General features: G+C 31.4%; 1 protein-coding gene across 1 annotated transcript; it reads right to left on the bottom strand.

Moving 5' to 3' along the window:
• Positions 1-51,501: 51,501 nt before the first annotated feature.
• CHRM5_2 (Muscarinic acetylcholine receptor M5) lies at positions 51,502-70,065 on the bottom strand. Its single transcript, XM_012940175.3, has 2 exons — positions 69,600-70,065; positions 51,502-55,038 (listed from the first exon to the last, which is right to left on the bottom strand). The coding sequence occupies exon 2, from the start codon at positions 54,973-54,975 to the stop codon at positions 52,162-52,164; it is 2,814 nt and encodes a 937-aa protein (XP_012795629.2). The 5' UTR covers positions 54,976-55,038; positions 69,600-70,065; the 3' UTR covers positions 51,502-52,161.
• Between the last annotated feature and the right edge of the window lie 2,024 nt (positions 70,066-72,089).

Below are 72,089 nucleotides of genomic sequence, written 5' to 3'. Positions count from 1 at the left end.
CTCATCGATAAAAGTGGTGGATGTGTCGCTCAATTTCGTGGATTGGCTGAAGTTAGAGATTAACACCGCTGAATGTCAGGTCAGTGGTCTAGAGGTTGAGCACTGGCTCGCGAGTCTGATATGTCCTGAGTTCGAAAATGGCGAGGTGAGATCATGGATGTGGACTGTTAAGAAGAACCACAATAGGACGAAACGGCCGTCCAATTTCTCTAGGTTTTCCTTGGTGGTCTAGCTTTAATTGACACATGATCTCAACTATTAAAATTCAGTTAACCAGAAGTGTAGTGAGTAGATGAGATGCTTTAAGTAAACTTAAATTTCTTATAACTTTATGCTTTATAAACAAAACAATTTAATTTTAATATTCAGTGAAGTGAAAACATCATAGTACATTTAAAATATTAACTGATAATGAATGATCTAGCAAATTTCTTCAAAGTACAATATCATATATTTTCCATTTTTTACAGATGGATAAACTTTTGAGATTTTACATACATAATTGAAAATCTTAGTAGTGTTACTGTGACTTTGTAATCTGAAATATTGTACTTACTATGAAACATAAAGTCCCTTAAGTAATCCAATATACTGTTTGATGTGAATTACTGATAGATTCTAATCTGGAACTAAACAGCTATGCAGTCGACATCATTAAAAAATTGTGATTATATAATGACAAAACATTCAAAAGGTTTTCGAACGGTATTATTATTAGTTTATGAATTTAGGTTGATTAGTTAAACATGAGTCTTCCAACATTTTCTGGATAGGTTTCAATTTATTATACAAATCGTCTTGTTATGTATTTAAGTTTATTGTCAATGTAAAGGATAAAAATAGACTAATCGCGTAAACAACTATTTTATATTAATCTAGTTTCATAAATTTGACTGCAAGTACTTTTAGTCAATTAGAATCAAGTAATTTCTCGAAGTATTTCTATGAATATTTAGATCTTATCTGATATTCCCAAGTAATAATAAATGTAACACTTTATTACTTGTCAAATACAATTGTTTGAATTAAGAAGATATGTACGTTTATGCTCATGAAAGGTATACGATTAGCATTTCTTGTTCTCTGTAAATTCACTGTGATCAAGAAATCCGCTATTAAATTCTTTCTTTTTTTTAAATACGTATATGATATGACTAGTTTCTTGGTTGTAGAATGACAAATATGACAAGAATTTCCGTGTAGGTGGGAATGTCGATCGACTGGTAAACATTATCAATACTATGACTAATACTATGTGAGTTCTGACAGCTAGAAGATGATTCTGTTAGTAATATACATTGTCAGAATATTTGAAAATATTTAATTTAATTGTAACGTCATCTGAGTAAAAATACATTCTAGATTGTTGAAATTTGTATGTGTTGAAGTTATCAACCATATCCTCAGTATGACTTTGATTACTCTTTAGTGAAGTGAAGATTATTGTTTTAACTAAAGTATGAAACGTGTCAGTCTAAATTTTCCTAGAAAAGCGAATTTGTAATTATAACGCCTCAACTGGGAAGGATTGCTCAGGACAGAATTCAACGAAGAATGCTGGTGGGAGGCCTCTGCTCATACCTGAGGGTTAACAGGTATAAGTTAGGAACTAAGAAAGTAGTCATCTATGATCAATAACTTCATTCGCAAGCTATCTGTCTAAATCCACAAGATGTCTATTCGTTATATATATATATATATATATATATATATATATATATATATATATGTGCTGACATTCCACATGAAAAACTCCAAACATTATTTTCCGTCAGTTTTCTAAAAACTAACACAGCTATCAACTGCTTAATTTGCAGATTTCACAGTCTCTTTTTAAAAAAATGATTCACACAGTAAAATGTTAATTTAAACCACAAAGCGTAAGTGATCTACTATACTAATTGACTTGTAATTAGAATTATAAGAAAACAATTGAACACAAAGAACATACGACAACTAGTCCTAAAGAACTTTAAATCAATTTGATTGTATATTTTTCGAATATAACATGAATAAAGAGTATGTAATAGCGAGCCATATGAAGTGTATAATAATTTGCAACATATATCTGTCTAGTAATAACATACTATCTTGCATAAATTTTTGTGAAGCGTTGTTTCGTTTTGATCCGAAGATAAATAATTTTTGTTACGGTGTATTGGTGAATGTCGTACTATGTTTCTTTGAACTCTAATTTACAAGGAGATAAACAGATGAAAATTTGACTAGTTATTCACTTGTAATTAATAACAAAAGAGAGTATAGCATATTGTATAGAAGAGTTTATTGAATGCATACAAACAGTACTAAGTTTATCAAATACCATAAAAATTGAATCAAAAATTAGAGTCTGATCGAGCATTAACTGAACAATATATAATCTGAAGTTAAGATACTTTTTAACTGACTTTTTTCGGGAACTGATCATAAAAAAAATAGATCTAATGTAAAGATTATCCACAAATATTCACATTTTACCAAGCTATAATGAAAATGGATTTATAAGTTTCCCTACTGAGTAACATACAGAGCTCAAAAGATCTTAATTCTTCTGGTTATGTGTGATATTTAAGTTGATAAAGACATAGCATGCTACTTAATCTAACTTGACTTATCTGAAATAAACCACCAAAGGCGTTTAGCCATGTCGAGCCCAAGGCAGTTATCTATTGCAAGCAATGGAAGATTGTCGCAAGATATGGTGAATTGATTTAAGTTAGAAATGTGTATCTCTGGACGCCGGCTTAATGATCTAAAGATTAGGCGTTCACTCACGAGACTGAACATCCTGAATTAAATGTTTACTGGGGTATAATGTGAAAACTAACTAGAAGTCCTATAGTAGGACGATGTAAGTGTTCAGTGTCTTTTGGTTCGCAGTGGTGGTTTAGCTTATATCAATTCATGGTTTAAATTATGAAGAGTCAAGAATCATTTGGACCTCATCAGATTTAGTCTTGTTTCTACATTCTTTATTACATTTAGGTTCGATATCTCCCTATTTAACTTTAATTTGCTCTGCTCTATCTTGCTAGTAAAGTATTCGTTTGTTTTCCTCATATCTGTTGTTCCACCACTGTGATTTTCCACAGAAAGGCATATCAACAGATCAGTATGTTTATTACTAACGATAAAACTAGATTTATCAGTTCCATACTTTAACTCTTTTATAATGTTTCGTTTATTAGTGAAGCATATTGTGTTTTGATTTATTTCGCTTGTGTCCATAATTATTTTGAGTTGATATTAATAGATCAAAGTTAATGTACATTTTAATCACACTCATCTTGCTAACCGTTGTATCTTATCAAAATAAGCGTTAAAAATGATATTATTCAATCGGTTATGGCCTAATTCAAGATTTGGACACCTTCACTATTTGTAGCTCAACCATGCATGCAAAGCTCAACCATCTCAACTTCACTATTTTCTTGTGATAATTTCATACGTTTTCTATGAATACACAATGATTAATCTACTAAAAAATACCTAGTTTATTAGAATTCCACAAACTTTAATAAGTAAATAAATTGACACTTTAGATTATGGAATTTATTAACTATCACAGTTGTATTGACAATAAATGAAATACATAACTCAGTTATGTTATTACTTGCGGGAAACACATGTTCACGCTGGACGTTAACTTTTCGTTCACTAGTGTACCTTCAGTCGAAACGATATGCTATATATGTGAGAGATTATAAGAAAATAACTAAGAATATTTCTAAAGTTTATATCAAAATGAAATTTTGAGACAGCTCATGGATATGAATTGTTAAGAGCCTCGTACTAGGACAAAACAGTCACTAAACGCTTTCCAGTTTTTTTTTTATAGTTGTGTAATTGTCATTAGTCTGTGTTAAAGATTAAGATAAAAGTTAACACTTTCAAGAAACTGCCTATAATAGTGGTGATAGTTAGTAAACACTCGAAACCATCTCTATTTTAGTATCAGTTTATTCGTGATAATCCTAACTTTAAGTATACAGAATTGGTTTCGTCTTATTAGTTTGTCCTATAGGTATTTATTTAATAGTACTCATAAGAAAATCTTATTTCTTCTCATGATACTATAATCTATGAACACATTACCTGTCATTTCGTTTTCCATATGGATATATTTCATGATATTATTTAGTCATTATTAATATCATTTAATCTCAAAACCTGGATTAGGTTTGTTTATAAAAAGTGTGTTTTTTTGCGAAACATTACATAACATTCATGATCAATCATGTCATGTAATCATATTTTTATTCACCATGTTAAAAATGAGCTGCCTTAAAATTTTATTTTGATGTAAACTTTAGAAATATTCTTAGTTAATTTACTTATAATTTCTCACATATATACAACATATCGTTTCGGTGGAACGTACACTAGTGAACGAAAAGTAAACGTCCAGCGAGAACATGCGTTTTCCGAAAGTATTAACATCCTTAATACGATCAATAAATTAAAAAGTATCATGAATAGAATATTTAAATACTTGCCTTCTAACTGGTTCCAGTTTTTCAACTAACCATAATTTATAATTAATATTGAAGATTATAAAAAACTGAACTGAGTACATTTATGACTTTATGATGACAAATGAAAACTTCAAATAACCAACTGATTTCATTATTGTTTAAATGATAACCAACAGTAGTAAAAATAAACAAATTTATTTTAATGTAATTGAAACTTTTTATATTTAACAAGATGTCTTAACAGAAAAATCTACTTTTATCCAGTCTGTTGATATTAAAGTTGAACTGTTTACTATTTATTTAATTATTTGAACACATTAATATTGATACAAAGGGGCACCGAATACATATGTGGTACACAAACCACTCGATTTGTGTGTGGGCTGTAATACTGCCCGGGTGCACAAACCGAAGTAGGTGGTTTTCTTAGGAGGCCACACCCGGAGCCTTCAACCTAAAGGTATGATCCACAAGGTAGTGAAACAACGTTAGAAGATGCAGTCCCATGGTAGCCGGTGACCAACAATAGGTTCATACGCCATTTTCTCTCAGGATCCTAGAGCCTATGTGCAACATTGCTTTGGAATCAGGGCTTTCCAACTCCCCTAGGTGGACTCTCTGTGTCCACTGACCCGGTTGAAACCCCAGACATTCGGTTTTCGTCCTCTCAATTTCGTAAACAACACACGTGGTGCAAGAAGGCAGTGAGTAAGACTTCCCTTGTAGTGGCTTTTTATACTCTAACAGAAATATCTATTTCTAATCTAGTCTATAAATGAAAACAATCCAAATTTTATGCTAAAAAATATAGTCAGAACTAGAGTCACCTGTTCCATCTATAATAGATAAGACAGCCTCCTTGGCTTTTTCTGGATAACGTTTATTTACTCACGCATCATACATAGCCGGGGTGAAATATATTTTCAGTAGAGAAACTATTAAACTCTGGGGACAAATGTACTGGTACTGATAGGAAAAGTTGGATGTTACTCCTATTTGCCAAATATGAGGTATATGCACATCGGAAATACACAAGTGTGGAAATTATTCACTTTATAGCATACACATAAGCGTAAATGCTATTGTTTGGTAAATATACATTATATATATGCCAAAAATGCATTATCTCAAGACCAGTATATTCCATAGCATATATATATAAGCACAGATGACGTGCCACTTAGTTATTTACAAGTATGCACTACATTCATAACCGAAATACTGATTCGACCTTTAGATCCTAAAACATACTCATGGGTCCAAACGCATCCAATTTTTCAATCCGCTATTACAATAGAGTAATGGATTAGGCTGACTTCCATCGGTCGCCCATGCCAGTTCATGGAACACATTCCCACCACTCCTGAGGCACCGCGTAGATGTGATTGAGATACTACTCTACAGAAGTAACGTAGTTTTGTGCCACTTAACACTGAATCATTTTGTTCTATCATCGATAACTATTAACTGTAGCGCAGTATTTTACGAGGATAAATGCCGTTTTTAATTTTCTATTTTATTTAGGATACTGTTAGTGATTATTCATAGTAATATTTTTTATTCCAAAGTTTTCTACAAAAAAATTAATATTTACTTAATCCTCTTATAGTTATGCTTGATGTAATATTTTGTCTTGACCTTATTCTACGTCCCGAATAATTGAGTTTCAGTAACAAACTAATGTTTAATTAATTTGATATTGTTAGCCAAATTAAGTATGAAATCTATCACGTCACAAGTTTATTCTTACTACAAATAGAACAGTCTTATCTAAAATATAATTAACTCATTCTTATCACCACTAAAATGTTCAATAGAGAAAAAAGAAAAAAAGAAACGGTAACAAATAGTAACCCTTAGAGTTATATATATATAGGGGTTGTGGAGCTAATCCATGTCGGGTAGAGAGAGGTATCTACCTCAGTACAATGGAAGTTGGTTGCGCCATTTCGTGGATTGGTTGATGTTAGACACTATCACCACTGGATGCTGGCTCAGTGGTCCAGTAGGTTAAGCGTCCGCGCGCGAGACTGAAGGCCCTGGGTTCGAATCCCGCAAGCGGGATCGTAAATGCGCACTGCTGAGGAGTCCTACAATAGGACTAAACGGCTGTCCATTGCCTCCAGGTTTCCAAAGGTGGTCTATATATATATATATCACCAACTTTAAATGATTTAATATAATTGCAAAAAAATCTATCCAACTAAAATTAAATATAAATATTATGAATGAAGACTGAATACTTTTCATTGTTACTAAGTTCATTGATTTTTAGGTGAGTGTAAGAATAAACTGGTATGATGTATTTTTCTCTTCTTTTTTTTTATAAAAAAACATTTTTATGGCATAATTAATTTTAATTTAAACAAAACACTTGAGTATATTAAAAATTAACTGGTGAAACTCAATGATTTATAAATATCTTTATTGATTTAATAACCCTTCAACAAAAGATGTTTATCAATGTGAGGATTTATAAATATTGTTAAATATGAATAAGATCACAAAATAATCCCTAGTTCATTATTGAAAATCAAGAAGTACTAGACAAATGTTTTATTCTAATATAAAGCCCTTCAAGGATAGAAACCAGTGTTCAGATCTCATGGCAATTCCACAACCTATATTAAATACAGTACTTCGTAAGAAATATAACTAAAACAATATATACAACATTACTACCCCAGTTAATATTTCTTAAAAATGAAAGTAAGATAACGCTAAAGATTGATTAGTGTACCTAATGCAAAACCCCTGTATCATAGGGAATTTTTAGTAATATACAAAGAATTCTAAGGTAAATCAAACTTTTGTCAATCCATTTTATCATTTCTAATACATGAAAACTGAAGTGTAAATATATTCAGTTCGTTGATGAAAAGAGAGTTCTTTTGATATGCTGAAAGTTAATTTAATCCAATTGTAAGTATCACTTCAATACATAAATAATTACATTTACCATTACTTGTCACTAATTATGATCATAATAGTTTAATAATGCTTAAGCCAATGATCAATCACTTTTTAAAATATATGTTATTTCTTTTTAAATATTCTATATAGTAAAATTCAGTAAAACCTTTTAAAAGTTCATTTGAAAAGGAACTCAACAATGAAATATGCTGTATAGCATATTATGATAAATTAATTCGATTGCTAATTTTTACGGATTGGTAAAGCAAAGCCAGCATTCCTACAACTGAAGAACATATGAAACATAAACCAACTGTCAAACAATATCAAAGTTAGAATCTTCAATATGAATGTCAAAACAGGAGCTGAAACCTGATGAACTACTACAACCATCATCAAAAATGTACAAGTATTTATAAACAGTTGTCTACAGAAGATACTCAATATCCGTTGACCGGATATCATCAGCAACAGTCTATTGTGGGAAAGAACGAACCAGGTTCTATCTGAAGAAAAAATATGGAAAAGACACTGGAAGTGGATTGGACACACATTGTGAAAATCATCAGACTGCATCAGGAAGAAATCCCTAACTTGGAATCCTGAAGTGTAGAGGAAAAGAGGAAGATGAAAAACACAATGCACCGGAAATCGGAGGCAGACCTCAAGAGAATAAATCAGTACTTGACACAAACCGAAAGAAGAATCCAAGATAAAGTTGGTTAGAGAACATCTGTCGGTGATCTATGCTCCTCCATGAGACATAGTAGTCGTAAGTTAGTAATTATTTTTTATGGATATATAAAAATCGATATTACATATGAATGGAATATGTTTTCAGCTGATGAAATGATGTCAAACTGGTTTTACTAAATTTGACTAGGAGTTAACTAGAAGTAAAATACCAATTATTTTTTCATGGAAAATAAGATGGCCTGATAATAATTTGTAGATCGGTTAAGTTAGTGATTAAACTATATTTTCTTTGTTTCCAAGAGCTTAATAATAACTGTTAAAAGTCTTGGCAGCTTACTCTCGTTATATCACAGTTTGAAGGAGAAAAAAAAACAGAAAATTTTTCGAGTGAATGTTCAATAAGCACAAAATTCAGTCATAAGTTAATATTTTATTAGAAATAGTGATTCGATATAAATAGTTGTGACCCCGTTATAGTATTAAGACTTAATAAGACTGAAAGGTTTTACATGAGTTAGAATTACATTTTCGGCTCATATTATCCAACTATATCAGTGTATCACTTTTTTTGATAACTTCGTTGTCTTTCCAATTATTTAGCAACCTAATTTATCCTCTGACTTACAATTTTTGATATTGTATTCCTTAATACACGCCCAGGAAAGCCTTTTGATAAACCTTTGATTTCGTTTTTTATCAGTGTATTGATTAACAAAAGTCAATTAATATACTTTCATACATTTTGACAACAAAAAGGTATTTGAGATAATTGGTATTAGATAACATCAAAGTGATTTTACATTAAAGCAATTTATTCGATACAACAAGTTGTAAAACGAGAGATATAAGTAGTATATAGTTACTTTGAAGAAAACATTTCCTACTCAATAATAAGCTTTTAATTTTAAAATCTCGTTTTACCACTATTTATTTTTCATCAAAACATATGTTTTAGCGTAATATACTTTCTTCTTATTCATATGAATCTTAATCTTTTGTGACGGGTCAGTTAGTATAAGATAAAAGTCCAATATGTAAATCAATGCATTGTAACTTTTAATGTGAGTAGAGTTATACTAAGTTTGATAAAAGGTTTGCTAACAGCCGTGTATATTATACATAAATAATCAAATGATAATCACCTATTCGTTTAGCTGGAAAATAAACACAAATAATGTCTTGTTATCAAATTACTTATTAAATTCACTTGGTATTGTTTACTTGAATCTTCCTATTAATATTTAGGACTGTAATTGATAAGTCTCTTGATGGCATATCTGCATACTGTGCGTACTGCTTCGATATTGCCTTAAGTCACGAGCTTTATAAGCAAAAATAGATAATGACTAGCAATGGAATCTAGTACGAGCGTCTTGTCCTAGTTAAGACCCGTCAGCTGTATCTCAGTGTTGATCTTCATTCTGGGACTCAAACCCAGTACCATTCGCTTCCAACGCCATCGCGTTATTCACCTATCTACTGAGTCCTGATAGCCAAATAGGACGATTCCACTGTTAGTCACTATTCATTTTTTCTTAAAATTATTTATTGTCTTCTTTTATATTATTTTAATTTTGTTTACTCAAACGTTTTTCATTGTTTTGAAAATATAACATTTGATTTGTGTGGTTTAATGTGATTAAAATTGCTTTGAGTCTTTGAGTCTTCCTGTCCTCAATTTATTTTCTAGTAATTAATAAACAAAATAGTTGCACTCAAATGTATGATGGAAAGATAATCTGATATGATTAAAGAAAATTAAATATGAAATAACTGAACGGTATTTATTTAATAGTAAAGAATATTTAAATTAGATATTTAATAGTTTGTTATAAATAGGTTAAGATTATTTAGACTATAAATAGTACGATATCACTAGAGTTCCATTATACATCATTTATCTACAGATTTAGTTTGATCTAACGTTTCGTTGTTACATTATACCAATCTGAAGGAACCATTATGATGAGATAATTTGATTGACTAGTGTTAAAATAATATAGCCATATTACCATGACAATGAGAGGTTTATTACAATTTTAATTTGTATGCAAAGATCAGATCGAAAACGCTTGATGTAAAAAGTCTTAACAAAGCAGAGTAGTGTTAGTGTACGCCTAATCTGGTGTTATACACTGAAAATATTGCTTCTTTTTACTCTTTCTATAACCTTCTATCAATTCTACTTGAAATCTCTTCATGTTTGAACGTAAGTTGGATGAAGACAGGTTTCGCGTTAATAATCGTTTGTTTGGAATTCTGCGTAAAAATTTTTCCTTACTTCGTAATAAATTTTTTAGGGTATCCATTTTTCAAAAGATACTCCTCAATGTATACTATTTTTTCCTGTATTTTTGAATAAAATTGCCTAGCCCTGTCAAATAGGATTTTGATTAAACAGCGTTTGTCGCTAACACAACAGAAACTACTACTGCTCTATTCATGTTTCTCGGTTATTCCATAGTTTCTTCGTTATAATTTTAGGTGCATTAAATTAATCACTTTATTTACATTTTATCGTAAATCTCGTGTTAAGATGTGCTCTGTTAATCTGATAAAACAAATATGAGACATGATCCATATTATTACAAACAACAAATGTGTTTTCAGTGCACCTTCACTAAAATGTAGCATCCTTGATTTCGTCTTGAGTTTAGTTTGTGCAAAGTTAGTAATACAGGTATCGCCCAAAAGAGTCCCTAGTAGTGATTCCATCGTTACTCCATTATTTTTTGTCTGTATGACTGATTATTAACAATTGATTGATCACTGGGTGGTGATCAATGTCATGCTTGTCTAGTCCTTATTAGTGCAGATCGAATGCTATCGATCATGTTGCAATGTGGCCAACAGTCTAGGTGACTCGACACTGAGGGCACTATGTATTGAGATTTAGATGGTGGTTGGAGGTAGTCAACAGGAAACCCTGGACCCGGGTTTCGTGCTACTTGGCACTCGTCAGCAAGGTGTACCTGTAATCTTGAGGGAACTGATGCTCCCTGGCGGATTCGATCTCGTTTCACCCAGTGATCAATCAATTGTGATTACATCTCAGTCCTACAGGAGGTTAGTCACGGCTCGGATAGCTCAGTGGTAACGTCTCTGACTGTGAAGCTGGGTGACACGAGGTCGAATCCGCCAGGGAGCATCAGTCCCCTCAAGATTACAGGTACACCTTGCTGACGAGTGCCAAGTAGCACGAAACCCGGGTCCAGGGTTTCCTGTTGACTACCTCCAACCACCATCTAAATCTCAAGACTGATTATTAAATTTGAAATGGACCTCATTTGTGCATAGCACTTGTAAGTTTATCAACTCATTTAGGGTTAAGGTAAGTAATCCAGAGTGCTAAAATTATAACTACATTTTTTTTGTATTGGTACGCTTGTAACTAATGAGCAAACATCTAACGATATCATAAGTTTATCGGATTTATCCACATGGGCAATTTTTTCAGAGCATCGAAATATGCCTTTTAATATACGAGTTGTCATTTTCATGTGAACTAGTCACAATAATCTCAGTTTCCGTCAAGCCAATTTATGATATAGTGAGTTCATCATTCACACTGCATTTGCTTTTTAGACTTTAGGGAGACCATGCATGCACGATGAGCGTGATCATTTCACCTTAAGTTTATTACTAATGGAACCATCAATCAACTTCTTCTTTAGAAATTCTTGAAGTTGTTTGTTAATGTTCACCTCAACTACCACAGTGAAATCTTCCTTAGATATATAGACTAAAAATCTCAACTTATGGTTTAGAACTTGGAGCATCTTGTCCATGACGTTATTTCCATTCATCGTGACGACATCTGAACCATTTTTTGGTCTTTTTATACAACAGCCTTATCATTCTTTATTGAATTTCCCAGTGGTAACCTATGTTGCTTAGTCAAAGTATTTATTTAAAACTGTTAAGAGATCAAAAAGTATGAAATTTCAGAGAAAATAAATATTTCTTACTTATTATATTAGAAACATATAGTGTAGTTATTGCAATTCAAAACACTTAAAAAATCCTGAATACACGTTAACTTTATGAGGTCAAAATAATTAAATTGGAATCCAAAATCAATAACGGTAAAAAAGGCAACAGCTAAATCATCTGTATTACTATAACCTTAAAATTGAAATCCATATTAACTAGGTTAGGCTTATTATGATTAGGAACTGTTATCGGAAATACAAAGGAGGTTATATACTGTAGTTCAATGCACTGTAGTCTTTTTAAAAAATATGTATAAAAGTACAAGCTCTACGCTTAATGCCTATAATTATATGAATATTTTAATTTCTCAAAAGTTTACAAACCTTTTAACTGGACTCTCCCGGTCTCCTACATTGTACCTAAATTATTGGTTGTTCTGGTTTTCAGAATGAGCATCAGCCTCGGAACTGGGCTTTCATCATGAGGCATCATAACTCTTCTAAATGAAGACCTTCTAACTCCAAGGGCAAAGTTTAAATGGTTTGAACTAATTTTTATGGTTAACGTTTTTTTAGCGAGTTAGTTTTTTACGGGATGGGGTAGCTAACCCCATGCCAAACTCATCTCTTTTATCCGGGCTTGGAACTGGAAGTAGTCCCAAAGAGGCTCCAAGCGTCGGTGGTTCGATGGTAGAATGTTCACCTACCAAATCTTTTAATAGCATGTAATAAATATGAGTATAATGTAAAACAAAGTGTTTGAAATGATCTAAACATTTCTTTCTTTTTTTTTCATTTTTATAACAAATCAACAATAAGTATGGTTAAGAAAGATAAATTGAAAATTGAAAACTATTCCAAAAGAATCAGTAATAGTATTTTGTTTCACATAATTCTTATCAGTAAAACACAAATAAGTTTTAAACTTTAATTGCATGTTTGTTTTCCATTTTTTTTAAATGATAAACTGTGACTTAGTTAATTTAATAACGAATCTTTATTTTAAACATTTCCAATGATTTAATGACAAGAACCTGATAAAAACGAGATAAAATTTATTTTCGTTACACAAAAATAGATATTTTATTTTCCTTAAATCAAATTTATGCAAAACTAAAGAAAGTCAATTTTTATCAGAAGGGGTTTGTGGAGATTTTAGAAATTTCACAGATTAAAATCATCAGTCACTAGTGACTGATTTCAAGAGATACTCATGGAGTTCTAGTGAGAAGTCGTTACCAGTGGGGTTCAACCAGGTCTGTTGTTAGATATCAACTCACTGATGACAATGGTGTACGTTGGCGCAACTTCGTGGATTGGTTGAAGTTAGACATTAACACCATTGGATGCCGGCTCAGTGGTCTAGTTGGTTAGGCGCCTGGCGCGAGACTGATAGGTCCTGGGTTCGAATGTCGCGGGGTGTGGGATCGTGGATGCGCATTGCTGAGGTGTCCCACACTAGGACAAAACGGTTGTCCAGTGCTTTGAGGTTTTCCATGGTGTTCTAGCTTCAATTGACTCATGATTTCAATCAGTGAAAGTTAATTTCTGTTTTTTTGTTGCAAAATATCGTGGTTTGATTGAAGTTAGATATTAAAATCATCAGATGCCAGCTTAGTGCTTTAAAGGTTAGGCGTTTGCGTGTTAAGTGCTGGATTCGATTTTCGAGAGCGAAGTCGAGGGTGTGCACTGCTGAAAAGTCAAAAAACTAAAATGAAACGGCGATTCAATGCTTTTAGGCTTTCCGTTTCGGTCTTACATTGATTGGATCATGATTTCGGTGAAAAAGATGTATTGTGAAATAAAGGAGCTAGCGCTTGAGACAATAAGTGTCTCTTTTTATTTTCACAAATTAATTTTTAAAATAATATAATTGTTAGCTTTCACAGCAGAAACTATGTAAACGTTGGGTAAAATACTTCTTGTTGTTGTAAAAAGAGTTGATAAAATAACCGAGACTTTTATTTGTTTCAGTTACCTTAATAGTAGAGGTTCTAGTTCATCAATTTCGTCAATACTCTTTATCCATAATGATCGGCCGATTATCATTTGACATGTGCTCATAATGAATGAACTGTATATAGTTTTAAAAAATTTCGTCTTTTGAGTTCTGTAGTGGTTTCTAGTAGTTTCACAATACAACTCTCCGTCTGACAAATGATGAAAATGAGAATTTACGTATTATAAAAATAAAGTTGCGATACCTACTGTTTTCGATAATTGACTGATGTACTCGCTCAGTGCGATATTCACTCTCTGTACCATCAAGTATCATAAATGATAGACAAGAAGCGTAAAAGACTGTGACATTCATTAAAATATAGGATTACTATATCTCTTTCACCTATAACCACTTCAAAGACAAATATTTTAATTTACAGTTCTATAGTTCGCTAGAATTATAAACAGCGATGAGTAGTGGCTAAGTGAGGAATTCAGGACACGCCTTTCATCCTATTTAGAATTCATCAGCTGGACACACACCACACAATCGGTCAGTCCGAAACTCGGATCAAGTGTCGTTCACTTCAGTCGATCCAACTCTGGCATGCTGGTATATCCGACGGACGAGTCCCAAATGGGACGAAACGCGTGTTTTGTATTTCTCTCTTAGTCACCATTCATTTCCTCTTGTAATACTTGTGAATTAATAACAATTTCGAGGCAATACACAAATGCCAAAAATGACTGATCATTTGCAGTCATAGACATCAATGAGAAAAGTCAAACAATCAACACAAATCAATTTATATTTCTATGTTGAAATATTGGAACTTATATTTCAATCTAAAAATATTCTTCAGATCCAATGAAAATTACTTAGAGAAGATCAATCTCTATTTTCGACTAACCAACAAAAGACTTCTATATTGAAATGTCTTAAATACTAAAAATTTTAGTCATTTGTAAAATTCTAATTAATTCAAATTAAAGCCATTAAAATGTTGTTTTGTTTATCATCAAATTTGGTAACGTAACTAAATACGAATTTTTATTTTTGTTTAGGTTTCTTGATGTAAAAAGAAGGAAGATAAAACATTGAGCAACGATCAACCCACACGTCATGAAGCAGCACTGGAAAAGGTGAAAACGTTAACGTACTTGGGTAGTATCGTTGATAAACAAGAATAGTCTAATGCAGATATAAAGGCGAGGATCGACAAAGTAAGGACGGCATTCCTAAAATTGATGAACACATGGAACTCAAAACAACTGCCAGTTAACATCAAAGTCAAAATCTTCAACACGAATGCCAAGACACTTCCAGTGCACGGTGTTTAAACTTGAAGAACTACCACAACCATCACAAGAAGTATAAATACTTATAAACAATTGTCTATACAAGATACTGATTGTCCGTTGGTCAGATACGATCAGTAACAGTCTACTATGACAGAAAACAAACCGGCTTCCAGCTGATAAGGAAATTAGGAAAAAGGTTAACAGGTGTAACTATGTAATCAAGCTTTTGTTTGAGAGGCGCAAAATGAAATACATGGAATTTAATCCGATAGATTAATGTGATTGTTTGATAGGCATGCATAATTATGAACGCTATTGAGTAGACGATTTACACACCAAGAAGCAGATATCTTGATAAACAATCATTCATTTGCTTGGAAATGAAAGTAGTTTAGATTTGTTTTTGGAACTAATTTCTTTTGCGACTAACAAGAATAAGCCTATATTTTATTTAGGTGGTCGACTGTGGTAAATTCATGTCACCACTGTTGTATCCGGATCACCAAGTGTTACATATGTAGGGTTGTCGCTTTTATTTACATACTAACCCTGTTGAGTCCGCAATCTTACTGGTTTTGCTTGACAGTCGGAAATCACTACACTTCCTCGATCCTAATGGTTAGATTGAGAAACGGGTTCCACCACAATCCCCACATCTCATAGTGTGAACACAAACACTGGTGCAACACGTTTATAAACAAGTCGCGAAACCACATCCATCAAAAGTCATGTTATCTTTAAACCTTAATGCAATCGTTTATAAACTTATTTATACACACAATTTATAACGACACATATAAGAGGAAATACGCAGAGTTGACTGCAAAATCATAGTGAATACACTTCACATGAATTGGTGCAAGTAATACAATTGAAATTTGATATTACCACCTTTGGATGCTGAATCGGTGGTTTAGAGGTTCAGTGTTCGCGCGCGAGATCAAAGGTCCTGGGTTTGAGTCCCGCTTGCGGGATCGTGGATGCACACTGCTGAGAAATACCATTCTAGAACGAAACGACTGTTCAGTACTTTCAGGTTTTCAGTGGCAGTTTAACATTCATCGATTCATGATCTCAGTCAAAAACTTAACAATCTCCACAACTCTACACTGACAATTGAAATTATCAGATTGTATTCTCATGCTGATAGTGAATCGTAATAACTTAGAAAATATCATTTTGCTACTGGACGTGAACAAAATTAAACTATCACTGGATAAACTGTTGAACAGTAATAAACAAATCGACTTTCATCCTTTCATCAAACATTACAACTCTATGGGAATTTTTCACTCATATAAATTAGTTACTTGGAGCTTTCTGTTAATGTTTAAGACTGCGTATGTGCGTATTGCATCCTGTATGGATTGTCTCAACATTGTCAGTAAGTCACAAGTATAGATAGGTGGTGGCTAGTAGTGAAATCCAGGAATTGCTTTCCGTACTGTATAGGATTCGTCAGCCGGATGTGTCTGCACCTCAGAGTTGATGTCCTCTTAGGGACTTTAACTCTGGTATGCAGGCACATCCTGATGAAGAGCGATAAATGAGGAGGAACGCGCATCCTGGATTCCACTACTAGCCACCATCTACATCTGTTTATGATCTATGGGAATATTTTTCCAGTTTCTAAGACTTTGACAGTTGTATTACATTTTTTGCCTTCACTGTATATGCACGATAAATAAATATTCTAAATCAGTTAATTATCATAAGCTGATAACAGAATCCTTCAATTTGTTATAGTTTATTATCTGTAATCAAACACTATCTTTGTCATTTCGATTAACACAAACAAACTAAAACAAAATTTAACTTCTACCAGTTGGTCAGATATATTTTAAAACCACATAATAAATTCTGTGGTTACATTCAGTTAACTTATGCTTACGTTAATTAATACCATCATTTCCTTTGGCAAAATCTTAAAGTAATCAATTATCTATGTTAATTTTTTTGTTTAAATGAGCTTGAATAAATTTCATCAAGTAACTAAATTTGTTAATCTTAGTTGACCTGACAAATCTGTACGTTTATTATTTGATTATTTTGAATTATGAAATTATTCATTTCCTTCGTGTTAGGTAATTTACATTGTAATAAATAGAATCAATAATATAGAGTTAAAAATGCATAAAAGATTCATAAGTAAAGTCATTTATCAAAGCGAATATATATCAACAACAAAAACTTTGTTATTATGACATTTCTTTTTGATGAAATTTTAATTAGTATCAGAAGAGGTTTTGTGGAGAATGTAGTAATTTCAATAGTTGAGAACATGAGTGAATTGAAGCTAGATCACCATGGAAAACCTAGAAGCACTGGACGGCCGTTTCATCCTATTGTGGGACTCATCATCGGTGCGCATCCATGATCCCGCCTCGCGACATCCGAACCCAGGACCTCTCAGTCTCGCGCATGAGCGCTTAACCAATAGACCATTGAGCTAGCATCCAATAGTGTGGATGTCTGACTTTAATTAATCCACGAAATTGAGCGACCCATCCACTATTGTCATCAGGGAGTTACTGTCTCACAACTGACCGGGTTGAAATACACTGGTCACTGCTTCTCATTAGAACTCTAGCATATACACCTTGAAGCCAGTCACTAGTGAGCATATGTTGATTAGTATCAGAAGGGATTAGTTGAAGTTAGACATCCACACCATTGGATGCCAGCTCAGTGGTCTAGTGGTTAAATGCTCGAGTGCGAGACTGATAGGTTCTGGGTTCGAATCTTGTGAGGCGGGATCGTGGATGCGCACTGCTGTGTCCCACAACAGGATGAAACGGCCATCTAGTGCTTCTAGGTTCTCCATGATCGTCTAGCTTCAATTGACTTACGATCCTAACCATTGAAATTTTAATTGTTTTAAAACCTTACTAAACACATATCATATATGTACTGGTAATTCAGTATGAATTATTACTTCTGTACAGATAAATGAATAAAATGTAGGAGAATAGTCTTTAAAATTCGATATCACTCACTAAACCATATCAGTTTTGATACTTAAAAAAAGTATAGGTTCAATTGGCCTGAATAACTTCGTTCTGAGCCCGTAGTTGATTAATCCTGGCTAAGCTTGGTTTGTAGTTTAGTAGTGTGAAGTTAAATTCCAGAAAGAAACTTAATTTGCTAAATAGATTGGTGAAGACAATCAACTAACGAATCAAACTTTATTCGTATAAACCTTAAAAGTTAACCTACACAGCCAATTTAAATTATTGTTCTTTTGTTTCATATCCATACAAAACGTAATTGAGTGGATTAAACAAACGTAAGTGTTTTTACGGTATTTCATTAGATTTTTATCTCTAAAGTGACAGAAAATTAAAGAAAATTATCACGAAGAAAAATGTATACTGAATCCTTCAAATAATCCTTGGTTTGTAAAATAGAGAATATATGTTAATTAACTATAAATCTCTAAGATTACCGAATCACAAGAATAGCTAGAAAGAAAAAAACTATTCTGTACAAATTACTTTCTTCTTATAAATTACACTTCCTATTATAAATAAAAAACTCAGTTCTTACAAGATCCAAACTTTGGACAGTGATTCTTTTAATTCCGAAGGGGTTTTTGTGGATATTATAGTAATTTCAATTGTTGAGATCATGAGTCAATTAAAGCTAGACCACCATGGAAACCCTAGAAGCACTGAACGGCCGTTTCATCCTATTGTGGGACTCATCATCGGTGCGCATCCACGATCCCACCTTGAGACATTCGAACCCAGGACCTATCAGTCTCGTGCGCGAACATTTAACCTCTAGCTTAAATTGGTTCATGATCTCAACTATTGAAATTCTTTTATTTATTTCCTTTTAATATAATATTATGAGAATATCTTCCAAAAACAAAAAACACCATCCCGAATTGCGATACAAAATGAAACTGTAATTTATGGCTTATTGAAATTAGGATTATTCATATAACTTAGTGGAATCAAGAGTAACTTTTAACTAAATTCTTATTTAATATTTTCAATATCATAATGAAAATAATTTCAATTTACTATGAATGAAAGTGTCTTTAATAATGTAACAGAAGCAATTTAAAATGATTTCTAGAATATATTTGTAAACAAACAGCAAGGAAATTACCTATTTTCTTAATTCATTGTATAACCCACCAAGAAAACTCAATAATTTATGCGAATTAGATTAATCCGGAGTATAATTCTTTTCGGTAATTGATATTCATTTTTTAATCATTGACAAATATAGTCAAGAAATAGCTACTTCAGTGTAATTCAAAATATTATAAAGATTATACTAAATGCTATAAAGTTCACAATATATCTATAAAACTATTTAACTTTGATCCCTTTGGATTCATTGTTTGAATTTCCCCATTGATGTCTAGGACTGCAATTGATCAGTCCCTTTCGGTATTTGCGCATTCTGTGCAGATTGCCTCGATATGGTCAACAAATCACCAACATCATTAACAGAGATGAATGATGGCTAATAATGGAATCCAGGACGCGCATTTTACCCTCATTGGGACTTGTCCGCTTGATATACCTGCATCTCAAAGTTGATGTTTACACCAGATCTGTAAATCAGTACCGTTAGCTTGAAACCCAATTACGTTATCCACTTAGCTATTGAGTGCAGATAGACACTAGCTTGTACAATGGGGTGAAAATCTGAACTTAGTAGTAAGGTGGATAACATGGTCAAGTTTGAAGCCAGCGGTCTTGAGTTAGTCTCAAAGTGCATATTAACTCAGATGCATGTATATCGAGCTGACGAGTCCCAAAAAGGACAAAACAGGCATCCTGAATTCCATTACTAGGGATCATCCATCTCTCCTTATACTGTCTACGATTACTTAGAAACTATCTTTAATAGATGTTACAAGTATGCACACAATTGAAATAACATCTACATTATTAATTGTAGTTTTCATCATCGACAAAAGATCAGCTCTTCAAACACAGAAATAATTACATTTCTGTGTGTTTATATTTTAGTAAAACAAGATCCTGTTTTTGGTAAATAAAAATTGAAAATATTCTTGTTATGTAAATATATAGTTGTGTATAAATGAACAACTAATGATGAATTTCTAACCATAAAGACAATGGCTGAAAAAACATCCCTTTCTATCTCTCCTTGTTTCAAATGAAAATACTTGACAACAAGGATTAAAATTTTGTTTTCAGAAATTAATACACATTTAACTAGGTAAGTGGTGTTTAAACTGAAGTAGCTTGTCTCAATCAAATCCTTTAAAGACAAGTGTATCAATAAAATACAAGGAAAGTTTTATTCTTGCCTTGTTCAAATTAAGTACTTGTCCCCTAAAGCAATTGTCGTTTGGATTTCACTAAATTTACTTGATTTAAATTTCAATTGTTTAACATCGATTAAATTTCTGACGATCAACGCCTTAACAAGATGTGGTACTCAACATGAATTGCTGGTTCCTATATTTAGTTACAGTTGATCTGTGAAACATAGGAATGAATTTGAAATCTAATTAAATCTATCTTGATAGACAGTATGATTGTTGAAGCACAGTGAATCGATGTTTATGTCGTGTCCGAAATGTGTTTCTGGTTGTGAAGTTACATATATATTTCAAAGTATTGTAAAACAAGTAACATAATCAGCTTCTTGAGAACATGATAAAATCAAGTCGGTAAATTATGTTTTGTTTCTAGAAAATCTTAAATTCAAAGTATATAATCGGAAAATGTATATTTGTGGTTTGCTGCTGGATTATTAACATCTATTGTCATCCTAATTCCATGCTCAGTGTAGTACTAAAAATGCTGTGGTTCACAAAATGTATAATCTAAATTGCAGATAAAAACATTACTGTCAATTAAAAAGCATAATGACATAACATTAGTGTCTTAGAACTAATCCGAATACTAATGTAACAGTAGCACAGTGTATCCATAGCATCTAAATTTGATTTTTTACTTTTCTTATACCTAAATAACCAAGGAATAAACAGTAGATGGAAATTCAATAACAGTTTTAGTGCTATGAACTTGATTGTTGACATTATAATTACGTCTATTTCCCGGTTTTTCATCTCCATATTCTGATACTCAGTCAAAGTTAACACTAATTTACAAACTAATACTATATCAGCGGTTAGCTGAGAGGTAAATTTAGGATAACTAGGAGAGAAAAAATATGATAAATCCTGTCTTTTCAACAAAATATTATCAATGTAGAGTAAGAACTATATGTAAATCAGTAGGTGATACAAACTACATGGAGGGTAATTTCATATTAATTACAACAACTTTCAAGTATATTTATATTAGAATGACTGGTAATACTAAGAGAAATCCTTGTATAGATGGTTATATGATGAAACATTTCATGATGCAATTGTATTATCTAATTGAAAATATAACACTGCAAGACGGAGGTCACTCAATTTTGTTTGTCTTATTACACAACTCACTTATTCCGAGCCCCTGCAAGTTGTATCTCCACATTTCCATAGCTGTTTGACTGGTCCTCTCAGTTTCCCACATTGTTCGGATATTCCATGTACTTATATTATTTGTTGCTCTGATTGTTGTGAAGGACATCAATCTTGTGACTTTCGAAGAATCTCGGCTTTCATCGTGAGGTGTCATAATTCTTCCTTCAACTCAAAAAAAAGAGTTTAAATGGTTTAACTTGTTAAATCTGGTTAGCGTTTTTTAGCAAGTTTGTTATTTACAGGATGAAGTTGCTAACCCCATGCTCAACCCTCCTCCTTTACGCGGGATTGGGATATACAGTAACAAGTGGGAAGAATATTTTGAGGAACTCTTAAATAAGCCAGCTCCATTGAATCCCCCGGACACCGAAGAAACCCTTATAGACGTTCCTATTGATATCACTAAACCAACAATTAAAGAAATCTAAATGGCTTACAGAAAAATGAAGAGTAGGAAGGCAGCAAAACCAGATAACATAACAGTCGTTGCACTTATGATTTGGGCTTCGCAGATGACCTATATAATCTATTTTAAACAGAGCAACAAATGTAGTTGAAGACAGCTAGTGTGGCACAAGCCTCCGCAGCTGTAGGCTTCAACATATATAAGGGAAAAAGTGAGATCCTAGAATAAAACACAACCCATCACTCATAATTATCATGTGCTCACTAGTGAATAACTTCAAGAGAAAATTCTCAGAGTTCCGTGACCAGTTGAGTTTAACCGTGTCAGGTGTCAGTTACCCACTGAAGATAATTGAAGATGGTCGCGCAATATTATGGATTGCCTGAAATTAGACATGAATATTGTTGATTGCCAGCTCAGTGGTCTAGAGGTTAAGTGTTTGCACGAGACCAAAATTTATGAGTTTGAGTCCGGCGTGTGGAATTGTGACTGTGCACTACTGAAAAGTCCAAAACTAGATCGAAACGGCCGTCCAATCTTTCCAGGTTTTTTTAATGATGGTCTAACATTGATCGGCTCGTAATTTCAATGCAATTCAACAATCTCCACAACCCACTGCTGGTAAATCGGTGTTATTCATCTCCAGATCTCATTTATATAAGATACTCGTTGTTGTGATCAATGGTAAAATGAAATAGACTCAAAATGAGTTAACAGGTTTATAAATATCTAAGCGTAATTGTCTGGACCATATTGTGATCAGTCAAGATCTGTGATAAGACATAAATTACATTATGTAAACTTTAGAAATCTTCACGAACTTGATTTTCTGTCTATTTTCTACTGAGAACGTCTATTCATATTTTGTAAATTAGTTACCAGAGAGAAAGTGTAACTAACTATGAAATCTGATGTAACTGAAATTTAAACATTGAATTATGGTGATTTTGATTTTGACTTTTATTATTTGATAGAAAAGTTGACATTTTTATTCTCTTTAAGAGATTATAGTTACGTAAATAAACATATTGATTTATATTTCTATATGAAAACAATGTAATTCTTGACGACGTGCTATTCATTAAACTTTAATGTGGTTTATTTGAATAGATCTTCCTTTTTTATGTGTTGTGATGCCCGCCTTCCTCCTCCCCCCTCCAAATTTTCATTCAGTGTGTACATTTGGACTACAGATATTCTTATGGTATTTTTTTCGATGAAAAAGTCATCTTCACTGCAGAAAATTACTTTTCCACTATCACAATAAAAACCAAAAAGAAAAATCTAACTACTTTCATTTCTGTTGATGAACTAAAAATGATTGAACATTATGCAAATGAGATAGATAGTAAAGGAATAAATAAGAACTATACTTAATCTATTCTGTTAAATCTTTTACTATTACATCTTAATATTTATGCAGATATATTTGCATAAAATAGTTAATTATTCTATACATTAATGATCCATTAAAATTCAAACAGTCTCTATTCTTTTAATGTAACATATTTTCGATAAATATCAATTTTGTTTTTGATTAAATAACTAATTAATCTCACTAATAAAGATACACTTTAATTCTTAAAGTACAAATATTTAAAGGTTAACAATTAGTTTAGTAGAGATTCATTTGCATAATATCTAGTTGTTTGTTTTTTTTCTTAAAATTGGAATAAAATATAATATAAAAGGGTTTATTCTTAACCAAGGTCCTCAAATACAACACAGAGAATATCAATCCAACCACACTTGATAGCGAAACAGTGGAAGATGTAGAATCCTTCACATACCTGGGAAGTATTATCGATGAACAAGGAGGATCAGATGAAGACGTAAAGACGAGGATTGGCAAAGCAAGCACCACATTCCTACAATTGAAGAACATATGGAACTCAAAACAACTGTCCGAAGACCAACATCAAAGTCAAAATTTTCAATACGAATGTCAAGACAGTCCTACTGTACGGAGATGAAACTTTGAAAACTACTGCAACCACCATCAAAATGGTACAAGTATTTGTAAATAATTGTCTACGCAAGATACTCAACATCTATTGTCCGGATATCATCGGCAACAGCCTTCTGTGGCAGAAAACAAACCAGGTTCCAGCTGAAGAAAAAATTAGGAAATGACGTTAGGAATGGATAGGACATACATTATGAACATCATCAAACTGCATCACGAGGCAAGCCCTAACCTGAAATCCTGAAGAGAAGTGTAAAAGTGGAGGACCAAAGAACATATTACGTCAGGAAATAGAAGCAGATATGAAAAGGATGAATAAGAGCTGGAAAGGATTGCCTAGGATAGAGTTGGATGGAGAATGCCGGTGAGCGGCCTACGCTCCTCCATGAAAAGTAATAGGCGTAAGTAAGTAATATAACGTCAAAGGAGCAGAAGTGTTAATACTATAAGTCTCGGTGAAAAAGATTTGTAGCTCAGGTGGATGATTTTGTTGGAGTTTAATTTTTTGAGCTGGATGGTTTGGTCGTGGAGCTTTCGTCGTTCTTCTGAACGATATAATCAGCACAAACTTCAGGTAGAAGTATCGATGATTTTGTTCAGAAGAACGATGAAAGCTCCGCGACCAAACCATTCAGCTCAGAGAACAAAACGTCGCCAATATCATAAGTCTTATCTATTGTAAAACCAGTATTAGCTAGTGCTGTGTTTGGTGTTTACAGTTCATGATCGGAGTTTAGGGTCACTGAGAACATCAACCGACAGTAAGAACGATATTTATTCTTATTATTGTTATTTAGATAACCTTAATATTGTTGTCAAACATTGTATTAGAGATTGAAACTTGTAATAGTTGAACAAAACTAGTTCTTGCACCATTTTTCTTTCGTTTGTTCTAGTTTAGCAATCGGGAATAGTTAATTGTGTCATATTTCATCTTCAACTGGACGAGGAAAGTAATTTTGGGAAATGTAAATCACAGTCATTTTAATAACACTTATTTATAGCATACTTACATATATGTATGTTATGTACACAATATCTGAACAAATAAGAAACACTCAAAGCTCACTGAAAATTTAATAATTATCAAATAAGTAAACTGCAATATACACGCTGTCTGACAGTGTTTCTTTTATAAACATTACTGTTTACGTTTATCTTTATACCCAAGTTAACAGAACATATATTATATAATACTGTGCATTCTTTCTAGTTGTACATAAAGTTGGAAATTGTTGAATCCATACCACTCATCTTAAGCTATCAAAGTTTAAATCAAATATCATCTTAACACGGGCCCCTAAACATCACATTGAAACGAAACACAAAGTAGTAAAAAACATTTCGACACATTGAATCTTTAATAATATTGTTGTTATAAGTATCTTTTGGTAGTTTCAACTGTGAACGATTCCTATTTATATTAGTCAATTTCTAAATAAACGCGTATACAGATAACTAATTTTATTTTGAATTCATTACAATCATGAATCAATCAATGTTAGACCATCATCAAAAACCTGGGTCAATTGGACGGCCATTTCGTCCTAGTTTCGGACACCTCAGTGTAGACGCTCACTTTCCGTTATTAAACCTAAATATTTAGGCGACTTCACTTCTTTAATATATTGATTGTTGATCAACACCGATTCGTTTTAGCCCTTTTAGTTTGTTTCGATTGTTTCAGCCTTTTCATGTCGTATGTTCATGCCAATCTTTCCTAAAAACGTTTTGGAGTTTGTTTAGCATTCTGGTTAATTCTTGCTTTGAGTTTGTTATTAAGGATACATTATCCGCAAATTTTATATGCGATAGTTTAAGGTATCTTTATTTTTATCCATCAAGTTGATCCCAATATTTATTTATTTACTCGATGATAATTTTTAGTACTTCTTGGAAAGCATTATTAATGAGAGATGGACCCTCTTTATTTCTCTGTCTTGCACCTCTGTGCACTTTAAAAATTTGGATAGATTCATTTTAAATGACCTTTCTGTTCGTCTAAGAATTTCCTTATATGGCTCCTTATGTTTTACGATGGGTATAGTTTGTTCACAATGAGTCGGATTAATTTTGTTGGATTATGTCAAAATTCTTCATCAGATCTAAGAGAGTTAATACCGCTCTCAAATGCGCTTTGTGCTCAATGCCATACTGACGCTATAGCTTGTCGCTTTGATAGATTGTACTTATCAGGTTCTCTGTTTTTCCATGTAAGGATTCTTCCGATCGTGTCTAATAGGAAAATCTCTCGATAGTCATTCAGACCCGTTCCGGGACCTTTATTTTATGTATGCTTACTGCATCTGCATAGATCTAATGGTTGGAGATGGATTCTGGATTTCTTCAGATTTCGTTCATTACTTTTAGAAGCACCATCTTTAATTTGTTTACCCCTTGTTTAATAATGCCAGAGGTTATTCCGTTATTTCCCGGGGATTTGTTTTTTTCCATCATTTTTATGCTTGTTTCTGGCTCATCTATATTCAAGACCGAGAGGCTAAATCTCTCTGAGTCTGATTACCATTTATACTTATATCACATGTGAATGCATTAAATAACGTTTGATAGAAATCTTTTATTACTTTCTCATTACAGTGAAATTTTAATAAAGTATGTAAGAAGAATTCATCAACTTGAAACCGGTATTTTAAAACCACCGTATTAATTACAAATGAAAATAAATACAAATTTAAACTTTACTTTATGCGCATTTATCCACTAATACAACTGCTCGTCTTGAACAAATTACATTGAACACAAACTGTTGGAGTAGTTAACAAGTTTTCGAGTATTTTCTTGCTGTTATGAGCAAATTACTGATGTTATTTATTCTCTCGCTGGAATTATGGTATTTTGTTGTAAGTCAGAGAGGCGAATTATTGAACTTGCAGTTATAAACACTAGAACAAGCAATTTTTCTCTTATTTTAATTCACGTTTTAGTCATCTAAATTAGATATATAACGTCTCTGGAATGATCTAGTAACTCGGTTAACTTAGCGTTTAATGACTTAATTAGTAAGAGTACTATATGTATATTTTATGGTATTGTGAAATTTTCTTTTTCAACTACTGACCATTAACAATCCCAATACAGTTTTGCTATTAAAAAGCTCCTGAGTCTAAATATTTGCTGTCCAATCATTACTAGTGATTTTATCCATGTTTTCATTTCGTTAGATATAGTATCGGTAATTTCCATATTAACCAGAATTTGATTAGAGTATAATAAACTGTACGTTTATTTTAATTCATAAGTTGGAAGTTACCTCATAAATTTCATAGTGAAATTGCAGATATGTATTGATTTGCTAATGTCAGTTTTGCTATATAAAAGCGATTTGATATAATGGTCACTACTACAAACATTATGTTGATCATTTTATTGATAAAACCGATGCAGTGATTACACAAAATTCCGGGTTTTTATTCTGAATAATTCTTTAAAATCAGAATAGTGAAATATTTTTATGATCGAGAAAAGTTTCTTTGCTAATAATATGATGGTAAGATATTAGGGGATGATAAATTTTTAATTTCGTTTTAAAATAAGTCATTCTACTTCGGTTGTTCATTCAGATAATGTGTTCGTGACTGTAAGACTACAATTAACTGAATATTAGTTCTCCTTTCGGGTGTAATTAAACTAACGATTTATGTTTTTAACTGATATAAACCGGTTAATGTTAGACCACCATTGAAAACCTGGAAGCACTTGACGGCCGTTTTGTCCTATTGTGGGACTACTCGACAGTGCTCATTCATGACCCCACTAGTGGGATTCGAACTCAGGGCTTCCGGTCTCGTGCGCGAACGCTTGAACTCTAGACCACTGAGCTGGCATTCAACAGTGTTAATGTCCAACTTCAACCAATCCACGAAATCGCGCAACTGATCAGTCTGTTATTGGTATATGTGCTTTCTGTCCAGATTGCATTGACATTACCTTGGGTCACATGTATTATAAGCAAAAATGGATGGTACCAGAGTGAACGTCAGCTCTGAGATGCAAGTACATCCAAATGACGAGTCCCTGATAGGGCGAAACGCACGTCTAGAATTCCACTGTCGGCCACTATCCATTTTTTTTCATAATACTCATATTATTGTTTCCAGCAAACAACTTATTACGGACTTAGTGTAACAAATGGTACCAGATATTCAGAAAAACGTTACATTGGCTTAAACTACATAACCATAGTAATTATGTGATTTTCTGATGAAGCCTTATCGTTTAGATGAAATACATCAAATGACAATCGAATCTCTCCTTGATTCAGAAGCTTGAGAAGTTAAAATGCTTAGAACGATCAAGAAAAGCTTTCATTAAAAGCATATATTTTCAAATACCTTTATAAACTTTTATCTCACCTCCAAGTTCATCATAATTGTTTTATTATTGAAACATTGATAAATAAGGTATTTTATTTGAAGTTTATATACTTCAGGTAAATTAAAATGGTGGAGATTATATTTATTACTCTAAACCATAACGAATCACAGTCCTGATACCTTACTTCTTTTTATAACCGTTCAACCTTCATACATCTAAATTTCTATTGACTATTTAGAAACTAAAGTAAGTCTTGAATTTGTTTCCTTATATAAATTTTTCACATTGACTTTGGAAAGCCTGGATAACAAAATGTTCCTATGATAACTATCTAATAGTATTCACAATCTCACTAAATTTTATATGTTACCAGTTTTATCTTATTCATTTCCAAAAATTATTCTTCGAAAAAAAAATAGTCAGGCATTACTTATTTTGTATAAAAATGATTTCACTATTATATATATATGCACACGTGCTGACGCATTTTATATTAAATGAACCTGATCATTGAGGCATTTGTTCCGATGGGAATAACGTGTCCCCAACAAATATATTATTCAGCTGTTTTAATTAGGGTAATTTAACTTATTTTTTTATTCATTTAATATAATGAAAAAAAGTAATGAATTGGAGGCATGAATTTATATTTTAACTTCTAATTCTTTTTCCTTTTAGATCTTACTAATTAATGCATTAAGTTGACTCTATTTTAGCTTTGAATAAGTTCATAGATGGTAAGAATAGTTATTTGTTTTATTAAACTACTGATAGAAGTATCTACTTTTGTTTAACAGGTTAATTAACAAAATGTTTTATTTATTCAATGATTAATGATTTAGCTGTATTCAAGTAAAGAAATTTGTAACTATAGTGTAGATAAAATGGATAGTTTGAGTGTTTAGATAATTACTCCAAACGTAGAGGTAGCTCAGGAGAAAAAAATTATAATATATTATCATTGAAAATGAATGTATTGTCACGAATATATGAATCATTTGTAGAATTTACTCCATATGGGCTTGAAAACAAACATGGAGATCTGATGATTCTGTTGACATTGATTCATTTTAAAAAACCTTTTGATGAAATGATACTATATCTTGATTACTCATAAACAAAGTTACTATCCTTATATGTGAAATTATGTTTGAAATATTCTCAGCGATTGAAATTAAAATAATTCCAACGTTTCGTCCAGCTAACTTGTCTTGCCCTGAAGAAGTTCAGACAAGTTAGCTGGACGAAACGTTGGAATTATTTAAATTTCAATCGCTGAGAATATTTCAAATATAATTTCACATATAATGACTTCTCTATACTCAGCGCTCAATTACTGTCAAACTATTCGTTCTAATCTTGACGAATATTCGTATAAAGTTACTATCCCTTTTAACTTGAATAAGTCGAAGTTTTTGATCTTCTTATCTATATGAGTTATCGATATGTTGGGGATGTTAGATCCCCAGAAATCACTTGATCAATGTCTTATTATTGAAATTTTATTTTGAAAATTTAAATTTTCTGTTTTTGCGTCATTAGCTCTCATTTTCACCTTCATGTCGTATTTCCCACTTTGGAAGACCTTAAATGTCATGGTTCGTTGTTTCTTTTAATATATTATTATGTAACGTTTCCCGAAGACATTTTTATGCTGTAGTTTCTATGTTTGACTTATGATTGTTGTTGTTCCTGCTTCAGGCTGCTTGTGGAATACATTTCCCTCTTCTGAACCAGGACTTCTCTCTCTAGTTAGCGGGGCTGGGACGCATCGGTAATAGTTAGTTTATTTGGTCATGATGTCACGGAGTCTTTGTTTTGTTTGGAGATTTAGTGAATTCTTAATCTCTTCAAACATTGCACGACAAAAGGGTTACAATTTTTTAACTGTAATAATTCTATTAATCTGGAAGTGGTTTTCACGGAGAACAGATGGGATTTGCAAGACGACTAAGTAACCCTGAGTATACTGTAGCTATTTTATTCTAGGTTTAATCTCTTAGCAGTACAAGTTGACCACATCACACAACACTAGGGGCTTTGGATTTTAAATATCAAGTGAAGAGGCCATCTAGAAGCCAGATTGTCTTCCTATAGTTATTCAAAAATAGTTTTAAACTGAATAAACGGTTACTATGAGAGAAAATTTTTATTCCATAATCAAGATCACGGACTGATCTTGGACAAATAACCACTGAAAACCAGGAAACGCTGGTTAGCTCTTTTGTCGTAGTGTGGGTCTTCCTGGCAGTGAGGATCCCCGAAATAGTCACTAGGGAATGACTTTCAGACCTGAGGTATGGCGCCTGAACCATTAGCCTTAAGATTACCGAGTCAGAATCCAATTGTCTATATTGTTTAACTTCAGTCAATCCGTAACGTCGTGAACCCACATCAAAATGTATCTGGTGAGCGAGTGTCCCACATTCAGCATAGTTGAAGTTTGACCAAGGATCTTCCACTTCATTTGTTTAATGTTTATCGACTGAACTGTTGAATCTAATTAGTGATCATTCTGTGCAAGGAAAATGAATCGCTTTTCATTATTTGTACGCAAAACCCTAGTCTCTATATGAACCCCAACGCCGATGCCATTTGCATTAGACCGACGAACACTGAATTGAACGAAATGTGCCCAGTGGATTTTAATGTTATCCACCACCTAAGGTTACTAGAAAAGTGTGATTACATAAGTGTTTGGAGACAGTCCGCTCAGTGTGCATTTCTGTTAATAAAGACTGCCCAGTTTTGTCTTTAACATAACCATCAGAATTATACATACCCTTTCAAATAATGAATAATAAACAAACGGTTTATATAAAAAAATTGGTCGAGTGAAAACAAAATATCGATTAAAGACTACTTCAAAACATTTCCCGTTAGTGTAACAATATTCACCAAACGTCATAAATCTGGATAATTATAATTTCTTTTTTATAATCACTTACTGTGTCTATATTCATCTGTTTTATATCAAGTATTTTTAGCCTCAAGAACTACGTTTTGTTACTCATCATTTACTGTGATAGTTTTGCCAATTAAATTCACTCTTTCGTAACACTACTGATTTTGTCTACCTTAATAATAATTTCTTACAAATTCTTATCATTAGTCTGCGTTTATTTCTTGAAGTCTAGCCATATTCTTATGCAGAGAAACAATATACACTTTGGGTAAACATACAACTTATACGTAACTTTTTGTCCTGATAAAGATTTCAGTATAGGCAGAAGTATTATTTATACAAAGCAACAATTACTAAGATCGTAAGTTATTTATTGCTTCATCTATCGTATTCAAGGATCATATTACATTTGATTATATTTATAATCTTGAGGTTACTAAAAATTCTTTCACTACTGAGGATTAACACCAGTAATCTGGGATTATGAAATACTTAAATACAACCTGATCTTCCTAAATCATACTGATATCAATCCTGGTCCTAATTCAGCGTAAATATGATATATATATATATATATATATATATATATATATATATATATAATCAAATGTAATATGATCCTTGAATACGATAGATGAAGCAATAAATAACTTACGATCTTAGTAATTGTTGCTTTGTGTGCGCAAATAAATCGCATTATGATTAGAACATTCAAATGATCAGCTATATTTATCTTCATAGACATGCATATACAATTGTGCAACTACAAGAAGGAAAACGTTTTGAGATATTGTTTTTTAAGTAAACCAGTCCTCGGATCTAGCTGCTAAAGAAACAAATCAAGGTGTACATTACTATATGTAATGGTAATTTGAACCTGCATTAGACAATAAATGTAAGGAATTTTGAAAATAATTTAATAATCATTATTAAAATATTATAACAGTTCAGTAGTTCACGAGAACTTTTGTCTAAATTTGATCGGATAGTTTCACCGTATTTGAGCGCCGAGTTGATGTGAGACATTAGGGAGGAAGAATGTGTTTTACAAATACTGATATGTCAATTACATTAGCTGGTAAGATAAATTTCATATGGTAAAAATATTCTCTTCACATAAAAATTTAATCAAAATAAATCCATAATCTACCAATAAATGTTGAGACTAATCTCAATGACTGCTTTAGTCAACAGCGAAAATGTTTATTTACTTAAAACATTTGACAGTACACACTACTATTTAACGATGGCACATATGCATGATTACTGACTGAATATTTGCAGGGGAATCATTAAGATAATCTGAAAATCTCATAGATAACTACTTGAACAAAACCTTTTTCGTGAAAGAACACCGTATCATGGTTGAGTTACGAACTTATTTAGTTGGTTGATGGCTAATCAGTTTCTATTGTAACAAATAAGCCTCCGAGCTTGAAACCAAAGTTCTCGATCTCGATTCTCGGTTGTGAGATCATGAATAGGTACAACTGACAAGTTCCATACTAGAACGAAACAGATATTCAGTTATTCCAGGTTTTCAATAGTTGTCCAATTTAAACCTATTCGTGATATTAAAGAAGTTCACTTACTAGTTTTATACTCCATTATATTATATAGGATTATACAGCTTGATAATAAATTCATTGTACAAGGATCCCTTCATTGAACTTAGTGAATTATATAATTATTTAGTGTAAAATCAAGTAAAATCTTTTGGACATTTTCATCCACTTAGCACGTTAATTTTATTGAAACTTTATACAAAATGAATTTTTGAAGAATAAGAAGAAAAGGAAGTAATAAAAATTTCTATAAATTACTCGGTATAATACATTTATTCACAATGATTAACATATTCTGAGTGTTTAATCATTATAATCGCTAAATTTACTGATTACCCATTCTTAAAACCCACTTAAAATGTATCCATAAAACCGAATATTTTACTAATAAAATACAATAAATAGATTTTATATTCAGTCAGTCAAACAAACATCCCCCTTTCTTCCTCGCTCTCTCTCTCTCTCTCTCTGTCTCTCGGAAAAAATGCTTCCTGGTAACATCAAGATATATTTTAATGTATAAAACATCAAACAAAAAAAACGAATTTTTTTTCTTGTATAAATAGAATGAATTAAAATTCTAATGTTCATTTGTCATTATTTTTATTATAGAAATTTATTGTATTATATCGTGTACAATTTAATTTTATATTTTGTAATCATAAATAACAAATAAGCAAAATGAATATGAAACAATCATGGATGAATAAAGATGAATAAATTGAATAGTAGAATTCTAATCGAAAAAAAAAGAAAAAGAAAAAAAAGAAAATTATTGAGAGAAAATTTCTAGTATTTTTCTTTTTGTATTCAGATTTTTATCATCTATTCACTCATTCATTCATTCATTCATTCATTTAGGGAATTTCTACTTCTTATATTAAAAAACAGATACTGATAATAATCTAATGATTTATTAATTTTATTTTTTATGAATATCGAAAAACCGAAAGCTGACTTGTTGACAAAAATTTAAATCAATAAAAAATTATGATATTTGGGTCAATCTAAATTATATCTTAGCTTATAGAATTCCATCCATTTTGTCTATTACATTGATTTTCTTTAGGAAAGTATAAGGGATAAGAGTAACTGATTAATTGAACTTATTCAAGTAAATTTCTTGAAGTTCTAAAGAGAAGCCGTGACTAGTGGAGTTCAACCAAATTTGTTGTGAAATAGTAATTCATTGAAGACACTGGTGGACGGTGACACAATTTTGTTGAATTGGTTGAAGTTAGACAGTAACACCGTTGGATGCCAGCTCAGTGGTTTATAAGTTAAGCATTTGCGCGCGAGACTAATAGTTCCTGGGTTCAAATCTCATGAGGCGGGATCGTGGATGCACACTGCTGAGGAGTCCCACAATAGGAGGAAACGGCTGTTCAGTGTTTCCAGGTTCTTCATGGTGGTCTGGCTTTAACTGACTCGTGAATTCAACTATAAAATTACTAAAATCTTCAAAAAAACCATCTTTTGATAAATTTAATAATTTCTAAACAGTGAACATTTATTTATATCACTTATCCTGTACCGTGATATCATGACGCGATCCATTTTGATGTATTTGATTTTAATTAAAACAGTAATCAATTTACATTCATTTAGTACATTTCAATAGTTCACTTCTTCAGCTTAACAATATAAATCAAGACAATTGTATATAAACTTAAACCATATCGATGAGTAATGGTGAAATTCCAACTAAACGTCGCTTTATTGTAAACAGTCAACTTTGGAGTTGTCGGTTTAAATAATAGAGATCACAACGCCATTGCTAAGCTAATTAGTCATGTTTAGTCCATTTATCTTTTATTTCCTCCCTAAAAATTTAAACACATTTACATAAACCTAAATAATAATAATAAACTTTTTATTTGTCTTTTAATATTTCCATTCTATAATAAATATTAAAATGCATAAATGAGTCATTTACATCACTTCATCTGAAGGGTTCGGTTAATTTTCAAAACGAAGTGTCAGTGAAATAAAATGGTCTATAATTGAAAACGGAAAAGATAATTATGTATTACTTCAGCTGTTTTACAAATGTTTAATATAATGGTTATCCTATATCACAATGAATATAAATTTATTCAGTCACTGAGTTGTCAATTAATATAGTTCAATCTTTAGTGTTATCACAGAGTAGCCGCTTTACCCTAAGAATTTATGATTACTCAGGCCATATTACATGAATAATGTAGTTAGTTACTGGTGAGCAAATGAGATTATTAAAACTTTGTGTTTTTTTTTTTAAAGTAAACTTCTCTTTCAAATTTAAATCCAAAGCTATCGAAAACTAAGGATCATGGGTCATTCTGTTTTATGTCCCTTTTAACAGAACACATATACTACTTCACACACAACCATCACTTGATGACAGAAATTGTTAAATATAAAAGAACCTCTCACGTTCATCCAGATGACCAATAATTTTCTATCCGTTTATCTAATTAGAAATAAAACATTAAACATTCATTTTATTCAGTAACCAATATACAATCTTACAGAATTCCCATTCACAGTATGGAGATATTTATTGTTTAAACTGAATTAACATGAACAACAATTCAACAGTAAAAAAAATTTGTTTTTAAGGTCAAGTATAAATCTTAGATACCTTTAAATAGCTGTATTAAATTAATTCAATATAATGAGTGAGATAAAAATTCTTCAGAAGCTTTAATGGTCACTTATAGTCTTCATTTAATGACCTAACGATTAGCTAAAAAGCACAGCTGAATAAACAGTTTTTTTTAGGAAAATTTAAACGTTTTAAACTAATTCAAACAAACGATATGAAATTTATCTAATTGTGAACAGTTCTGTTAAATGTTGGGTATGTTTTCTTGATCGAACCTTGCGATGAATACTAAGTGGTCACCAGTTAGATGTTAACAGTTCAGGAATCGACATCTGAATAATGTATATTCTTTTCTATGAATACTACCAGCAACCACGATGTTTCTAATCGGGCTCTTTTGTAACTTGTACAGCGAAATGTAGTAAACCTTTCACAAACACACCTGAGTAGGTTATGAGACTAGTAGGTATAATGATGTACTAAAACAAACAAGAAAACAGATAGCTTGTTGAAATATCCAGATGGAACGAACAACTAGCCCAGATATTCAAGCAGGTCGCCTGAAGAAGGTCAAAAAGTATTTATGTTGAAAATTTCTGAAATGTTTTCTTTATTGAGAGATTCAATGTTACTCTTTATAAGCAAATATGTATGTAAAAGTTTAAATTGTACACATAATGATAAGTCGATATCTTATGAAGCAAGTCAAGTCTTACATGTGTGTTGAAACAAATTAAGAATAATATAAAATAACAGTTTTAAATTTACAAGAAACATAAAACTTACATACACCGACTTCGCGGACGCATATATTTAAAAATAGAACATTCAAATTCCTAAGTTGTCATTTAAATTTTAGGTTATTTAATAGTAATGGCTATGAAATATGGAGCTAATTTATTTCTAAGTTGAATAGCTCACAACAGATTATTAACATAATAATAACAGAAACATTATATAACTAATGAATTTTATAGTTTCATATCTAATACCGATGTTAGATTTATTTGTACATTATGCTTCTATTAGTAAATTAATAAGATAGAACATTTAACTTTAGATAACGTTCATTCTTTTACAGATTTCGTTTACTTACTCTATAATTTGACTCTTTTAGAGTTTTCCAAAAGTGAATTCACGAGTCAGTCTAAGCTAGACCACCATTGAAAACCTGGAAACACCGGACAACCGTTTTTTCCTAGTATGGGAATCCTCAACTTCATGCATCAACGATCAAAGGAGTGTAATCAGAGTCAATTAAAAATCTTAAGATATATATTGATTGAAGCATTTCACTTTGTTTACTTTTTAACCTCCATTTTACATAATTTAACCGCTTACCATTTCTGAATCAAGTAAATGGATAACATGCAATTATACGGCTTTTACTATTGCTGTCACTATTGATAACTCTACACAGAGCATTGTACGTTTGTGTTGTTACACTCAAGTGTATATTATCAATAAAGCTATGTCTAACATTGATTTGTTCCACTTCCCTATCTTCTGCTTCTTCATTCAAGATTATGTGTAATAGACAAAGTAATTTTCTTAGAACAATAGTAATTTTAAAAAAAAACATTGTTGTTATGACAACAAACTGGGGGGAAGTCTACGTAACCATGGTAAAATGTAGTAAGGAGTCTATCTAACAGTTCATGAATAATTGTGTTGGTAAGTAACATGTTAGACAGTTGATTCAGATGCTAGACATTGGATTATCAGCTTTCCATCTCATTCACTTATTAACTACATAACTGAGCTCCATTTTTCCAAAAACGACTTGGGAAATACGTAAACTACTATAATTAAAAAAAAGAAATAATATACGCTTATGGTTCCAGTACGGACGTTCCTGTTGGTAATTTACAATATTGGATGGACTAACCTTTGGTGGTTTATTGATTCACTCTAATGGACTGATATATATACATTCATGTCTAGCAGCGGAGATTTTTCGATAATTCCTAAACAAATAGCAATCAGTTAAAATAAGTAAAAATTAATGGAGCCATCTGCGCTCTACCATTTGAAGGGTAAATATATGCAAAGTTGGGATATCATTACTAATCTAAATAAAGACTGAAATATGCAGAGAAATAAGTGACTATATTCCATATGGAGCTTCTGATGTATTTTGATAAATTCTTAGTTTCTCTCATAATGATAAAATTTGAATACAATGAGGTTTTCTGACACCATTAACCTCTGACTAACTTCCAAACTTTTGCTGTTAGCTTATGATAAAAATATTAGCGAGGATTTAAGAAACGTAAAAACAATGTCCAGTACAATTGGATTTAAAACAATTAGTCTCTTTGATAAATTTCGATAATGCAATGAGAAGACGTAGTTTATCAGAATTATGTGATATATTTGCGCAATACATTTCGAACAATCTGATCACACATATACTTGTTAAGAACATTTATATATGAAAAATTAAAAGGTCAACTAGACAGGTTAAGGGTAAGTCATAACAAAGGAAAAATATTAAAGTACACAAAAACAAATGTGATTACCACTCTGGACAGTAAATCAGTACTACCAGGGTAGGTTAAGTGTAAGTACAAATTGTTTTTGAACACATAAAGGGGGTTTCAATTTTCGTATAGCCAAGGCTTCAATAAACCTTAGTATACGTCCTTGAAGGCTTTTGTACAACACAACAAATGCTGATTTGATATCAACCTTATGACCCGTCTCAATCAAATGTTTCGCAATGGATGATGATGTCTGTCTATCCTGTGGTCTTATTTCACCATTGGAATTCATCTGATTTTGCAACCATTTTGGTATATGCTCACCCACCCTTAATTGCAAATCACGATTGCTCCTCCCTACGTACGTGTTTCCACACATACATGTAAATTTGTAGACACAATGGGATGTGACACAATCCTTTTCATGCTGTTTGGGCTTTTGGTGAAACATAGACCTTGTCTTTTCGATAATGACAAGTTGGGCTGCATAAAATGTCCGGTTGATAGCTAATTGGATTTATGATTGGTTTGTATATTTGACAAGTGTGATATAATTAAATAAATATTAGGGTTAAGTGTTCACGTGCGAGATCGAGGGTCCTGGGTTCGCGTTCCGTGTGCGAGGCCGTTGATATGCACTACTGAGGAGCCCCTTAATAGGATGAAACCACTGTTCAGTGCTTCCAGGTTTTCTATGGTAGCCTTGTTTAGATTAATTCATGAGTTCGCCCATTAAAACTGCTACAATCTACACAAATCCTACATACATATTCATTAATAAAATACGTCCGAAACAAGTGACTGTGTGCATGAGCAATTTAAAGACTAATACATAATAGTAAATGAAGACCACACAAATACCAATAAACGAATTATCATCATAAATTTTAACATGCAGAATGTAATGAATTTTTTTTTGAATTATTTAAACAATCTATTGAAGTCTCTAAATTGCGTAATGAGAAGGTAAATACGGGATAAATCTGGGTTTTTCTTTCTATAATACCAAATCAGCCTAGTGAAATATTTTTCTGTTATTACATGACAGTGGTTGAATAATATTGATTTAGTATAGCAAGGGTGTAAATAAATTTAATAGACTGAATATTGTAAATATATACCTTACTGTCAATAAAAAACCAATAACTATAAGTCTTAACTTCAAAGGTGACGAGGTTGCAAACACAATCAACAGGAGACTGAATACTGCGCTAGCCAGAACTTATCCGGCGACCAAACTTCAAATTCTGTATAAAACAACATGCTCAATAACTCAATCAAAAGTTGATAAGCATCCTTTTCATGTTACCGCCAATTGTATTTATGAATTTACGTGTACCTGCCAAAGCAGCTACATTGGCCGAACAGAAAGGAGGGCATATCTCAGATTTTTTGAACATGTTCCAAAAAGCCTCAGAACAAGAGAAAGAAAGACTCTAAATAGTGCAATCACCAAAAATCTTCTTGACACAGGACATCAGGTCGATACCCTACAATCATTCAAGGTGACTAGTAAGCAGCCAAACTCCAGTCTTCTGAAGTTTGCTGAAGCAGTTGCTATCAGGCGCCAAAAGCCTGATTTATGTGTTCACAAGGAGATGGTTATTAATCTTTCCTTGCCTTGGTGATTAATATTCCTTCGTTATATCTTAATAATTTTTTTTCTTTAAACTCTTTCTTGCATTTATTACACCACTGAGTTTTATTCCAACTATCTTATTTTATCAACTGAACTCTACTCATTTTATTCCTATCAAGGTTTATTTGTTTCTAACCGTTTGAACTGTTGTCACAATGTTCTTTCATCACATAAGGTATATATTTACAATATTCAGTCTATTAAATTTATTTACACCCTTGCTATACTATATGAATATGTCTTTAATATAACTTCCAATCAAACTCTTTTATGTAAGTAATTTAAACCCATTAATTATGATTTTAAATGTCACAGGTTGTAAGCAACTGACGAAAACCAACGAAATAAAAATGAATTCATGCTATTCTGCTAGAATGTTTGTTCTTGCTCTTTTCAAAATGATAAAGGGAACTATGTGTATGAAATATTGATTTATCTAAATAAAATTGTTTTAGAAATGTACCCTAAAGATAGAAAAACACTGATTTTAATCATTTATGACAAAAATGCATTCTTCCATGTCATTATATTTTTACTGTCTGATAATAACATAGTTTCAACCTCTTGTCCAACAACTAAATATTTTGCGGTTTTATTAGCGATTTATTAGTGTATTTTATGGAAAAGACGGTCTGAATACAGATTTTACTTGGCCTGTTTACATAGTTTTAGAAAAATATTAACATGTAGGCAAAAATTACATGGAACTAATAAGAAAATTTATTATATCTGATACATAAGAACCATTCCAAAGCCGATAACTTAGATGTCTGTTGCTTTTTGGTACCTTTGTAAAGCCTAAGCAGTATGTGCAGTATAAATGTCAATAAGGATATTCGGGTTTTTTTCAAATACCCATAGACAATTTGTAGGGTTAAGTAAAAAACGAAACACAACTAAAACGCCTCACATCAGTTAAATCTAACCAGTCTTTTACAAAACATACACCTTAACAATTCATTCTTCATTTATTTCCACTATAGGGTTCTGAAGATTGTTGAATTTTTTTTTCAATGCTCTCAGGTTTTCAACCGTGGTCTAAATTAATTCGCTCAATGATTTCAATAAGATTTCAATTATCCAACTCAAATTCATAATTCGATCATAATTTAGAAATAATACCATTATTGACATTTATGATCTTGATTCTAACCTTGGTACATAAATAAAGTAAAGACAATTTAAAAATTAAGTTAAAATAACATCATAACTCACAAAATGTATCAGTTCGACAAATTGATGTATCTACTAAAACAACCTGGATTCCTACGTAATGTATTTTTTGGAAATATTAAGGTAATCCTTCTGTTTATGAGTTATACATACCATGAATAATATGTTTACTACCAATTTCAGATTCAAAGCCTTTTCATTTCAGAAGTAAAATGACATTCTGTGAAATTTTGAGATGATGCAGAAGATTTGTAGCTCAGGTGGATGATTTTGGTGGAGTTTTGTTCTCTGAGCTGTATGGTTTAGTCGTGGAGTTTTCATTGTTATTCTGAACGACATCATTAATACAAACTTCATATAGTTTGTGCTGATGATGTTGTTCAGAATAACAATGAAAAATCCACGACCAAACCATCCAGTTAAGAGAACAAAACTCCATCAAAATTCCGTGAAATTATTTGTACAAATGGTTGACCTAGGTGTATACATATCAGAAGTTTTATATATATCACTAAACTTATTAACACGCCAGTTTAATTTTACTTTAACATATCTGTTGTTTCTAATCACTGACGAAATACTTCTTGTCATCAAAATACATGATATATCAAAGTCACACGTAAGAAAAAAAATTGTTGTCTAGTGAGATTTGATGGTTTTCTTTTATTTTCCATGTACCTTCATGTTTTTCGTTAAAAAAATGACGTAAACAAAACAAATGTCTGTTAATTAAATTGATATTTCCAATGTAAAACCTTTGCAATGTATATTTTTATTTGTTTTTCTATTATTCTTCAGAATAAGTGACAAATATTATAAATAATAACTGATAAGTCAAGTAATATAGATTGTAGATAACAAATACAAAATCACTGAAGTATGAAATATACCATATTCATTGGAGTAGTTACGTTTGTAACATAGGATCAATGTTATATCTTGACATGTATTGAACCAATCAAAAAACTCATTGAATTCTGTCAACAATAAAAAAATCAGATAGGAATACTTGTTCTTTGGAAAGAATTAAACGATGTTAAAGTGACAATTTCCCATTGTAATTCTTTGTCTTTGATTTGATCTAATTAAGAAAATAGTGAATGTCTACAAATACATAGTTTTATTAGTTTACCTAATGAGTTTATGCTTTAGAAAAGATAACATTGATGAAATTCTCATGGTTTAATTCAGAACATAAAAGTGCATTACCGTGAAAAAGAATATTGGAATTTGTTGTTATCTTTACAATCTATCTACAGTAGTAAATAATAATTCAGGATTATCTAAAGATGAAGGACAGCTATTCAAGGTAAAAGGAAAGGAGAACTACAGAGGAATAACACTAGTCTCAGTACCAGGAAAAGTTCTCAACGGAGTGTTGCTGAACCAAGTGAAAGACTCAGTAGAAACCCAAATCCGAGATCAACAGGCTGGATTCCATAAGAATCGGTCATGTACAGACCAAATCGCGACGCTACGGATCATTATTGAACTGTCATTTGAACTGAACACGTCACTATACATCAACTTCATTGGCTATGAGAAGGCGTTTAGCAGTGTGAATAGGAGAACATTATGGAAACATCTTCGATACTATGAATTACCTGAAAAAATCCTCAACGTTATCCTGAATTCATACGACGGACTACAGGGTTAAGTGGCACATAGAGAACTGCTGACAGATGCATCCCGAGAAAGTCCTGGAGTCAAACAATATTATTATTAATAATTACATCCTACTTCCGTAATATTTGCTTTTTATGCTCAAGTACATATAACAGTTTCTTTAGTTATAAAAAAATTTAGATAATCTTTTAAGATATTTAAAAATACTCTTACAGATCATATTGCATGCATTAAAAAATGGGCAAGACTATAATTTATGGATGAGCCAATCAGATTCTCGATAACAGGCCTTGAATTTCCGCGCAAAATTAATTCATCCATTTAGCTAATTAGAGTTCTGGTATCATAACTAATGTCAGTTCATGAAGAAAATCCTAACTATCAACTGTAAATATTAATTCTAATTCCTCACACTGGTTTATAACTCTGATTTGACCGTAGTATGTATGTGGATATTCTCAAAGTCTTTTTAACGTTATTCATAGGTCGTCCATCAATTATAATCTCACCCAAAAATCATTCGAATTTACATTAACTAGTTCGAAAGAAATAATTATTAGAAAATAACTTATCAAGCGTCAAATTGATCGGTTTTTTCTTTATCAGGCCAAAATTGTAATAACCTTATCTCTTTCGACTTAATCATGATAGTTTTTCATTAATTAGTTTCCTTCCTGTTCTATTCAAGTCATCATGAAATGATGATGATTTTTTTTTCCTCAAATAGATCTATTTAGTTCAATAACTAAATATAATATTTCCCATTTGTTTAGTGGTTCTTCTTTTTTTACTTATTCTTGTATTCTTATGTATTTATGGGACTATTTAAACACTAAGTAAGATTCTTATAATTAGTGATCTATCTTATCATTACAAATTCGTAAGCTATACGTTCATATTTACATTCATATTAATTTGTTTAACTTATGATTTATCTACTGAGATGAATTTATGGAAGAAATCATTCTCAATATATATTTTTATAAGGTTTTTTAATATCACGCTGTTATCGAATTCGGTACAGCGGATTCAATATAAGTAGTATATGAGAAGTTATAAATATATATATAGGTAGATAGATAGATATATAGATAAATTAATTAGTAGTATCCATATATATTATCACGGGACAGATAAATTATAGTCAGATAAAGTTACTAGAAAATACTTTTTTTGTCTACTTAGTTTTATCCACTAGACAGGAGATATTTCTTTGGTTCTATTGTTTTACGTGAATTAAAATGTATGTAGATTTCTATAGGGTAAATGAAATTATTTACAATCAGGTGTGTAGTAAACGATATTCTGCAATAGTTCATTACCATATGATGAAGGGCATAAAATACATTGTATCATGTTTCTAACTTATAATGTCAAAAAAATTGACTTTACTCAATTAATACACATGACTGCAGTCATTTTTGGTTACAATTCTTTTTCTTATATACGTTTATTGAGAATTGTTTATGGAAAGGGAATATTGTGAATCCCATAAAAGACTTTATATTTTGTAACATTCTTATATTTTGTTTTTAATTGGTTTGCTTAGTTTCTAATCTGTTCTACAAAAACGGTCGTCAATTTGAATGCAGTTTCAAGAGAATAAGGTCTACTCTTTGTATGTGTTATAAATTATTGCTTTTAGCTTCCGTTTACCCATCAAATCGTTATGGTTATGGTGTTAGACAATTTCAGACACAGTAGGTGGCCAGTAAATAATATGTTCGTTTAATGTAAAAAAATGAGTAAATTTTATGTTGAATTATTGAAGAATACAATAAGTACTTATTCCATTCACTTTGTAACTTCTTTTAATTGCTCAACATTTTATACCGCGCGTTTGAAATATTAGTAGAATTTACCGGAAAACTAGACAATCCAGACCGCTTTATCCCTGTTAATCAAAATAATGTCACTTTTGAATGGATTATGGAACCTAAGTGCTTACCTACTGGAAAAACACTTATGATGATAATGAAATATAATCTAGTAGTATTGAAAAAGAATGTATTCATCAAAGGTAATTATACAAGTACACCATATGAAATATCTAGTAAAACTCTAGACAATATACGAGGAATGCATTTATTTTATATGAAACCTTTTGTTTTCAATTAACATCTGTTTTTTAATTTTCAATTTATGAATTACATTGTTTAAACTTAACAATCTTCAACATTAAATTATTTCTACATACGTGTACATATTATGTAATTCACATTATTTATGTAATTTATATGTGCCAATACACGTACTCTAACTCTCAATCAAGAACTTATTATTCTCCACAACCCCTATACTAGTAATTAACATTTTCTCACTAGTGACTAGCTTCGTGAAAGGCTTCTCGGAGTTCTAGTGAGAAGCCGTGACCAGTGGAGCTAATCCATGTCGGGTAGAGAGAGGTATCTACCTCAGTACAATGGAAGATGGTCGCACCATTTCATTGATTGGTTGATGTTAGACACTATCACCACTGGATGCCGGCTCAGTGGTCCAGTAGGTTAAGCGTTCGCGCGTGAGACCGAAGGCCCTAGATTCGAGTCCCGCGAGCGGGATCGTGAATGCCTACTGTTGAGGAGTTCCAGAATAAAACGAAACGGCTGTCCAGTGCTTCCAGGTTTCCAAAGGTGGTCTAACATCAATCGGTTTATGATCTCAATCAAGAACTTAATAATCAATTAAATGTACTTTTTTTGTCGCCCACAGAACTCTGTCTGTAAATATTATTAAAATTATATATATGCGTTTGCATAACCACTTTAAATAAACAAATCTAATTCTAATCACTAAATTATATAACAAAATATAAGGATCTTATAAAATGAATTTTTCTCAGGAAAATATTTTTTTTAAGCACATCAACAGAAAATGTCATCAAAATAGATCTCATATTATTTCACGATGGAACAGTCATATTGTGGTGATGAAAATTCAATGAAAGTTTATTCTACAGTATTATTAATATGTTTAAGGGTGATTTATATTTAGAGTATCACATTTTTAAAATGAAGTGATTAGTAGCTTTTGATATATATGATTAATGTATATCAGAGAGCCGTGATATATCTCTTTAAACATTGTTTAATAGTTAGCATTTCAGTGTAATAGAAAATAGCTTAACAGTTAATATAGATAACCGCTTTCAAAAATGTTTTTAACCACCACAGATTTCATTTTAAGTTAGATGTATAGTGAAATATAAAGTACTTTGAGATGGTGGAGAAGGTTTGTAGCTCAAGTGGATGATTTTAATGGAGGTTTGTTCTCTGAACTGGATGGTTTTGTCGTGTAGCTTTCATCGTTCTTCTAACCGTTTATTTTATATGAAATCTTTTAGACACTAAAGTAATCAAGTGAGAATGTTTTGGATTGTTTCGGAATATATAAATGTTGAACTAAAAAATGTTTCTACGTCCTAAATGTCATTGGGTGTTTCAAAATTATGGAATTATGAGGCGTATTCTTTCAGCAACTCTTGGGGACGCTAGATACCCAAAACTCATATTTTGCAATTTTATAGGTGTAAAGGAGCTTTGGCTAAGTCAAAAGGGGAGGAGACGTCAGAGGACGCGTCGAGAAATTTCTTATGCGTATACCGAACAACACCAAATGAGATGTTGCCGGAGCGAAAGTCCCCAGAAGAGATCCTCATAGGAAGAAGACCGAAGACGATCCACAGCCTGATGCATCCAAGTAATGCACCGACACCAGAACGGACTAAGTTTGAAAAGCAATCCACGTACGAAGTGGGATGTTCTGTGTTTGCTCGTGACTACAGACCAACCCGTGTTCCATGGACGGAAGCGCGAGTGGTCAGAAGAGTTGGCCGAGTCATGTACGAAGTTGAGGTAGGTAGCGACAGGTGGCAACGCCATCGGAATCATTTACGCAAACGGCTATCCCCTGACTGCCCATCAACCGAAGCAAATACTCCCTTTGACATCCTTCTAGACACATTCAACTTACCGGCAGCTCCACCACAAGAAAAACCTAAAGAACAAGCTGAAACACGTTCCAGACGATGGCCTCTCCGACAGCGGCGAGCAACAGTCAAGATGCAGTTCGACCTCAGGAACGCAAGCTGTTAAAAAAGGGGGGAGTGTTAGGGATGTTAGATCCCCAAAACTCATATTTTGTAAATTTATATTTGTGGAGCTTGTATGCAGATGTATGTTTAGGCATTTCTTACCACCCACGCACATAGTCGATTGACGAACTTATCGATTAAATGTTTAAAAACTTCCATGGCAATATTGATCATATATATTTTGTATAAATAAGCTTGATTTGTGTGCTTGAAGAACCCGGTGTCTTCTGTAGAATACACTTTATACATCTTGCCAAGACTTCTGGATCGAGTTAGCTGAGTCGGGGACAACGGACCAGTATAGCCTATCGAGTCTCTGAATCCTTGATTCTTCGTTCCGTTCCGAGTAAGACGAATCAGTAGTAGCATTCAAGATAATGAACATAACAACAACACGTGGATTTTATTACAAATTCATCGTTTGATATTGTTGATGTTGCCATTTACACTAAGTATTATATATTCTCAAAATATTAATTACACAATTCACATAGGTTTACAGGCATGATCAGCTTGATATAAATAATAACATTAAATGTAGAAAGCAAACATGTGATATAAAATTGTTTTAAGTTTACTAGTTCAAAAATTGTTCAAGTAGTACATTTATGATATGTATTACAGCAATGTAATGTGTCGACCAGGATCATTTGTTTCTTCTTAAGTGGACATTCTGCTGATTTATGAACAGTGCATTTAAGGTCATTTCCTGTGCCATAACGAATTGATTATAATTATCTACAACTAGTGAAATTAAAATGGATTAAGCCATAAGTTGAACCAATAACTTTAAGTATTGAAAAGACGGAGTTGATCAGAAAAATATGGTTTATTTATATAAAAAATTACGAATATTCTAGTTATATGTATAAAAATAACTTTGAGTCAGTCAAATAAAAAGTTAAATGAATATAAAGTAATAGACGATTACATCACATTTCACTGAATTTTGGACGCTTATACAGAAATACATTCGTGTTGTGGAATAATTGAAAATTACAATCGAAAGTGATGAAATATGTACACAAGTGTTTTCACAATCAATTAAAACAAAATACTTTAGTAAATCAAGAGAATAGTAACATAATGCTACTCAATAGGGAAATACACAATCAAATCAGGTCGTAAGATTGAAACGAAATCAATTTTTTAAAGTTTTATGTAGTAGTTCTTAAATGCTTGCTTATAGAAGCATTGGTTATTAAAAAAGCTGAACGCTTTTTTTACGTATACAAAACCAATTTGTTCTAAACTTGGATATAATGTGGTATTCTTCATTCCATCCTAAAAACTAAAGTAATGTGATAACATTTTACATCTTTCATATCATTTACTTTCTCCCTTGTTTGTTAATCTATATTTATTTGGCGCTTACTTTAATTGTCTTTTGTTAGTTTTCATGTATAAATCCCATGATAAGTATATGTGTGACCAGATTTTTCCATACAAATAACCTGAATAAACCACATTTTTTCTAGGTTAACTACATCTTCTTACCACATTGTGACAAGTTATTTTAAAATTGGTAGATTATAAAACTTGGTTGCTTTCTAACAGCTCTTTTTTCTAAATAACATGCCGATTAATGAATAATACTAAAGTAATAACATTATAACTAACTTGAATATACCCAATATCTCATAAAGCAACTAATTTAAAGAAGAAATCCTTATCAACAAATTCATTTTCATAACTGTACAATTGTATACATATGTCACAAATTATAGATTATAAAACTGTACATCTGTTAAAATAATAACAGTTGTAATTAAAAGTTAACTATATAGTTCAAAGTAAATAGTTACATGAGAGGGAATTTATCAAACGTAAGAAATATATAATTAGTAGGATAAAGTAAATGTGAACGTCATAAATCAAAATGTTAAAGTAAAGAGAATTTAATGAAAATTGTAACTGGGAATGCTAACTAATTACATAGATAATAATCATGCATAGTAAAGAAAAACTAGAAAACATTTATCCAAACAAAAACTGTAAACTATGTAAATGAGAGAAATTTAACAACTATTTCTGTAAACGCAGTTGCGGTTTTAAGATGTGTATGGATAAAGCTTCTAGAATGTGGGTAATTTTGTAAATTGACCTTTAAAGAATGGAATGGTAATTCGATTCATATTCTTTATTGATGATAAGCTTAAGTGATTACCTACAACTATTGAACAACGTAACATAATTTGGATATTGGTGTTTTCATAATATATTGCAAATGCGTCATTGCTATGCTTCCTACGAAAAAATAGTCTGTCAGCTTTCGTCTTTAAACATTTCATTACGAAATTAACCATGAAGAAATCGACTAGAGATGAATACAGTAGAGACCCCATCAGAAGGATGTTTATTTTCGCCTTATAACAAATATAAATGACAGTTTACGTCACTCACCTGGCAAATGGTCGGTGGCGATTCTCTAATCAGCTCAAAGTCACATCAGTAGATGCCGAAATTTTGTTTCCCTTAGGTTCGTGGATTTAGTGACCGGCATTCGTGTATCCGGAAAAAGGATGATATCAGCAAATATTACTTCATTCTTTATACTCCTCTCACAGAGTTTATTTGTTTTAATGTGGGGATGATAAAAATAACAACAAAGTCATTTCGAACATTATCTAAAAGAACCGCTACTACATTTTCGATTCGCAATTCAGATTTAACGATTATTTCTGTGGGTATTTAGAAAGAGAGAAATAATTGTGATTCACAGGTAAATGGAGTCAAATATGTAACTTAACTGATAGAAATAGGTATTTTAAACGTCATGTTCTAGGAACAAGTCAAAGAATTACCTTGAAATCTACCTTTTAAGCAGTACATAAAAGTGTTCATGGAAACATACATTGATTTCCCGAAGTTCGAATTATACAAAAATTCAAAATTTCTTCGTATAATCAAAAAGGGTGCCTGTACAAACTATAAACCTATTTGAATAGTATTACTTTTAATTTTGAATATCAAAAGTGATATGTCTGTTATTACCATATTTTTGGTATCAATATTTTATTATTACATTTTTAACCCTTTTTAAAATAAACTTTCTTACGTTCAAATGAAACATTGTGGACAAATTTAAGCCATGAACAATGAAAATGTTCTCTGTTGTAACTTAAATAACATTGACTTGTATTCATTTATTAATGTATGTATTATTAAGATGATCTAACCCTTCTATCCCATACACATGAATAAATGTAAGCCAAGACAAACAGTATAGCGTCAGCCTCTGCATCAGTAGGCCTCATTATACACAAGGGAAAAGGCAAGATCCTAAAATACAACACAGAGAACACTGATCCAATCACACTTGATGGAGAAGCTCTGGAAGAGGAGGAAGGTTTCACGTACCTGGACAGCATCATCGATGAACAAGGAGGATTGGACGCAGACGTAAAGACGAGGATCGGCAAAGCAAGCGCCATATTCCTACAATTGAAGAACACATGGGACTAAAAACAACCGTCAACCAATATCAAAGTCAGAATCTTCAATACGAACGTCATGACAGTCCTACTGTACAGAGCTGAAACGTGGAGAATTACCACAATTATCATCAAGAAGATACAAGTATTTATAGACAGTTGTTTAAGCAAGGTACTCAATATCCGTTAGCCGGATACTATCAACAACAGCCTATTGTGGGAGATAACATACCAGCCTTGAGCTGAAGAGGAAATTAGGGAAAGACGTTGAAAGTGTTTAGGACATATATTACGGACATCACCAAACTGTATCACGAGTCAAGCACTAACTTTGAATCCTGAAGGGAAACAGAAAAGAGGATGATCGAAGAACACACTGAATAAAGAATCGGAAGCAGACATGAAAAGGAAGAAAAGCAACTTGAAAGGATTGCCCTGGACATGGTAGAAGAGAGAGTGCAAGAACGAATATTGGTGCAGAATAATATGAATTCATTTTATTTCGTTAGGTTCTCATCAGCTGCTTACAACGTAAAATATTTGAAAATCAGAGTTATTACAGATATTGACATACTTATACATAAGAGGGTGATTAAGGATGCATATATGTATCATGATGTAGCGAAGATTTCAATATAGTTAATAAGGTCATAAAAATTGTTTGTTTCGAATAAATAAATTTTGGGAGGGAAGGTTCCAGAACATCGAGATAGTGATTAGAACTCATGGAATTAAACACACATGATTATGTAATCAAGTAACTGAAAATAGATTAATGGTAATAAAGAAAGATATGGATTGAAATTAGTCAGTTATGAATGATGTAATTTTAAAATTCAGAAAGATTTGGAATAATAAATGACGTATTAAATAAAAGTGGGGTTAATGTTGCCAGGGCAGAAAAAGATTTATTACTGTCTCTTTTTGTATACACAGATCTGGTTTTAGGCGTTTGATTGCTATCGCTTTGGCAAATTTCACAAGGTTGGAGCTTGATTGTTTGTTAATCACCTTGAAGTCCTTCAAGGTGAAACAAAATTTTATGACCTTATTAACTATATTGAAATCTTCACTACATCATGATACATATATGCATCCTTAATCACCCTCTTATGTATAAATATGTCAATATCTGTAATAATTCTGATTTTCAAATATTTTAGGTTGTAAACAGCTGATGAGAACCAGAACCTAACGAAATAAAATGAATTCATATTATTCTGCACCAATATTTGTTCATGCTTTCTTTAAAATAATAAAGGGAACTATGTGTGAAGCATAGAGAGTGCTTGTTGGCGACCTATGCTCCTTCATGAGGGGTAACAGGTGCAATTCAATTGAATTGAATTATGTAAACATTATAATACAATAATGATGGATTTACAACTGTAGGACATAATGATGAACTTATTGAAAATAACTATTTACTATGATATCATTTGGTTACTCTAATGAGTCAATCAATGTAATCTAAGATTAAATTTTCATTTTAAACGAAAATTTAAAATCTAAGTTAAAATGAATAAAGTTTTAGTTCATTTACATAATTCCCAATTGTTACAACAAAGTTATGCAGCTAAAAAAATGAAATACGAAACAAACAAACAAACGCCCCCCCAAAAAAAAAACACAACAACAGCAACAACGTCATCCTTCACAAAGTAATTTATTCCAAGAAATAATTAGTCAAAACTTTACATTAAAAAAAAAGAAATTCGAATAGTTTGTACATAGTTTTAACTATTTTTTTTAATCCATTGTCAATTCAACTAATAGCTAATGTTTCTTTGGTAACAACAAAACAGTTAACAAATCAAGTTACTTTTTATATACTCAAAATATCGGTCAATAATAATAATAATAATAATACAGCACTGGGATTATAAAAACAAAACAGAGGGTTCTAAAGATTTAAAGTAAAAGATTTTACTATACATTTGAATATTAATTATTTCTAAGTATCTTAATAAATGAATAATGATTTGTGATAGTAACAAATTAGCTGTTTAAATGGTTTATATAAAAAAAAAGCGAAAGAAAAAGAAGATTGAACTTTTAAAGATGATAAGCATAGTATCATATTCATAATATATTTTTATATAAACAAAGAAAGTAGAGGCATTATCAGAGGAATAGAAATGCACATTATTTTACCTTATATATATATACATATGTACTTTTTTCATTATTATAGTCAACAACAAAAGAATGGGGGAAAAGAAATTTATAATCTTCTAAAATCACCACGAAATATACGTAGAAATGTTTTTTTAAATTGTGCATTTGCTAATGCATAACAGAATGGATTAATTGGTGAATTCATATAACATAACCAATAAGTTACACTATAGAATATATCATTTACACAGGTATATTTTTTTTGAATATCATCGCATATACCTTTAATCATTATCACTATATGATATGGTGTCCAACATATAACAAAAGCACCCATTATAAATGTGATTGTTCTTAATGCTTTACGTGCACGATTTTCACGTCGACCACGTTCAATATTTTTATGCTTTGATTTTCTACGAATAAATGATTTTTTCACATGCTCCACAATATTTTCATTATGTATTTTTAATTTAATTGATTGTAAATAAAATAATAAACGTGATCTGAAAGAAATATTTAACGATGTTTTCCGATGATCAAAAGCCTGAGAATGACATAGACATTTTTCATCACATACAATTGGACCACCGAAATCTCCAAAACTGGAACTTGATTGTAATGTATCAGAATCCTGTTGTTGCTGTTGACGCATACATATTATACATTCTTGCTGGCTCATACATTCTTCAATTCGTCTATTTGAATATTGGTAACTTCTAACTGAACATGGTGCACTGACTATTCCATCACAGCACAAAGGGCGAGATTTCCAGATAGGAGATGAGTTATTTACATACAATGGTGTTTGCAAGTTAGTTTCTAACTCTGCAGAGTTACAACAGTCTATGTTGCTTCTGCAAAATTGTGATTTTGAATTTGCAGGATAAACTGTTGTGTGAGCATCGTAATTGTGAGTGTTATTTGTAGTATTTTCAGTACCTTTTGATGACGTTGACTCAGAAAAATTTGAAGTATTCAGTGTTAATCGAGAGTGATTGTTAGTTTGCTTACATTTTAACAAACTTTGATTAGATGGTTGATTATTTACTTTTGTGTGGTCTGTAACTCGGGCTGTTGTTTTTTGATTAGCTAAAGCTGACATTCTTTGTTTGAATTGTTCCATAACACGTTTCTGATAATCTGAGTCAATGGGTGCTTCACTTTTTCTTTCTTTTTTGTGTTCTGTTTTATAGTTGGCTGATCGATCCTCCTTTTCTGATACTGGGCTTGATTCTTTTTCATTTAAACAATCATATGATAGTGGTATAGGTAACTCTTGCACTTTCTTTGGCAAAGCTGAATGGCAGTCATTTACTTCAAGTCCACTATCGTCATCTGTCAAAACTGGTGAACTGATTACAAGACCGAGACTTTTACTTACCATAACGGATGTTGGACAAATATAACCTAGATCAGTTTCTGGAACTTCATTTAATCCATCAGGATTAGCTTTAGATAAATCACAAATTTTTGGTTTCGTAGGAATAATACCAGTCGCTCCTAGGACACTTGGCGCAATGTCACATCTAGCTTCAATCCTCGGTAATGCAACAAAAGCTTTCTCGGTTTGTGGTTCAGCTGACATTTTGGTGATTTGTCTATTCTGCTTTTCCCCAAGTTTGTTTGTTTTCGACAAAGGATTTTGTTTTACAGGGTCTGATTTACCTTCGTCTGAATCGAAACCAGACGAATCTCCTAAACCGCCAATGCTACTATTATACGGATAGTTGTTATTATTTGTAATTTTTTGGTTCATACCGTGAGATGAAGCTCTTTGATTGTTCAACATCATATGCGTGGTTGTTTTATTATTTTGTGTACTGTTAGTAATAAGGCCGGAAACACGATTTCGTTTTTCGTCACTACGCTTTTGTAAATCAGCAGCTACACGGTATATACCAACATATAAAACTAACATCACACACAAAGTAACCCAAAAATAGCACACGGTAAAAACAGTGTTAAATATCGGATCTGTTGCAAATTCTGCATAGCATTCATCGTCTGGTCTAGGATTACCATCAGTGTGAAAGTAAGGCCAGCCCATTATTGTGGTAAAAAATACAGATGATGGTATAATCCACGTAACAGCAACTAGTATTAGAATCTTTCTTTCAGTTCTCCAGTTTCTGTACTTTGCAGGTATACGAACTGAACAAAATCTGTCAATAGTGATGATTAGTACTGTGTATTGGGAGGTTAAACAGGCTGTGTAATCTAAACTTAGCCACAAATCACACGAAAGTCTTCCTAAAGGCCACCGTCCAAGAAGAAGGTATAAAGTATAAAAATTCATTGAAAAAAATCCAATCAGTACATCTGTCACAGCTAATGAAGCTATGAAGTAATTTGATGCTGTTCGTAATGTTCTCTCCACAAAAAAAGAAATAAGAACTAGTATATTTCCAACAATTGTGATAAAACTAACTATGGCTGTTAGTAATGCTAGTATAACTGACGTTGTTCCTGAGTAGACTACAGTAGATGCCGTAATATTACCCTCATTAGATTCATCGATCACAGAACTAGAGTTTGATATTTCGATATCAGAGTTAATAGTATTTTTATCCTCACCAGGTGCTTGTTTCGATGTTCGTTTATTTGCACTATGTATAAAATCACTATGAGTTATTGAAGATTGCTTTAATGGGTTAATTAAAGGTTCCATGATGTGAGGCGTTTTGTTTGATGCTAGATTATTTGTAATTGATTCTAGTTGTGCACGTTGATTCTCAGACCATTTGAGATAATCCGGCGATACATCAAAAAATGATTTGAATTGTGAAAATTTCACCCCATTGTTTCGTACTGCTATTCTGTTCTCACTTTTCACGGTATAAAACTCATAGTGAAGAAATATAATACAAGATAAAATATTTTGAAGCAAACAAAACAATAGATTCATCTTCACATACATTATACATAAAGTAGATGCGATTGTTCTAACCGTTTGAGCTTAATTTTCATCTTCATACATTACCTGAGGAAAATAAAAAGAAACGACGGTTAAAATTTCTTAAAGAGACATAAAAGAAATTCACGAGAAAAATATTTGTAAAAATGTCAACTTTAAAGATGATTTAAAATACTTGATTTAAGTGATTATTTACAAAATATGAATTAAACCACAAAAAAAATGAAAATATAGGTTTGTAGTGGCTTAGATTCGTCAGTCACCTTGATAACCGTTATTATATAAATCCCAAAGGTGTTTGAAATCAGAAGGTAATAAGAAGCGGCAACCACAATTTATCAGCGTAGAGCATGGATCGCAAAGTTACAAGCATATCAAGCGAATTTGAAGCAGAGAGGCGAATATATACATTTGAGCAAATACAGAAGCGAATTTATGGTCAAATCGAATAAGGGCATAGTAAGGCGAAGCAGAAGCTAATAATAGGATTTGAGTATATATATGCATGGGGAAGAGAATGAACCATCGAGCGATATTTAAGCTAGCAACATTTACTCTAGAGAGAGATATGCGTAGGCTATCATAGATAGCGATCATAATAGGACAAAAAATAGACGAATTGTTACTGCCCAAATAACATTGTCCGCTATGTAAGTAAATAAAAGAGCTTAAAAAATATTAACCATAATCGGAAATGACTGTGGAAGAGTTGCTATAGATTATGTAATACTGCTTATAGGTACATGTAATTGTAGCAAACTTAAATCAGTCTCCGGAAAATTGAAAAACCTCACTGAAAAAATGGTCTAGCAGATACCAAAGTACTTCAAAATACTTATGATTAGTATAAATGTGCTATATTGTTTTGCAGTTTACAATTAAAAATTCAGTTCACGTAGAACATAGTGGTAAGCTTACACAGCATCTAGTTTGTGTTCGTTCATAGTGAGACAATTTATGGAATATTTGAGTTTGTGGAGAGTCAGTACTGATTTCTTATTCAAATTACTGATATGACAATGTAGAAGACTATTTATAAATGAGTGCTTAGTATGTATATTAGCTGCTAAGATATTTGATCACAATGATGAAACCTCATATGTTTTCTGGAAAGATCTAAGTTTTTGGTTAATGGAGTGAAGTGATATATTAGTTCTCAAATTCTAAACCATTGATTGACACGATATTTTATTAAGCCTCTGCGACCAGTAAATATCTAGAATATACTTGAGAACCGATAAAGTAGTTCGTCAGTTCTCCAGTTATATATTACGTTATATTTCGATCTTATTTTTCCAGTAAACTGATACAAAGTTTTTTTTGAAATATCGTAATCTTCAATAATGATGAATAACTGCCTTAACTAATCTGTCTCTCTTTAAAAAGACTCCCGTTTGGAGAAATAATATTTATTGAACAGTATCTATAATGCTATTATAAACTAATTATTCAAGAGTAGTGAGAAATTCAGCGCAAAGTTATTAATTACTTTAAATGGATACTGCTGAACATTGACACCTAAATGAGACAAAACGTTTTGTTGACAAGCAAATGAATATAAATGTTAACTCCGACAACGGAACAATGGAATTTTTTTAAATAATCTCTTGATTTTTCATGTACAATGTCTTTGACGTGTTCTCCCTTACACAAATTAGCAACGATGAAGAACTTTTAAATGTTGTCTAAACGTCTCAAAAGTAAACGTTTTCCCATTTCTAATCATGAAAGTCTAGAAGCCAGAACTAGCAAACAAGATTGTAATACACTTTGAACAATAGCTATGAAATTTATGGTCAAGTTGAATCAGTTACACTCCGAAGTATTTCATTAGGAATACATAAACACATACAAATTAAATTAATCCATACTGCATAAGTTAGTAGCTGTCTGGATGTAGTAGCTCAATGAATAACACAATTTGAGTTTGAAGCGTAAAGTGCCGAATTGGAGTCCTGGTGTAAACATGAACATGGATGCAATTACATCCACCTAATGAGCTCTAAGTAAGATGAGATGACTGTTCTGGTCCTCCCATTGATAAATGTATAGCTTCACTAAATAACTTGTAATTATATGGAAATATAACTCAGTAGGTACATATGTAAAAGGAAACTGACCAAATTTGGTCTTTAATATATCAACGAGAAAATCTAAATGATTATGTCAATTCTATTTTTATAACTTCATATGATACTGAGTAAAGTTTGATTTATATTTAATATGGTTACTGACATTTTCATCCACTGATAATGAATATTTTTTACTTATAATTACTTCATAAATTAACTGTCACACTTCCATATATTTCTCATTCATGCTCTAAGTTAACCATGCATAAACTTAGGATATTACTCTTGCTTGTAAATAATTTTAAAAAAAATAGAATAAAACTGTTTATTATATTGACTCATGAGGAAAATATTTCATTCATAACAAATTTTGACTTAGGGAACGTCAAATTCAGGAAGCAATTAGCATTGATGTCATTTTATCTTAATTTTGCTGTAATGCACAATAATAATGAATGATTATCAGTAAAACAACTACCAAATTACAGAACTTTTTCAAGGATTATATATATATATATATATATATATATATATATATATATATATATTTGCAATGTGGTCACCAGTCTAGGTAACTCGACATTGCAAGCACTATATACTGAGATTAGATGATGGTTGGAGGTAGTCGATCACATTGCAACATGGTCGATAGCATTCGATCTGCACTAAATAAGGACTTGACACATATGACATTGATCACCAACCAGTGATCAATCAATTGTGATAAATGTTGCTGTCATTTTGATTGGATTTCAAAATTCCATACTTTTAGCTGTTGGTAAATAATAATTGATCAATGGAAAAAATAATGCAATAAAAAAAATTCGAAGTGTTTTTAGTTACACAACATTTACACTTTTTAATAGGAATCCAATAACATGAATTTATACAGTACAGTTAAAAGGTGTAAACTTGATGCTTTAAGAAAGTTTTTAGAATTTGTCGACTATTGATAGTAATTGATAACTGCCGTTGAGTTTTGGGAAGTGAAGATCAATACAATAGAATATTATCCATATAAATGGTTATAATAGTTTGCCAAAATATGTTTATCATCGTATATATATATAATGGTATAATACTTTTGCGATGATCTATTCTTGCTGGATTACAAGAAACTAAATCACCTGTTTCACGTTTAAATGTTTGCATTCTTCATCCAAACTACAAATGGCTACAGTAAAGGCTTGAAAACAGTTTGATCCAATTAGTCTAATTCAAAATATGCTGTAAAGAATAAGTTTGTATGACTGTCAAGGTTTTACTTACTAAATTAAGATAAATGAAGTATTGGATAGACTGCAGTTAGCAAAGTAATGGTAGTTTTGTAGTATTTCAATGATTAGAAATTAGAATTTCTATCACTTCACTTTGTTCATGTCACCACTTTAGTGAATCAACAAATAACTAGTTTAAAATTAAGGCATAAATAAATATTTTGAACTCAAAGAGTATCAACTGTATTCAAGCAGAACAATGTGATCACACATATACTCGTTAAGAACATTTATATATAAAAATGAAAGATTAACTAGACTAGATTTACCCTCCAGGGTAAGAGGAGACAATGATAATAAAGAAATCATAAGAAGACAATTTGAAACCTTATCACTGGCTGGTAAGTCTAATATTACCAGGATACATTTAAGGTGAGAAAAAAGGGTTTTTAATACCAAGGGGATTTGAATTTTCGTATGGCTAAGGCTTCAATAAGCCTATATACGCTCTTTTACAATACCCCAAAAGCCGAGTTAAGCTTAATCTTACAACCTGTTTCAACTGTGTGTTTGGCAATAGAGGATGATGGATGTTTATCCTCTACTCTTATTGTGTCATTTTATTTTATTTGTTTCTGCAACCATCTAGTTAGATGTTGACACACCCTAATTTTGAGATCACGATTACTCCTCCCTATGTATGTGTGATCACATACACATTTAAACTGATAAGCACAGTAGGATGTGATGCAATTGTTTTCATATCTTTTAGGTTTTCGATAAAGCATGAACCTTGTTCTTTCCGTGATAATGACCTTTACTGAGCAATACGTCCTGATAGTGACTGATCTAAGCCTTTGTTTCAATAAAAAGCTATTAAAATATCATTTATTTGATGTTGAAAATTATGAAATAAACTAAATTTTACAAAGTTTACCTGGATTTATTAAATTCACATAGTGTTGTTTACTTGAATCTTACTATTGTTATTTTGGACCATCTTTGCTTATAAAGCTTGTGACTTGGGGTAATATCAAGGCAGTCCGCACACAATGCAATTATACCAATAAGAGACTGATCAATTGCAGTCATAAATAAAAATGGGAAGATACAAGTAAACAACATCAAGTGAATTTAATACTTCACCCCATTGCACAAGTAGGTGGCTATCAGGACCCAGTAGATAAGTGGATAACGTGATGGCGTTTGAAGCGAACGATACTGGATTGGAGTCCTAAAGTGAACATGAACTCTGAGATGCATGTTTATCCAGCTGATGAGTTTCAAATAGGATGAAACGCGCATTTTGAATTCCAATGCTAGCCACTATCCATCTTAACTGGATTTAATTCTTTTTTTTTAAGTTTTAAATATGAAAATTGATTGTTCAGTTGATATAAATTCCATTAATTTTTTATGGAAAACTGTAGACATTAGACAATCTATATAAATAAGTCACCAAACGATGAATTTACAATTTGCGTGACTTTTCCTTTTTTCCAAACTAGAAATGATTCTTATTCAATCTTTTAAATGAAACTTATTCTTTCTTTCGAAACATAAAGTCGAAACAAACAAACAAAACAAAACAAAATCACATAAAATAGTGACTGTCTTTTTATTTTCTGGGAATATTTTCACTTTACAAATTTAATCTCTAGTTTAAATTATTTGGAGCCAATTTGTTGTTTTTTTTGTTTTTTTCTTTGTTTTAAAGGAAAGTCGATTAGTATTATTGTATATTGATTGAAATTATTATGAGTGATTGTTTTAAATTAAGTTTTCATTTATAAAAACAGACCTAGTGATTCTTGTTGTTTTTTTCCACTTAGCAAATCAGTTTTTTTCTATTTTTTTTGGATCTAATTTGTCAATAGAATTATGGTTGATTTTTAGTGAACTGATTGAAATTTCAAAATTTATTTGATTCAATGATATAAAGTTTTGTAGAGTTAAGTGATTCTTTCATGTAATTTTAAGATTTTTATTATTTGTCATATGTTCAATTCCTTAATTTACTTACTTATTGACTTATACTTATTAATGTTCATGAATGAGCATAGACTATTTACCAGTTTTATCCATAGAACTGTGATCTGTACAATTCTTTCCTGTTGTTTCGAGTTGTTATTTATCTTTTATATGTCTGCTTTCAATTTCCGGCACTTTGTGTTCATTGGTCTTACTTTGTTCTTTTTCGTTTCAGGATTCCAGGTAAGCGCTTGCCTTGTGATGCAGTTTGATGATTTACTCAATATATATCGTATTCACTTCCATCATCTTTTCCTAATTTTGTTTTCAGATTGAAACTGGTTTGTTCTCTCCCTCAATAGGCTGTTGCTGATATACTCAAATCCAGGGAATAATAAATAGATCTAGCTAAAACAAACTCATAAGTCTTTTTAAAATTTATAATTTATTTTAATGTTTAGGCTGAGTATAATTTTATTCTTAGTTAAATTTTATGTGTTGAAAGTGAATTTCATTGCAAATAAAACTCATATATCTTGTGTTACATTATGATTATCTAGTTGCGTAATAAATATCAATAATAATAAATAGTAATAATAAGTATTTGAGTACAAAAGTACAAAAAGTCTACTAATCCTCACATTCACTTGAAAAATTCTCATATCGTGATTTAGAACAACATATATAAGCGAACAATATTGTTTTCGATTAGATCTTCATTGGGCTTTACTTCAATATACAGTAATATTTATATGATATTTATATGACGCAAACTTCAGGTAGAAGTGAACGATTTGAATTTCCCCACATATGACTGACAGCTTGTCCTTTAGACACCGATCTTAACTGGTTATTGTTGACCTTTAACTTATCATTGTTTACTTCTTTATTCCCATTGTATCTTCTATCGTTTTTATTTTGTGTTCTGTATTTGTCCATAATTATTCTATTTTGTTGATAAATTGGATCGATTTCGAAGTGTTTGTTGATTTCTGGTTGAAAAGTTATGGATTAATATAGGACCAAGAACCGAATCAATGGAAGATACAATCAAAATAAAAAAGTAAACAATGACAGGTTAAAGGTCAACAATAACCAGTTAAGATCGGTGTCTAAAGGACAAGCTGTCAGTCATATGTGGGGAAATTCAAACCGTTCACTTCTATCTGAAGTTTGTGCAGATGATATCGCTCGACGACCAAACCATCCAGCTCAGAGAACAAAACTTTACCAGAAAAAGAAGTTGAAAGTCATACTAATGATTTTTATACGGAATAAAAGAACAAATGTTTGACTTATCGTTTATCATCTTCACACATTATTTTTAACCAATGATTCAGAAAATCCTTTGCAAAAATGTGGCTTTTCTACAAATTCCTTTAAAATATTCCTCATGAAAACGTCCAACTTTAAAATAACATGATGAACTTAATATATTGAATTAATGGAACATTTAAGTAATGAATCATTTAGTCAACAGACAATAATAGTATCCTATTAATTTTCATATTCTGAGCTTAGCTACTGAAATGAGTTAAGGTAAACAGATTTATTAGGATAATGAATGTACTTGTTAAGATAGAATATTGTAACCAAATATTATTAAGCTAATAAATCTGCTAATAGTGTACTATGAGTTCAAATAAGTCAATAGGAAATAAATACTTTATTCAATCTAAAAAAAATTTTCTCATTTCATACGGTAACTTAACGGTTTAAATAACTCTTGTGAATTAATCTTTGATATATTGAGTTAGAGGTTTATATGTGAATATTATTTGAATGGATGTATACACATTGGGTTATTTATTTTATATGCTCATAGACGACCAAAGCAGAGATGTAAATGCCTATGACAAATATATAAATTTTTCTCAGTAAAACAAAATAATCAACTCAATGTAGACTGGATTTTTCAAAAAAGAAGAATATTTTAATGATGAGAACACATTCGATATGATAACGAATGAACAGGTTGAACAGACAAGTCAATGAGGAAATCACAACCATTTAAAACAGAACATGTAATTGATTTCAAAGGAACCGATAGTTTTCATAAGATTTTCATATTTGACTTAGTAAGAACTGATTACTGGACATAAATATATACATTTTGAAATGTTTTTTTAAAAAGATTGGAAGCATCCCAGATAGCTTCATATAATATCATTTATTTACCCTCGTATAAGATTATACATCAGCATAGTAAAAATAAGCTTCATTTTAATAGGTTAGTTCGTTATGTTATGACACCTTGTTCATCGATACACTTAAAAAAGTTCAGTATCTAATAACCTGAACTCATTTTGCTAGAGCAACTTACAGGTTTAGAACATGACCTGAGGGTACCTTTCATCATTGATTGTTAAAAATAATAACATGCACATACGTTAATACGTTTGCAAATACCACAATATGAACATTTTTTATGAGAAATTCTTCGGACTGTAATTATAAAGTAGGTTTCACCGGTGAAAACAATTTATTATTAATTTCGTACAAATTTCTCTGTAGCTTTACTTAACTTGGATTTCGTTATTACCTTGAGTTAATATCAGGTTTGTGTGCCAACAGAAGGACTGAAACAATTTAGTACAATATTTATGACTTGTAAATAGAGAATCCTTTTAAATATCTTCAGTATACTCTCATTCCAACATTTATGAAAACATTCGTTTATGTAAATAACTTTAGGGACTATACATTTATAAATTGTGTACAAAGTAAATAATGACTTGGATCTAATGTTTAAGGTCATTCTACATATTCATCGATCTCTCGCATATAACCTTTTCATATTATGACATCAAATAAACTTAACCAATAAAATGAAGCATAAATGTGCCACTAATATTATATATCCAAACGATTAAATATTTTTTATGCTTTCTCTTTATACATAAGTTATATACATACATACATACGTTAACTTGGTATTGTTTACTCGAATCTTCCCATTGATGTTTAGGACTGCAATTGTTCAGTCTGTTATTGGCATATGTGCATACTGTGCATATTACCTCAATATTGCTTTAATTCACAAGCATTCTAAACAAAGATGGATGGTGGCTAGCAGTGGAATTCAGGACGCTCGTTTCATCCTATATGCTAGCCACTATCCATCTTCCCTTATAAAGCTTGTGACTTGGGGTAATATCAAGGCAGTCCGCACACGATGCAATTATACCAATAAGAGACTGATCAATTGCAGTCATAAATAAAAATGGGAAGATACAAGTAAACAACATCAAGTGAATTTAATACTTCACCTCATTGCACAAGTAGGTGGCTATCAGGACCCAATAGATAAGTGAATAAAGTGATGGCGTTTGAAGCGAACGATACTGGATTGGAGTCCTAATGTGAACATGAACTCTGAGATGCATGTCTATCCAGCTGATGAGTTTCAAATAGGATGAAACGCGTATCCTGGATTCTAATACTAGCCACCATCCATCTTTGCTTAGAATACTGGTGAATGTACTTAAGTTTTAGGTAGTTACTTTTCATCTTATCCTTTTGGATTTTGATTTTACTCACTCATTTTGTTTTTTACCTCTTATTCTCACTTTATATATGCACGAATATTTATAAAACAATGTTACCCGTATTTTTTTTGACGATCATTTAAGTTTATTAAAAATAAAGACGTGCTTACGTAAACAAAATCTAAATAGATTGAAATCAATATGAAAGTGTAAATTTGTCATGAAAAACAAATGAAAACTTCAACAGTAAATTTAATTTAATCTATTCAACTATGAAAATAATTTTTCTTCTTTGAAAACAACTTCCTTTGCTATACTTGTCATTTCTTTATTTAATCCAAGCATACAAATTGTTTTTAATCTTAGGTCACTGTTCATAGACTCCTTCTGGAGTCCCTCCGGGGTCTACTGTCGGTCTCAAGCCCGGATAAAGGAGGAGGGTTGGGCATGGGGTTAGCGACCCCATCCCGTAGAAAACTAACTCGCTAAAAACGCCAGCCAGAAAAATTATTCAAACCTTACTCACTGTTCACAATATCATTTGTGATAAAATTCGTAAACTTGTAGTATGATTTTCTTTGGCTTCAAATAATAATAAGGTTAGATTAGTAAGGAATAATGTGTAGCAACAGTTTGAAAAGCTGTTATTGATATTTTAGTATGTATGGTGATGAAATATCATACTTAACTTTTCTTAAGAATTACAAAGTATGGTATTAGTTATTTACGGGAAATCTTAAATTATGTAAAACTATATGACTCAAAGTACCTGAAACTATTTTAGATATAATATATAGTGTGGATCAATCAATACTACATTTTAATTACACTTTTGTTTAGCAATCATATTGTCTTTTCATAGTTCTTTGAATATGTCTATGACTAAATGAAGGTAATTTGTGTAGTATTCTTTTGTAGTAATTTGATCTCAATGAATTAGACTAAGTATTTCGCAAACTGAGTTTTTCAGACTATAATCTTGTAAAATATGTGACATTTCGTTATGACCTTGGATGTCTTGTTTTGCTACCACGCGACCTATCGACCAATCCGGATACGACTTATACGGATCTTTACACTAGGTTTACACTAGGCCAACCAATGACGTTCAACCGGTGCGGACAGTCTAGCGTCCTTACTGGTCCTATGTCCTCCGAGCCCTTCCACTTGAGTCCAGAACACAATACCAGCTTCGAATCAGAGCAGATCGTTTATTTCAGGCATACTTGGTTTATATATCAATCACACAGACCGCAACGTACCATAAAATAGGAAATAATATTTGTACACAAATAAGCCCAAAAAGTGGCTGTGAATGTGGGAGGCAGTAGTTAATAAACTGAACATAACTTAAGAACCGTAAATCGTACAATAATAAATTATAGGCCAAAATAAAGCTTGTCATAAGAGGGGTATAAATATACATAATGTAATTGTTGAATAGTTATACAATAAGAATATTCATAGAATATTAGTCCATGAATAGTCCTCGGAAGTTACCTGTAATTTAATCTTCACCGGATATAACACCTCCCTTTTTTTTTTAAGATTCCAAGTTTAGATTCTGATTTTTAAGAAAAATTATGTGTAACTTTCAATTTTCCTCCTCCGCGAAATAATGTTGGGTCCTTATGTCTCCAAATTACAACTAATAGGACTTTGTTTAAACCATGTTTCTCGTATTGACTGGAGAATCCACTAAAAGTGACTAGACGATAATGAACGACTTTTGATTTGAGGTCATTATTTTCAAGTTCATTATGAATCTCATTAGCAGATAACGAGTCATTAAGAAAGTCAACGTCTAACAGAATTAAATTAGATTTTTGGCCATCATTCGACTCAGCTGACATATTTCCCTCATTGTTATAAGAAGTTTCATCAAAATCATATGCATTATTCTGAGAATCAATGTCTGGCACACTGTCATTAGAAATGGGATAAGTTGACTCAATATAAAATTCTGTCTTCCGGTGATTTTGAGTAACATCTGGTACAATTTGGTTCATCGTGTTGCTCCAGTTATTTTCTGAATACGAGTCACCATAGCTTTCTCGACTAATAGCACGTGGACCACAATTTTGTTCGAGCTGACGTTTATTTTCGCAGCTAGACAGTACCAGTAGTGTTTCATTTGATTCTGGACTCTGAGCATCATCTACAGGATCTGGCTCCTGATCATCTGGTATTGTCACAACTTCATGTGCATTTAGCACAATATTTTCTTGCTCTGAGCTGGACACGTTACCAATATTACGTTTCCCTTCTGGTATAGAGGGATTTGAATCCTGCACAGGATATGCTTCTGAAATGTCCATTACTGCACCATTATCTGCATGATATATAGATTTCTTATTTTCTGCTTGAATGCAAAGTCTGCCCAAAACTGTTACAAATAGCTGTTGTTGCAAGGCCAACATCTTCTGCTGGTGCTGTAATATTAACCGCAACTGTTCGAAAGAAATCGACATTTTTTTTGCCAATAATATTAGCTCCAAAAATCACCGGCAATTATACAGCTAATTTATTTCCAAAATCTGAGTCACCACTTGTATTATTATTATTTCTTTGTTGCCAAAATCCCCGTCGCCAATTGTTATGACTTCACCTTGATCTGTCTAGACTAAACTATGACCTTGACGCGTTAGGCTGAGTGGCTTAACCTTGAGTCTAATACGCGTGAGTCCGATTGGGGTAGAGAGAACTATTCTAAATCCTGATTGGTTGGCAAGCACGTAAGTGAAAGAAGACAAGACAGTTTGGAACACTAAACTCTGGATTCTCTGAATTCGGATTACTACAAAAATGTACATGAATAAATAAGTGCATATCTTGACCACGACGTACGATAATTTGGAAAAATACAGTTATGCCCCGAAACAGGGAATTAGGGTAGAAAATATAGTGCAAAATATAATGTTTAAATTACAATATTTTTGGAACAAAAAAAGGTATGCTAGTGAATGATACATAGAACGAAAGCTCGTGTTATGTAGAATAATATAGGGACAAAAATAAATATGTGTTTTACAGGTTTTGAATGAAATGCAATAACGTCCCAAGAAAATAGCTTTCGTAATTGTCTGGGCTTCTTAATTCCCCGTTCATAACACATTTTCAAATGAAGCCATTTGAACAAATATATGTAATGAAATTGTGTTGTTTATTTTGCATATACACACTAATAATGCTGTTAATTTGTTTAAGATATATGTTTTTGATTAAGATCATGAACTGATTGGTGTTAAACCGCCATTGAAAACCTGGAAGCACTAGACGGCCGTTTCGCCCTGGGTTTGAATTCCGTGAGCTAGATCGTGGGTGCGCACTGCTGTGGAGTCCCACAATAGGACGAAACAGCCGTCCAGTGCTTCCAGATTTTCATTTGTGGTCTAACATCAATCAGTTCATGATTTCAATAAAAATCTAATAAAATATGTGACTGAATCAAGTCAAAAATAAAGTTTTCTAGATTTGTATTATCTGATTTTAAATGGACTAAAATAACTGCTTTCTAAATGATTAGCTTCAAATTTTTTTTTGTGTGTGGCTCACTTTCATTCACTACTTTTTTAAAAAAAAATCATTCATTTACAGTGAAATAATAATTAGGTCAACAAACTAGTCTAACATACTACTTGTAATCACAATTCTATTGCTACTTAAAAAAATATATGTATTTTGTTGGCAACGAATTAGCCAAAGTATAAATGATTTCTAAATACAAACAATAGCTAATTACTGAGAAAAACAATAAAAAAATTTTTGGAATTAAAGCATACTTAACTTTTATATGCATCAGGTTATTTAAATTAAGTAAGAAAAATTCTATTATTAATGATTGATTCAATGAAATAGTCAATAATGGTACATTTTTAAATGTATTACACACTTTTGGCAAAAATATCAACAGGGGCTTTCAGGTTCATTGCTAGTTTTCACTGGAAAAGTGTAACTAAATGTAAATGATTTACCTTTGTCTCTTACATAGTACATGGCCTGTTATTTTATAACATTTTTCACCATTTAGTTCATATGTATCTCTTTTAAAACAAATAATCATATTTGCTTTGCGTGAAGATGCAAGAATTAAAAGTTTTGTTAAAAGAAGTTGGAAAAATAATTTTCGAAAAACAAAATCATAATAGACCTATGTACTTTATCCTTTAAAATAAATCAATTTCATGGCTATTATACGAAACGAGTCATCAGATAATCCAAGTAATTAGTAAAATATTGATAAATAGCATAATAGAAATATTGAAATACATCGTAGATGGCATACATCAATTTATGGATTATCGAATCTATAAAAAAAGCTCTTTTACGAAAGTGAGTTTTATATAACTTGAGAATAAACTGCGAAGTCGTTGATGACATTTAAAAGTGAAATTTTCAAAGTGAAAAATGCATTTCACATCAAATGATTAAGATATAATGTTGTAAGTGACTAATGCATTTTATATAAGCTTGATAGATTAGAAATCACTGTTTGGAATAAATGATATTTGATAACTTATTTTCAAAAGAGTAAGGAAATAAATATCATTAAAAAATAGAGTTGTTAAGGTGTGATCAGATTTGAAAATAATTTTATCATAGATGAACATCAGCCAGAGAAAAGATGAAAATTAAGGAGGAATAATAAATGTTTTATCATGATTTGGGACGCTTAAGCTGTTCAAATCTGGTACAGATAAACGAACATGAGACCTGCAAATTTAACAGTGAACATGTTAAACTTGAAACATTGGAGTGGAATAAGTTTGCCTATAATAGTAAATTAAATAGATCTCCAACATTTCTAAACAACATGAAGTATTGTTTACCCCCATTGCATTTAACTCCAGTGGACTTTAATACTAATTACTCGATCATATGGTTCTATGTTAAATGTCATTTAGAATTGTGAGTGAATAGATAAATTTTGAAAAACTGTATGAATAACTATTCAACAAATATTATCAGAAAGGGTCAGGCGCAGGGTATTACGGAATGATGGTAAATCAGTTGATGACGTTGTGAATCTTCATCGACTGAGATAGTTGGGTCACATGTTACATATGCCTGAATACCGATTATCATGACGCGCAATACTGACTAGTGTTGAAGACGGTTGGAAGAAAGTTATGGGCAGCCAAACCAAAACGTGGCATTAGTGCTTGAAGTCACTAACTTCTAGTCTTAGTCATGTTGGTAGATGCAGACTACCTGGTTGGGGTCGGAGTAACTCAGAGTGACATAGCTCGGAACCAATCAAATTGGTGTAGATGTATACATTCTTTGTCTTCCCCTATACTATGATTACAAAATCCCTTCATATCTTTTTTCCTACCAACTAAATCTTCCTGTACTTCCTGTACTATATCCTGATATGCAACCTTTCTTTTATACATTTATTACCATCATTGAATTAACTACTTCTATGAATTTAGTGTTCATCTTGTTATGCTAATGAGGTATGGCAACTTGAACCGATGCATATACAAATATGCATGTATGAATAACCATTCAACTAATATTATCAAAAGAGGTTTTGTGAAGATTTTTAGTAGTTTTATAGTTGAATTCATGAATCAGTTGAAACTAGACCACCATAAAAAACCTGTAAGCACTGGTCGGCCGTTTCGTCCTATTCAACTAATATTTATGAGAGGTGAATTGAAAATATTGTCACTAGGTAATGAATTTGTTCATTCGTACTAGATAATGAGTTTTGTAACAAAATGGTATTCAGACAAACTGTTAATTACATTTGTTTACATATATATATGTCAACTTAATTCAAAATATTATCTCACTTAGTAAACATAGAAACTCATCATGGACAATATTATACAAAATAATGCATAAAACATTACAATACACATCTAACAAACCTTTATTGTTATGGTGAAATTACTTTAGTAATGTACATTTAATGATGAAATTAATTCCAATTATTATCTAATTATCATTTATCATGAATGAATATGTATATTGTATCAATGAATAAACAAGGTATGTAATTACAAGTGAATTATTATTGTCCATTTGAAAACAAACAAACTCAATAGGACATGATTCACTATTCAAAAGTACATTTACAAAGTATGAATTTAAGTATCCTGTATAAATAATTTAATTATTATGTAATCAATGTTAATATTCGGTTATATAATAAATTGATTTATTTATTATATGCAACATATGAATAAAATTTGGGCACAATTAAATAGTGTAAAAGTATAAGTACGCTCATTGTAATTGTTAGCTAATTACAATGATTCTGCCGAATATGACAGTTTTATTGACAATAGTATTATTATTATTATTAGTAGTAGTAGTAGTAATGTTATTTGTATGAGATATAAAATTTAGAATATGATATTAGAGTAAGACAAACATATATACTTTAGGCCTCTTTTTTGATTTTGTTGTTGTTGTTGTTGTTGATGTAACCTAGTTCTCCCTTTCCATCCAATTTTCAATCTTCAATTGAGGCATTTTCTGTTTTTTTTTATATAGGAAACGATATATAAACCAATCTCTCGTCAGTATTGTTATATTATACATGTCTGTGTCACGTATATATATAATTTGAAAGAAGTATAATAATGTTATATATATAGAAGACTGTTGTTTGGATAATGAGAAACAATATATACATCTATAGTAAAATTATAGACAATAATTAGTGAATTATTCATTACTTTTCATTTCGGTATTGTCTTACTGAATATCCTGTAATTAATTTGCAAAAAGATACTATTACATTAGATGTGAACAATATGTTTATTGTTGTATATGTTTATTACATAGTCACTAAAAAAAGACCTTTTTTTCCATTGATTTAACAGTATTTGCTTATAATTCATTTTGTATAATTTTTAAGCTTATAATATATGATTTTATTATAGTAGTTATCGAATTGATTACTTTTAATTACTACATAAGTAATCAGTGAGATTAATGATTAATTCTTTGCCCATAAACAAATAAAATCTTGTTTCCATTAACTGGAACGATTGAAAAAGTTAGGTTACTTTAAGTATTGAATAAGCAACAAAAGTCAATGTACATATAATCAAATGATTCTAACAAGTTCTTGAAAATAAAATTTATTTGTATTTTATAAGCTCTAGAATATAGATAATACTCTAAAAAAACATTATTTAATCACTAAACATTCATAAACAGGAGCTGTGATACATGTTTTAAAATCCATGGTAGGAATATTTAAAATATTGCATTTACATATTAGAATATCCAGTTAGTAAGGAACTAATCTCTCCTATTTTTATACTGATCACTTGTTTTTATATTCATCCCAAGACTAAACAATAATTCCTATGATTAATGATCAGTTTTATTTCCACTTTGCGTACCTATCCTTATTTTAAAGGATCAATATATCACTATTCATTTGATATTTCAATTCAAAACCTGAAATCTGAAATATTGGATTTCAGGCAACTGACTTATGGATATATTTAAACACTGAACACAACATAGAAATATGAATCCTATAAGGGCTTCTTCTGGACTGGTTTTTGCATGGTTATTTAACTTAAAAATGAAGTGCTTCAGGTAAAGACATCCATAGTAAGATTCTTTATTTAACCTAGTTCTACTCATTATTGAGTTTTAACTGTTTAGTTGTAGCACCTTGAATTATTGTCAGGTATCAATAAGTGCATTATTTTCAAACAACACTCTCATGTTAACCTTTCTTAGAATCCGAATAAATAAACAATTAACCCCAGTATTCATCAACTGATTCAACGAATCAATGATGGATGAAGAAAAAAAGTGTTTTCTTATTGTTTACGAAATGCATAACATTTTATACCTTTAATCTGATTGAAAATATAGAAGTTAATAAGTAAAGCTACAAGTAGATAACTTGAGACAAAAAACAAATCCATTTTTGATAGAGTGTAATGAAATATCAGTGCAGTATATTACATAAAATGTGTTCTTGATGAAAAGTGTTCAAACGTAAAATTCTTATACCACTTATCATTACGTATCAATAGCAAGTAGATTCTTTTAATTAAAACCAAATGTGCATTTATATGTTAATTGTATTGAAAGCTTAAAACTACTTAAGAGATACACTTTTATTCTTCTTGTAAATTTAATTCAAAACATGCCTTAGCAACGATCTTTTTTTATAGTATTTTAATGACTTAAATTGCTTCATTCCAACTTTTAATTCCTGATAGTAAATACAGTCAAGGTTTAGTGATTATGATCAAGGTGTCATTTCTTTTACAACTGATTTGTACAAATCAGTGACTTAAAAATGTTGTGTTCTAAATCAGTGTACAAATAAAATAAGTAAAAACAAGAAAGTTGTTGGTTCTTGTTTATCTCTACACCATCCA

Source organism: Schistosoma haematobium, chromosome 4 (assembly GCF_000699445.3).
Source record: "Schistosoma haematobium chromosome 4, whole genome shotgun sequence".
Classification (NCBI taxonomy): domain Eukaryota; kingdom Metazoa; phylum Platyhelminthes; class Trematoda; order Strigeidida; family Schistosomatidae; genus Schistosoma; species Schistosoma haematobium.
Note: the sequence above shows the minus strand (reverse complement) of the source record. Positions and strands in the feature narration are given on the sequence as shown.

What these genes read in the sequence shown, in the direction of transcription:
- CHRM5_2 (XM_012940175.3), bottom strand. Translation starts at nt 54,975, where the DNA reads ATGTATGTGAAGATGAATCTATTGTTTTGTTTGCTTCAAAATATTTTA.